The 60,948-nt window shown below is 42.4% G+C and overlaps 4 protein-coding genes across 7 annotated transcripts in view; 2 read left to right on the top strand and 2 right to left on the bottom strand.

Annotated features, from left to right (window-relative positions):
• Positions 1-1,871: 1,871 nt before the first annotated feature.
• Positions 1,872-13,297, bottom strand: LOC121533738 (acyl-coenzyme A thioesterase 11-like). The gene is made up of 7 exons (XM_045205324.1): positions 13,073-13,297; positions 12,800-12,935; positions 12,385-12,538; positions 12,010-12,129; positions 3,699-3,830; positions 3,292-3,418; positions 1,872-3,024 (listed from the first exon to the last, which is right to left on the bottom strand). The coding sequence occupies exons 1-7, from the start codon at positions 13,220-13,222 to the stop codon at positions 2,830-2,832; spliced, it is 1,014 nt and encodes a 337-aa protein (XP_045061259.1). The 5' UTR covers positions 13,223-13,297; the 3' UTR covers positions 1,872-2,829.
• A 6,657-nt stretch (positions 13,298-19,954) lies between these two features.
• LOC121533739 (single-stranded DNA-binding protein 3) lies at positions 19,955-42,407 on the top strand. Of its 4 annotated transcripts, none has more exons than XM_041839936.2 (17): positions 19,955-20,135; positions 20,909-20,981; positions 21,118-21,179; positions 21,271-21,355; positions 28,733-28,822; positions 36,957-37,031; positions 37,631-37,693; positions 37,839-37,976; positions 38,216-38,280; positions 38,372-38,420; positions 38,830-38,865; positions 39,083-39,137; positions 39,311-39,375; positions 39,707-39,785; positions 40,251-40,279; positions 40,544-40,645; positions 41,089-42,407. In XM_041839936.2, exons 1-17 carry the CDS (start codon positions 20,080-20,082, stop codon positions 41,116-41,118), a joined length of 1,152 nt encoding a protein of 383 aa, XP_041695870.1. In that variant the 5' UTR covers positions 19,955-20,079; the 3' UTR covers positions 41,119-42,407. The 4 variants fall into 4 exon arrangements, with proteins under 4 accessions (XP_041695870.1, XP_041695869.1, XP_041695872.1 ...); XM_041839935.2 differs by having other exon boundaries at positions 41,086-42,407; XM_041839938.2 differs by lacking the exon at positions 36,957-37,031.
• Positions 42,408-50,477: 8,070 nt separating this feature from the next.
• On the bottom strand, positions 50,478-53,394 carry LOC121532767 (type I iodothyronine deiodinase-like). Its single transcript, XM_041838565.2, has 4 exons — positions 52,931-53,394; positions 52,670-52,813; positions 51,927-52,126; positions 50,478-51,451 (listed from the first exon to the last, which is right to left on the bottom strand). The coding sequence occupies exons 1-4, from the start codon at positions 53,268-53,270 to the stop codon at positions 51,386-51,388; spliced, it is 750 nt and encodes a 249-aa protein (XP_041694499.1). The 5' UTR covers positions 53,271-53,394; the 3' UTR covers positions 50,478-51,385.
• A 6,614-nt stretch (positions 53,395-60,008) lies between these two features.
• Positions 60,009-60,948, top strand: part of LOC121533740 (zinc finger protein GLIS1-like) — an 86,216-nt gene continuing 85,276 nt past the window's right edge. Inside the window, exons 1-2 of the mRNA XM_041839939.2 lie at positions 60,009-60,482; positions 60,665-60,948. The exon at positions 60,665-60,948 is cut by the window's right edge and continues 60 nt beyond it. Coding sequence (XP_041695873.2) covers positions 60,684-60,948 — 265 coding nt within the window. The 5' untranslated portion in view covers positions 60,009-60,482; positions 60,665-60,683. The remainder of the gene's footprint in view (positions 60,483-60,664) is intronic.

The raw sequence follows: 60,948 nt of genomic DNA, 5'->3' as shown, positions 1-60,948 counted from the left end.
GGGTCATGCCAGGGGTCTTAGTGGGTTTGCCATGAGCCGTAGAGAAAATGTTGCAGTTTTAAAACATCTTTCATGCAATTCTACTCTTTTGCCATGGGGAAGAGCTAAATTCTTTCAGTTTGTAAGCTAATTTCCTGCAATTCTACCCCTTTTGCCATAGGGTAGAGAGAAATGTTTTGCCATTTTACAGCACATTTCCTGCAATTCTACATGACTTATACAATGTTAAGGATATCTGAGTGAGAGTGACTAACAAAATCAGTGTGGGCCCCCTGGAGGTCAGAGCCCCTGGGCACGTGCCCTGCTTGCCCGGTCAATAATTTGGCCATGATTACTACAAGTTTAGATAACTGACTAGACTAACTTACCAACCTAACAATTGTTGAGTGACTGTCAGTGACTGACAAAACAAACGAAAAACTGCTGATACACAATCAAATTTCAAACTTGCACCTTGTGTATTCTACTATTCTAACTCAACAGTAAGTTGAGACCCCTGAGTTCCTAAACTGCCCTTCTAGCGGCAGGGAGCCCTAAGAGACCTCTTGTTGCGTATGCCCCTGTAGCTCTGTTGGTAGAGCATGGCGCTTGCAGCGCCAGGGTTGTGGGTTCGTTTCCCACGGGGGGCCAGTATGAACAAAATGTATGCACTCACTAACTGTAAGTCGCTCTGGATAAGAGCGTCTGCTAAAATGTAAATGTATGCCTGGAGCTGGCCCTGGATCGTTGCAGCATGTACAACATGTCACCCTACCTGGTAGGGGTCCAGGTAGTAAAACCAAATAGAAAGTGTGTTGAAAAGATAATGGACCTATACACTGTATATTTGTGGGTCAAGAAGCAAAATAGTTTGGGAACCGCTGGTAGCGCACCCTCAAGACTTCTCACATGTAGGCTAATCAGTAACGGATAGGGTGCCATTTGGGATGCAGATGTAGAGTTACATTACAGACCCAAACTTTAGTATGACCATTCTAATCATCACAATCCTGATGTTATTAGAGTATATTTGTGATTATCTTGTCTCTCTTGGATCAGACTTCACTCCTCCAGAGGAGTTCTATGACGAGGAGCTTGGGAAAATTAGTGTCCGCCTCGTCGGCTTCAAGACTCTGGTCCACTTACTTGAGCCGGTGAGCGACTTGCTCATTTCCGGGCAACAGGGGGATGGGACATCCGCAGCGCTATCCGCCAGTTCCACATGCAGCCTTCCCGAGCCCCCCAAGCCGCCCCACCCTCGGGCCACCGCTGATCAACTTCCAGTAGCATCTGATGGGTCGCTGACACAGCTCCATCAGCTTAACCTCCTAACAGGTGATCCAGAGGGCATGCAGGCTTCCTGGAGGAGAAGAGGAGGCAGGCGTCTGAGCGGGCGATGGTGGTCACCTTCAGCAGGCAGCACTCCTCGTTGGCCAAGACGGTCAACAGGCACACAGTGCGGCAGAGGCAGAGTCACGCCCAGCAGGAGAGGAGTGACATGTTGGCCAACAGCAAGCATTATGCCCGGAGGAAACTCATCAAGGTGTGCATAGAGGACAGGTACTGTACGGTGGATTGTAACTGTTCTCTACCTCTAAATGTACTTTAATCTCATCATTGTCATTCAGTATGATTTCAAACCCTTTATACAGCCAGCATAGATGCTTCAAATTACATTTATAATCATAATGTATAAAATATGTTAAAACAGACCCCTTTTCCAAGCATGCTTATTGATAATTCTATGAAGGCCTTATAAAGGGTTTATGATCACCACCTCTGGCCCCCCTGTATCCATCTGCCATTGCAGCGCTTGTCAAGAGTTAAATGCTATGAACAGTTTTTTGGGGTATTTGTATATATTTTATTCTGTTGTTTATGAAACTACAAGGAGTAAGGAACAAGGGAGAGGTCAAACAAAGGGGTCACTGGTCTATTGTGTTTATTGTTCGGGTGAAATCATGGCTATTTATTCACCTCATGGCGTCTACTCATGTTGAAATACCTGTTATGAAGCAAAGTGTATGTGGCTCATTCTGAGATTATACAGTGCACTAGTCTCTCAAATCAAAATGCTATCACAAATACAGTAAATGTACATCTCGACTACAGTTTCGAAAGGCAAATGGTGGATTAAGAACTTGATTTAAGGAGGTAGAAAATAGCCTATTATAAAACAAGTTGCATGTAAATACTGCGACTTGAACTAGTCTGCTTTTTTATCCACAGTTTGGTAGCAAGAGACAAGACAAAAACATGTACAAACATGTCAGACTCAACTGCATAACAACCAGTTTGCATACTTCTCCTGTTCATAGGGCTACTAACTGTTTAATGCCCAGATAAGACCTAAACACAAGTATTGCTAAGTATTGCACAAAATATCAAAGATGAGGTGAGTTCTATATAATATTATCCTAATGGAAATTCACCAGCTGGCAGTCTAAGAGGTAAGAGTAACCTGTAAGAAGTAACCTGTAGTGTGGAACATCAAAGAGTAACCAATAAGAGTAACAAACATTAATAATCCCAAAACTATTCCCACATTTGAAAATCCCACATTTTAGAAATGCAAAACTACCGATTTCCTTGGGGGGATATCCCAGAACTGGCGTTCCCAGGTCTACCAAAGAGAAGAGGGGTGGATAGGGTAGGTTGTTCCTCAGTGCAGAAGGGGTGTAAAGGGAACAAGCTATCCTGGTCCTCTCCAAGTGCACATATTAGTAGGGGTGCAGGGGCAGCAGGACGGTGCCATTCAGTAACAGGGCAGAGGGGTGCTGGGTGATACCATTCTTTCACAGGCCAGAGTGGTGCAGGGCGGCCAGGAGAATGGTACCATTCTATCATAGGTCAAAGGGGCAGAACTTCCAGGACTATACCATTTGTGACAGGACAGAGGGGGGGCAGGGTGGCCAGGCTGTCTCTGTTCTCCTCCAGGTACTTGCTGCAGGAGTGAAAGGTGCCGTAGAAGCTGGAAGAAAGGCCTGCGATGTCGTTGGAGATATAGGGGAGGACTCCCGGCGTGGCCTGGTTGTAGTAGGAGATCTGAGGCAAAACACACAGAGACAATGAGATCAGTGGTCCAAATAGCTTTCCACATTATCAGCTTATAGAATAAGGGTGCATACACAGTGTGAAGAAGAAAAGCACTGAGTTAGCCTGGTCCTAGATCTGTTTGTACTGTCTTGCCAACTCCTACGGTCACTGTCATGTTTGGCATGAGAACAACCAAAGAAGTTGGCTTTACAGCACAAATGTATCTTGGACCAGGCTAGCTTTTCGCTGAGCTAACGAAGAGCCCCATTGGTCCACCTTGGTGACAGAGTCGGACTCCTCCCAGATACTGAAGCCGGCACAGAGTACTTCTCCCCGGGTGTATTCCTCAGTGGCAAGGTGGGTGGGCAGGGTGACAGAGCGCAGGGCAATCAGGTATGGGTCCCTGAGAGAGACAGAAGAGGCAGATTGTACCATTAAAACATGACAAGGACATGAAATCTGGAAGGTGTAAATGCACTGTGGGATGCAGTCAAGTAACATTTGGGGTACAACCAAATCTGGGTCAGTTAGGGTGCAGTGAGAGAACAGAAAAGGAATGCAGTGCCATTGGAAATGTGTAAGGATTATGGAAGCATTGGGGAGCAGTGACCAAGCAACAACAAAAATGCATACTGGTGATTACGGGATGCTCATGGATGGATGATAGACAGGCAGAGTGTTACCTGGAGTCACAGGGCTTCCTCCTAGAGGCCATGAGAATGAAGTCCTGGCCCTTTCCCCCCTTACTGACACATGGAGTGGCCACACGGTAGATAGTGTCATCCTCATCTGCCTGGACGATCACATCACATTGTCTACATTGGACAGAAGGGAAAAGGCACAAGGTTTCAATCCAAGCGGATGTGTCAATCCAAGGATAAAGACTGGTTGTGACTACTTGTGTCCGTGTTATAACTAGTTGTAAGTAACTGTGTTGTTGTGACCAATGACTGTATATACAGTGGGGGAAAAAAGTATTTAGTCAGCCACCAATTGTGCAAGTTCTCCCACTTAAAAAGATGAGAGAGGCCTGTAATTTTCATCATAGGTACACGTCAACTATGACAGACAAATTGAGAAAAAGAAATCCAGAAAATCACATTGTAGGATTTTTAATGAATTTATTTGCAAATTATGGTGGAAAATAAGTATTTGGTCACCTACAGACAAGCAAGATTTCTGGCTCTCACAGACCTGTAACTTCTTCTTTAAGAGGCTCCTCTGTCCTCCACTCGTTACCTGTATTAATGGCACCTGTTTGAACTTGTTATCAGTATAAAAGACACCTGTCCACAACCTCAAACAGTCACACTCCAAACTCCACTATGGCCAAGACCAAAGAGCTGTCAAAGGACACCAGAAACAAAATTGTAGACCTGCACCAGGCTGGGAAGACTGCATCTGCAATAGGTAAGCAGCTTGGTTTGAAGAAATCAACTGTGGGAGCAATTATTAGGAAATGGAAGACATACAAGACCACTGATAATCTCCCTCAATCTGGGGCTCCACGCAAGATCTCACCCGTGGGGTCAAAATTATCACAAGAACGGTGAGCAAAAATCACAGAACCACACGGGGACCTAGTGAATGACCTGCAGAGAGCTGGGACCAAAGTAACAAAGCCTACCATCAGTAACACACTACGCCGCCAGGGACTCAAATCCTGCAGTGCCAGACGTGTCCCCCTGCTTAAGGCAGTACATGTCCAGGCCCGTCTGAAGTTTGCTAGAGTGCATTTGGATGATCCAGAAGAGGATTGGGAGAATGTCATATGGTCAGATGAAACCAAAATATAACCTTTTGGTAAAAACTCAACTCGTCGTGTTTGGAGGACAAAGAATGCTGAGTTGCATCCAAAGAACACCATACCTACTGTGAAGCATGGGGGGTGGAAACATCATGCTTTGGGGCTGTTTTTTCTGCAAAGGGACCAGGACGACTGATCCGTGTAAAGGAAAGAATGAATGGGGCTATGTATCGTGAGATTTTGAGTGAACACCTCCTTCCATCAGCAAGGGCATTGAAGATGAAACGTGGCTGGGTCTTTCAGCATGACAATGATCCCAAACACACGCCCGGGCAACGAAGGAGTGGCTTCGTAAGAAGCATTTCAAGGTCCTGGAGTGGCCTAGCCAGTCTCCAGATCTCAACCCCATAGAAAATCTTTGGAGGGAGTTGAAAGTCCGTGTTGCTCAGCGACAGCCCCAAAACATCACTGCTCTAGAGGAGATCTGCATGGAGGAATTGGCCAAAATACCAGCAACAGTGTGTGAAAACCTTGTGAAGACTTACAGAAAACGTTTGACCTGTGTCATTGCCAACAAAGGGTATATAACAAAGTATTGAGAAACTTTTGTTATTGACCAAATACTTATTTTCCACCATAATTTGCAAATAAATTCATTAAAAATCCTACAATGTGATTTTCTGCATTTTTTTTCTTCTCGTTTTGTCTGTCATAGTTGACGTGTACCTATGATGAAAATTACAGGCCTCTCTCATCTTTTTAAGTGGGAGAACTTGCACAATTGGTGGCTGACTAAATACTTTTTTCCCCCACTGTATGAATGGACAAAGCCATCGATCACACGACACCATTCATTCCTATGTGAAGACTCAACAGCGCATTGAAGCCAAATTAAGTCGGTTAAGAGGGTCTTTCATTGAGAAACTCATTACTCACTGAGTAACTCAAATTGAAGGCCAACCGGGGTACTGCAGGCTGCCATATTATCCTTATAACTCCTTCTGTGTGCTATTTCAGAATAATCGGTTCAAGGACATACTGTACATCTGGTGTATTAGAAGCAATTATTGTTTTTTTACATGAAGATTGGCATTTACTATAATGGGGGATCCTGTTTTCTGCTAACAATACCTGCGGTGGGCCTAACAATACCTGCGGTGGGCGGTAGGCCTTCCGTGGCAGTTGTTCTCATTTTTACATTTTAGTCATTTAGTAGACGCTCTTATCCAGAGCGACTTATAGGAGCAATTAGGGTTAAGTGCCTTGCTCAAGGGCACATCGACAGATTTTTCACCTAGTCGGCTCGGGGATTAGAACCAGCGACCTTTCGGTTACTGGCACAACGCTCTTAACCACTAAGCTACCTGCCGCCGTGGTTGTAACTAGCGGTGTTTAGTTATGACTACTTGTGACTCTGTTATGACCAGTGTTGGGGGTAACGCATTACAAAGTAACGCGTTAGAATACTCAAATTACTTTGACAGTTTGCATTCGTGGTCAGTAGTGCGCAGGTTATTTTAATTTTCATGTCGATATTTCAAGTCAGTAGCCTGTATTAAGTGGCTTTATTATGTATACTTCGTTTTAATAAATCTGCCTAAATGTTAGTTTGGATTTATGGACAATGTTGCTTTGATGATTTGGATTTATCAAGATAGAATTTCGTTGTGATTGTCACGACTTCCGTCGAGGCTGCCTCCCCTCCTTGTTCGGGCAGGTTTCGGTGTTCGTCGTCACCGGCTTACTAGCTACTGCCGATCCCATTCTCATCACTCCACTTGTCATGTCTTGTCTTGTCAATCACACACACCTGGTGTTCATTCCGCTAATTAGTATGTGTATAAGTGTTTCCTCTGTTCCCCTTGTCTTTGTGAGTGATTGTTTCTTTGTGAGAGCGAGTAGCTCGCTTGAGCTACTCTTCCATTTGTTATTGCCAAGGTGGAATATTTCCCTTGTGATAATTTCGTTTTGACGCTTGGTGCGTTTTATTTATGTAAACGGAATAAACTCTGGACTTCGGTGTTTTACCTCCTGTGCCTGACTCCTTCATTCACACCTCATCACAGTGATGCAACACCTTTCTTTGCACTCATCATACATTTCGATAGTTTAATATGGAATTTCGTTAGAACACTTGGACATAAGCTATTATTTATACATCTTTCTTTATTATCATAATGTGTATACATTTCTCCTCCATCACACATTTTTTGTGGAACAGTTACATTTCAATATAGGCTGCTGAACTACGAAGGCCAAATAATAATGCGCCCAAAAAAATAAGACACTGTTTATTCCAAAATACACGGTTCAATTTACTAAAACTATTGAAACAACTAGGCTATTAGGAAATCTGACATATATCTCGGTCTTGAGCTACTCTATACATGCTGACTAGACCGGGCATGCACGTGCGTCCACCATCGTGCGCATGTTGGTTTTGTCCATCCACACCAGACGCCATCAGGACACACAGGTTGAAATATCAAAACGAACTCTCAACCAACTATATTAATTTGGGGACAGGTTGAAACACATGAAACATTCATGGACATTTAACTAGCTAGCTTGCTGTTGCTAGATAATTTGTCCTGGGATATAAACATTGGGTTGTTGTTTTACCTGAAATGCACAAGGTCCTTTTTTTCTGGATCTTTGTAGAATTTTGACCCATTTTGAGTCACACAAAATCGTGTGTTCTCTACTCTGACAATTAATCCACAGATAAAAGGGGAAACCTAGTTAGTTTCTAGTAATCTCTCCTCTTTCAGTCTTCTGTGGACTTTATCTGGCAGTTGGCAACCAACTTTAAGGTACATTACCACCACCAGCTGGACTGGAGTGTGGACCTCAGTTCATCTTTCAATCACCCACGTGGTATATGATCCTGAGGAGATGGGCGAGGCGGGACTTGCAGCGCTTCAAGTGTGAAAAATAGAACCAAGTTCTATTTTAGCGTCTGTGTGTGAGAGAGATAGAGTGTATGTGTATGTGCAAGAAAGTGTGCATGCAGGTGTGTATATGTGTATGGAGGTCAATTAAGCAATAAGACATGAGAACCAGTGGATTATGAAGCAATAAGGCCTTAGGAGGTGTGGTATATGGCCAATATACCACTTTCTTAGCCGTGGCCATATATCACAAACCCCTGAGGCTATTATAAACTGGTTACCAACGTAAAAATAAATGTTTTGTCATACCCATGGTATACGGTCTGATATACCATGGCTGTCAGCCAATCAGCATTCAGGGCTCGAACCACCCAGTTTATAATAGTTAAAACACACGGCTAAGGGCTGTAATTAGGGAAATAACCGTTAGGAGTGTGTTATTCACCATAATTAATGGGTTCGAGTACCTTATTGCTTTTATCAAACGGTTACCAACATATTTTTATAAAGATTAACGACATTCTTTCATTACAAATGTTATTTTAATGAGACAATTATTTTTATTTAATCCTTCCACCAGGCGATATAGTCTGGACAAAATTTCTGAGGTTGCTAGCCAAGCAGACTGGTCGTCCATTCTATTGGCATGATTGCTAGCCAAGTGGATGGGTCGTCGTCCATTCTAAGCGAAAAAGGTTGCTATGCAGGCTGGCACTTCTCCTTTGCTAGCTAGCCAAGTAAAGCTAACACAATCACATCGAGCAGCTAAAATGACAGCAGACTATGTGCATTTTCATTTGTTTTACTTTTGTTTCTATTGCCATTTCTTTGGATGTATCCACAATAAGGATGCTGATGCATGAATTCGCCTGGCTCAGAGAAGCGGTCTGTCTCATCCGGACATGTTCATTCTCTATGGCACGATGGAGATCACATTTGTAATTTGCAACATTATTGCAGAGGTCGGAGAGGCAGGCAGCACAGTTGGAAACCAAATGCTAGGCTAGAAGCATGGGGAAATAATGTTGAGACACTTTTTTCATGTGGAGATAAAGTTTATGAATTGCCTGGCTGGGCTGTGGAACAGAAGATGCACCTTGATAACTTAAATGGAACTGTTAACAGGCATTACCTGTAGACTATCGTGAATAAATAACAGCTATCAACCAGTCGCCATCCAGGATCCAAATGTACCATTTTATAATGTAGATTGAGAAATGCAATTACGGTAGTTTATTGAGTAATGTCAAGAGACGCATGGCTCTGCTCATCCAATTTCCTAACGGTGGACGCCAGGTCCCAAATTCACTTCATTATTTCATTCTCAGGATGGGAAGAGACGCTACAAGGAGGCTATCGCTAGGAAGAAAATCCGCCTGGACAGGTGAGGAGAGGAGGGAAGAAGGGAGGCAAAATCATCACTGTGGTATTCCCGGTCACACTTTATTTGGACAGTCCCCTATAGATGATCTACAGATGCTCACACTATCAACCAACTATCAATTGTAACTCTGTTGATATGCAACCACTTGCTACGGTTACGGTAGGGTTAGGTTTATGGTTAGAGTAAGGGTTAAACCATAGAGTTGTGCCGTGTGTCTTTCCATTTGACTAGTTTTATGAAAACTCTAAAGTTGCGATCTCATCTGTTATGAGATCACTATATGTTTACAGGAAGTACATTATTTCCTGCAAGCTAACGGAGGTGCCTCTGTCTGTACCCTGGGACTTCAGCAACCAGGTAAGACAAAGCACACACACACACACACACACACACACAAACATATATATATATACAGTGGGGAGAACAAGTACTGTATTTGATACACTGCCGATAAAATGCAAATTATTTACTTAAAAATCATACAATGTGATTTTCTGGATTTTTGTTTTAGATTCCGTCTCTCACAGTTGAAGTGTACCTATGATAAAAATGACAGACCTCTACATGCTTTGTAAGTAGGAAAACCTGCAAAATCGGCAGTGTATCAAATACTTGTTCTCCCCACTGTGTATATATATATATATATATATATATACACACACACACACACACACACACACACACACACACACACACACACACACACACACAACACACACACACACACACACAGTTACTCAGAGGAATCCAAACCGGTTCATTTATCAGATGTACTTCAGCTACAACAATGTGTCTGCACTGAAAATAATGGCTGCTCAAAGCAACTGGATGTTGAGCTCTGAGAAAAACAAGGTAAGTCTTGTTTGTGGAACAGTTAAACGTAAAGGCATCAATCATTATAAACGTTATTAAACAAATTAGAAAAAACGTATAGGATTGTTTGTTTCCTGCTCTCTCCCCTCTCCTCCCTACTGTCTAATAAAGTCATGACTTTCTAAGGCCAGCTGAAAATGCACAGTCATAGTGAGTGTTTTCATATTCAGATTAAGTTGGATGGAAGCAATGTGGAACAAGTCAACCGCTTTCTTAAAGGAGCTACATATAACATTTCCACTTGCACTAAATGTTGATGATATAATGATGTATGTAGTAGTAAATGAATAGAACCCTACAAGGCTCTGCTTTAACCCATAAAGGTTCTATAGTAATTTCAATGGTTTAACCCACTCCTTCCTGATCTGTTCCCAGGTCAGTCTGTACACGCTGGAGGAGAACCAAATGCTTTGTTTTAAGGTAGAGACACATGTCAATGTCCCCGCTGAACAGGCCTGTAGTCACAACACAGACACAAGTAGTCACAACAGTTAGAGCTAGTCACAACAAAGTCACAGCTAGTCATAACACAGTCACAAGTAGTCACAACTAGACACAGCTAGTCACAGCCTAGTTACTTACAACTAGTTATAACAAAGCCCCAAGTAGTAACTAGTTAGAGCTAGTAACAACAAAGTCATAGCTAGTCATAACCAGTGTTGGGGAATGTTACTTTTGCCATTAAAAGTAAGTCGTTACGTTACACCGTTACTTACTGTGGAAAGTAACTTGTTAGTCGTTACATTACTTTTGCGTTACCAAAAACAGAAAACCCTCTGAAAATGCTTTGTGCGTGTTGGTCATTGTTACGCCCAGTAGAAAATATGGCTTGCCTACTTAGTACACGCGGGATATTCAAAGTGGAACGTTCCGCTAAGCACTTAACATGCTGACCACATAACATGCTGGCCGCGTTGCGTGCGTGAGCGTTGCAAAATAAATGTACACATACAGCGCATTCAGAAAGTATTCGGACCCCTTCACTTTTTCCACATTTTGTTACGTTACAGCCTTATTCTAAAATTGATTAAATCGTTTTTTCCCCCTCATCAATCTACACACAATACCCCATAAGGACAAAGCAAAAACAGGTTTTTAGAAATGTTTGCAAATGTATTAATAATAAAAAAACAGAAATATCACATTTAAATAGGTATTCAGACCCTTTAAATAGGTATTCAGACCAGTTTCCCATTTCTTGTTTGTTGTTAGTCCAGTAGCTATACTGAACAGAAATATAAACGTAAGATGCAACAATTTCAACAATTTCAACAATTTTACTGAGTTACAGTTCATATGAGGAAACCAGTCAATTTAAATAAATTCATTGGGCCCTAATCTATGGATTTCACATGACTAGGAATACAGATTTGCATCTGTTGGTTACAGATAAACCCCCCAACAAAAAGGGCCTCACAATAGGCCTCAGGATCTCGTTGCGGTATTTTTGTGCATTCAAATTGCCAATCGATAAAATGCAATTGTGTTCGTTGTCCATAGTTTATCCCTGCCTGCCTGCCCATACCATAACCCCACTGCCACCATGGGGCACTCTGTTCACAATGTTGACATCAGCAAACCGCTCGCCCACACGACGGCATACACATGGTCTGCGATTGTGAGGCCGGTTGGACGTACTGCCAAATTCTCTAAAATGACGTTGGAGGCGGTAGAGATATGAACATTCAATTCTCTGCCAACAGATCTGGTGGACATTCCTGCAGTCAGCATGCCAATTGCACGCTCCCTCAAAACTTTAGACATCTGTGGCATTGTGTTAGGTGACAAAACTGCACATTTTAGAGTGGCCTTTTATTGTCCCCAGCACAAGGTGCACCTATTTAATGATCATGCTCTTTAATCAGCTCCTTGATATGCCACACCTGTCAGGTGGATGGATTATCTTTACAAAGGAGAATGCTCACTAACAGGGGTGTAAATAAATACATTTGTGCACCATTTTTTTGAGAAATAAGCTTTTTGTGCGTATGGAACCTTTCTGGGATCTTTTACTTCAGCTCACGAAACAGGTGACCAACACTTTACATGTTGCGTTTATATTTTTGTTCAGTGTACTTTTCAGACTAACTCCTCCTCACCTGTTCTTGAAGGCATTATTAACAATGGCCTTCAGCACCAGTCGGTCACCAATGTGAGACGGAGCCTGAAAGTGGAACATGTCTATGGTCCTCAGAGTGGGGTGGGCACTACACAGACGACTGGAGAATGGATGTGTGCGAGAGAAAGAGGGAGAGAGAGCGAGAGAGAAAGAGTGAGAGAGGGGGGAGAGAGAGAGAAACAGAGAGGGAGGGAGGGAGGGAGGGAGGGAGGGAGAGAGACTATTAGTCCATCTCACTTCTTCTACAGAGGCTCAACCCATTTGTGACCAATCTACTCATTCTACTACAACTACATCCACATTTTGACACAATAAGAAACCTGGACTGGCAGGTCACAGACATACAGGGACTCACCTGGCTGCGATGGTGGCCACGTTCTCCATCCAGGCCATGATCTGGCCCCCGAAGGTGCTGACCTGGTGGTTGGCATGGGGCGGCAGCACCAGCTCCACGCTCTCTACCTGCGTCCGCTCGGCTGGCACTGCATCCTCATACTCCTGGCACTCACCTGGTGGCACACACACACACAGGCATTCGCACACACACACACACACACACACACACACACACACACACACACAAGAGCGTAATGCAACTGCACTACACAACAGGGTGTGGCATGGGTGTGACTACCACTGATAAGGGCAGTTATTTTACATTAGAGATAAGAGGGGAATTGGACGTCTAAAGCATTTTGTGACCTTCCTAGTCAGGTCATGTAAGGAAAAACTCCATGCCTTAGTTCCAATGGTTCCTGTGTGTACTGTACCTAGTTGAGCTGTGCTGCTGCTCAGTAGGTCTTTGATGATCTCAGCGTGGATCAGTCTCATCCTCCTTCTCTCTGCCGCGATGCTGTACTCCATCTGCTCCGTCTGTGTCCGCGGAATCACTTGCTTCAGCTGCATCTGCACACGCACACACACACACACAGAATGTTGGTGGGCGGTGTGTGTCCTCCTATTGAAGCATGACATATTGATGTGGTTGATACGTCCAACACTGTCAAACCAAGATGGGTGCTCTCGCTCTCTTTTTCTCTTACTCCTTCTCGATCTTCAGCCCTCACCTTCCCCGCCTCAGTGCGTCGCGCCACAGAGATGGCAAAGGCATTACACACGTTCCACTGGCAGTTACTGAACAGGTCCTCACAGCTCACTGCGATGCCCACCTGAGGGTAGTGCCCACGTGGCATCACATCATGACACCAGGCAGTGTATTAGACATATTTTTACAACACATCTATTACTAAGGCTGCATCCCAAATGGCACCCTACAGCGCCTTGCAAAAGTATTCATCCCCCTTGGCATTTTTCCTATTTTGTTGCATTACAACCTGTAATTTAAATTGATTTTCATTTGGATTTCATGTAATGGACATACACAAAACAGTCCAAATTGGTGAAGTGAAATGAAAAAAATAACTTGTTTCAAAAAATTCTAAAAAAGAAATAACGTAAAAGTGGTGCGTGCATATGTATTCACCCCCTTTGCTATGAAGCCCCTAAATAAGATATGGTGCAACCAATTACCTTCAGAAGTCACATAATTAGTTAAATAAAGTCCACCTGTGTGCAATCTAAGTGTCACATGATCTCAGTATATATACACCTGTTCTGAAAGGCCCCAGAGTCTGCAACATCACTAAGCAAAGGGCACCACCAAGCAAGCTGCACCATGAAGAACAAGGAGCTCTCCAAACAGGTCAGGGACAAAGTTGGGGAGAAGTACAGATCAGGGTTGGGTTATAAAAAAATATCCTAAACTTTGAACAGCCCACAGAGCACCATTAAATCCATTATAAAAAAATGGAAAGAATATGGCACCACAACAAACCTGCCAAGAGAGGGCCGCCCACCAAAACTCACGGACCAGGCAAGGAGGGCATTAATCAGGGAGGCAACAAAGAGACCAAAGATAACCCTGAATGAGCTGCAAAGCTACACAGCAGAGATTGGAGTATATGTCCATAGGACCACTTTAAGCCATACACTCCACAGAGCAGGGCTTTACTGAAGAATGGCCAGATAAAAAGCCATTGCTTAAAGAAAGAAATAAGCAAACACGTTTGTTGTTCGCCAAAAGGCATGTGGGAGACTCCCCAAACATATGGAAGAAGGTACTCTGGTCAGATGAGACTAAAATTGAGCTTTTTGGCCATCAAGGAAAACGCTATGTCTGGCGCAAACCCAACACCTCTCATCACCCCGGGAACACCATCCCCACAGTGAAGCATGGTGGTGGCAGCATCATGCTGTGGGGATGTTTTTAATTCGGCAGGGACTGGGAAACTGGTCAGAATTGAAGGAATGATCGATGGCGCTAAATACAGGGACATTCTTGAGGGAAACCTGTTTCAGTCTTCTATAGATTTGAGACTGAGACGGAGGTTCACCTTCCAGCAGGACAATGACCCTAAGCATACTGCTAAAGCAACACTTGAGTGGTTTAAGGGGAAACATTGAAATGTCTTGGAATGGCCTAGTCAAAGCCCAGACCTCAATCCAATTGAGAATCTGTGGTATGACTTAAAGATTGCTGTACACCAGCGGAACCCATCCAACTTGAAGGAGCTGGAGCAGTTTTACCTTGAAGAATGGGCAAAAATCCCAGTGGCTAGATGTGCCAAGCTTATAGAGACATACCCCAAGAGACTTGCAGCTGTAATTGCTGCAAAAGGTGGCTCTACAAAGTATTGACTTTGGGGGGGGTGAATAGTTATGCACGCTCAAGTTTTCTGTTTTTTTGTCTTATTTCTTGTTTGTTTCACAATAAAAAATAGTTTGCATCTTCAAAGTGGTAGGCATGTTGTTTAAATCAAATGATACAAACTCCCCAAAAAAATCAATTTTAATTCCAGGTTGTAAGGCAACAAAATCGGAAAAATGCCAAGGGGGGTGAATACTTTCGCAAGCCACTGTATATGCTCTATGGCAGTGGTTCCCACATTTTTTCACTCTGGCCCCCCATTCCATTAATGGGGAACCCCCTCCCCCATGCCACGTCTATTTCTATGGGCACAAGCACTGGACATGAAACAAACTGTTCATAGCATTTTTGTTGGTGGAGAGAAAATGTTGCAGGTTTAAAGCTTATTTCCTGAAATTCTATAAATTTTGCTATGGGGTGAAGATTTTTTATTGTTGCCATTTTTAAGCTAATTTCCTGCAAGTCTACACATTTTGCCATGTCTTATTTGTGTTCATCAAGAGTTCCTTAACTATTAACTACATAACTATTACATACTGGACAGTATTAATCCCCTGTAGGGCTAACATGACTCTATAGCTGTTGATCTCAATCCACATCTTGGAGGGCTCCAGTCAGTGTCTGCATCCCAAATGGCACCTTAGTCTCTATATAGTGGTTTTCTTCCATTTGGTGCCTAATGAACACGACCCAGGTCTAGAGGGACCACTTTCTCTTTAGAGGTCATACTATGAGGTCAGAGGTCATAGCTCACCAGACAGACAGGCTGTGGAGTCCATCCACTTGAGCAGCTGGCCTACGCTGACCTCGCCACAGTGGTTGGCGTGGCAGGGCAGCACGATATGGGTCATCTTGACCTCTGTGGGGTTCCTGTACACCTCGCAACTCTCTAGGATGAACAGGGGGTCCTCGTTCCCCTTCTCAAACGCCATGACTCTGAAATGGACACAAGGGGAAACATTTGAATGTTTATAACATGAAAGGGACAGTCTTGATCTAGTGCAGTGGTATTCACACTTTTTCAGCAGGGATCCCATTTTTACACCAGAATTTCTGGCAACCCCACCCACCCCAATCACACAACCTTAAAAATCGGTAAATGTATATTTATACATCAACAAATAACCTTAAATTCATTACATTTTCATCTCCCTTATCAAAATGAAAAGAAACCAATAAATACATTTACTCAAACTATTTTTCTAATTATCTTTCTCAAAAACGTTTGTATATTGTCCACTACAATTATCTGTACTTTGGCGACCCCACTGCAATTCGGTCACGGATCATCATACAACATAGCCTTGACCCCAGGCTCAATTGTTACAGAGATTTAGCTGTTTGGTGGACGAGATTATATATTATTACATTTCTTTTCCATACAGGTGCTCCTAGATTAGTTTTAAAACATAAACAATAAAGAATACTGTTGTTGTATCAAGCTCTTTCAATATATTATTTCATTATGCAAAATACTTAATGGAACCCAATTCATCACATTCGTGGAAATCCTAATCTATCATGACTAGGTATGAGGAAAACAAACAGAACAAAACAGTTTATTTCCTGTCTGAAAGCTATTTGGCTCTCTGCAGGACTTGGCTTTGATCTGTCTAAAACAATGCTTGAGGTGAACAAGAGGTAATTCCCACCCTAAACTGCTGTGTTTATACAATGGGACTCATTGACATTTCTAAAATAACTTCTGAAGGAGTCACATTTCTCAATGAAACAAATAACTAAGCAGCACAGTAATTTTAGACCAGAGCCACTGCGCCAACAAAAGTTATTGTGTTCACAAAACAAGATGCTTTACTGGGGAATAACCTGCAGCTCAATTTGTCGTCTGACAGATCCTTAAAACCATTATTTCTTCCTCGAAGAACAGTGAGAAATACTGTATAATATCGTTTTTGGATGGGAATCTGGAGAGACTCTGACTGTAGCTTACACACATTAGTTCCAAAGTAAAGCAGTATTTATGTTCAAACCATTATCTGGTTGAAACAGAGTCAATTTAGAGACTATGTATCCATCACAGCTGAGATGGATAGAATCGTCATAGCGCCATTTGGCATAAAGTTATTAACTGTCTGTTCCAACTCTCATGGAATGGTTACCTGTCTCGTGCTCACCGGACATGCGATATAGCGGAGCAGTTGCAGGTAACGTTACCTCCAATAGACCTGTCTAGTGGACAATAACGGGATTGGTCCCGTTATCAATCCCGTTATTCGGTTATCATCCCACACTCATGAGATAGCTAATAGAGATAGGCTATAGGCTATTAGCGTGTTGATACTACTGAGGGAGTATTAAACTATAGGTATATATCCACACAACACAAAGTCTCAAGTCTGTCTGCAGAGTAACTTGACAGCGTAGGCTAAAAACAAAGATTCGGCAATCGCTTATTAAACGTTTTACATAATTTCCCAAGACAGTAAAAATGACTTACCCAAAGTGAAATTATATGCAGACGATCCGGTCACATTTGCTTGAATGAATGTGCACAACAAAACGTCCGTAGAGGCAGTCTCATGCAGAAGAGTCTGCACACCAGACACTACCCCCTCTCTGCTCATTCCTCCGACGCAACTGTGTGGTGTCGCAGCTAAACAGCTCACACATATCCTGTTGTTACCCCGGTCCCAAAGCACTCATAGGCGGCCCAGTCCTCGCGCAGCAGTCCCTCCCAGCTGCAGTCAGAGCAGGAGATGTTCACCCCTCCGCGTCCAGACTGCAAATGAATCGCGCATGCGGGAAGCCGCCGCTGGCTGATCCCGCCCTGCCTTTCATTCAGGGCGGGATGTAAATGTAGGGTGTTTTTACTCACTTTTTGTCTCTCCCACGACGTTATTCCTCTCTCCTACAGCATCCATCACAATTACAATCACATGGCCAATTATGCAAATTAGGTGATTACGTCATTTAGCGACTACTAGCGAATTTTAGGACAGCCAATAGCTACTTTTCTTACTGAGGAGTTGGCAACACTGAGTCTGTATAATGCTGTTGCATTTATTGGAAGTCCATGCAAGGCATGACCCAGCGCCCCTGCAGATATGGAGCAAGGACATTGCCACCTGTGCCATAGGTCCAGACCTATTGGCTGGTTCCATGGGAGGTAACACTATTCCTCCTCTCTCCCGAAGTGTTCCATATACAAACCCCAATGTGAACAGTGGACACTTCCATCAAAAGGCTTAGGCCCTATGTAAATTTACATTTCAGTAATTTAGCAGATGCTCTTATCCAGAGATAATTTACAGGAGCTATTAGGGTTAAGTGCCTTGCTCAAGGGAACTTGGACTGGTTTTTCACCAAGTCGGCTCGGTGAATCGAACCAGCGACCTTTCGGTTACTGGCCTACTAGGCCTACTACCACCAATGTAGCGATTGAGAGCAAACAACCCAAATGTGGCTTAATCCAGATCCAATGACCCTGTACTGAATGAGCGAACTATCAACTGTGCCATTGGGGTTCAGACCTCTTGACCGAGGCTGTGGTAGCATAGACACACATGAATCATGCGTTCAAAAAAATCTGTTTAGTCTGTTTGGGAGGAAAGAAGTCCTATACATCAAATTTAAAAAATGGAAACGTGGATAGAGCCCTTTATTTATGCAGATGGTGAATTCATTTTTGTTTTTCGAGTTATTTGTCTTCAATAGATATGCAATATAACTTATGTTATAAACAGGGTGGTTCAAGCCCTAAATGCTGACTGGCTGAAAGCCGTGGTATATCATACCACGGGTATGACAAAACGTTACTTTTTACTGTTCTAATTACGTTGGTAAACAGTTGATAGTAGCAATAAGGCACCTCTTGGTTTTGTGGTATATGGCCAATATACCACGACTAAGGGCTGTATCCAGGCACTCCGTGTTGCGTTGTGCATCAGAACATCCCTTAGCTGTGCTATATTGGCCATATACCACACCCCCTCGTGCCTTATTGCTTAAATAGTTATAGTTATTATAAGGTTATAGGTTACAGGTTACAGGTTTCATTGTTTTATACCTAATATTTACAGTATGCCTAATGCCATGTTCTTCATTGCAGAGTGAAACGAGCGCCGCACTATGGCAGGTTTGTCCTGTCACAATTTACCCCTATGAGTAATAGTCTGCTGTCGGTTTCAAGTTCCCCCTATAAACCAACTGTGACCAGAAAGATAGAATCCTGTGGGTTCTCACAGTGGAACATCGACTGCTCAGTTGAAAATCATTATCATATCTGAAGGCTACTGTAGACCTATTTGATTTACATAAAGTCAGTTATGATGATGGTTTTCAGCAACCTAGTTTGAGTCAAACCGGATTTAAACTAAATGAGAAGACATTAATACATACTTAAATCATTTTGGGAAAATTATAAACTGTATGTGAGCCTACAGTAGCCTATAATTAGCAAAATTCCCAATAGCAGAAGGCTAATGACAATACAAACGGTAGAAATGTGATAACTAGACATTCTAATTGCAACAATTGTGATAGACAGATGCGTTAGAGAGCGTGTAGACTAGTCAGCGGTTTTAAGGAACCCGTGAACCGAGTCCATATCAACAACCAATAGGATGTCTCTTTTTACTTTGAGTTTCCTTAAAGGGGAAGATGCTGCTACTTCAGTTCAGATCTAGCCTATCTCTTAAATGGTCAATTATACATATTAAACTAGATGGAAACAGGTGGTAGCCGAGGCCTATAATAAAATATAAAAAAACTTAATAGCCTACTTATTAAATTAAGGGAAAAAACCTTTGTATTTCACAATAGTCTATGGCTGTGATATTTTAACCATTGAAATGGAATAGGATATGGGTAAAAATACATAACATTTGTTTTATTTGCTTATGTCCTACGGATAAGGTATACTATGGATAAGGCTCTAATAATAACTGAACATTTAATAAGTTGTCATCATAGAGAGGGCTGAAACTGGAGTGATCTGGTATCTAATGATTTGTTGAAATGCTGAAATAATCGTATAGAGATGATACCTCTCAATGTTGAAGATATCTTGCCTTTTATTCTAAGGTTGCTTGATAATAAACGTTGGGATATGTAAAGTAGATGACCTACTGTAACAACCACCTCCAATTGGCACCAAAAAGGCATGACATAACTTTAAGGCAGGACTAGACGGAATTACTGTACGCTCATTGGTGAAAAATACTTGCCAGTCAATTTAGCCCTATCCCTTCCCGTTGACCAGGCTCGGTTGAGAAGTGCGGTTGGAGTGTGAGAGGGTCGCGGCCGAGGCTGACTGATGGTCTGACAGATGAAATAGAGAAAATAGAGAAAGAGAAGACGGGCGTCCTCCTCCTTCAGAAAACCATGTTCCCCAAAGGCAAAGTGTCCGCTGTGCCGTCGGATGGCCAAGCACGGGAAAAGTAAGTTTTAAAACATATGTCTTACCTAATGCAAATTGTTTCCCCCCTCGGGTTTGTGGTTTGCTGGACAGCTGAATTCAAGGAGCGAATTTCCTCATACGAGGATGGAATTGAATGAACCGCCTTGTCTGCTCGCCATTCCTTCATTACCCTGCCTTCGGCGTTATATTATTCCTGGGCCTCATTACTGAACGTAAATTGGTGTTTGTATTTGCAATTCAGCGTCTAAATCGTTTGTATTATTTTTACGGAAAACGTGAAATGAGTAGCGAAAAAAAAAATAGCACCGTCCAATTTGGCTTTACGTCGTTTCTCTGTTGCATTAATTGATACAGTTTTGCTTCCCCCAGTGCTTCGGTTGCTACTTTGTTTCAGTTCGCTGCTACGAGTGCAGTCACCAACTCAATCTCATTTATCGATTGTTAATAACGCGTTTTCTTCTTGGTTACAATGTTTCCTATTGTATATGTTTGGAAAGCCATTGTGCGAAAGGCCTTTTGGAGTCGGGGGTCCATGCAAACGCCTGAATGAAATTAATGTCTGTCGATCATGTACCCCAAAGTGTAATAAATATTATTTGATTAGAGACCCAAACACCCATTAGGCCAACTTGTATTTACCCCAGTTTGTGTATAGACTAGGCTACTATACTGTGTCTGCGTCCTGATAGAGCCAAAGTAGGCTAGTTTAGAGTTTGCTAAACTGTGTAGTTCTAGAACATTTTGTTTTTATGCCTTTTATATTGTTCAAACTGTAGTTTATTTTGTTCACAGGCTAGCTTTATACGTCTATGAATATTTGTTACACATAGGAGCACAGAAGTCAGCACAGACCTTTTTATCAGAGGTGAGTATCCTACTACTGTCCTATCCATGTGACCGAACTTCAATAACAAACGCATTACCATTTGAATAAATTAATTTCATTGTAAAAAAGTAGGCCCTATTGTTCATGCACAATTGTTTTATTCTCCACTTTCCAGATAAGATGGGAAAAGAACATCACACTCGGGGAACCCCCTGGGTTCCTACACTCTTGGTGGTGGTAAGTGTTCCGTATGTCACTGTTAACAATACAACATGTTGTACCATGTACAGTATTCAGTTGCTTTATGACTTGTGTGTCTTGTCCACAGTGTATTTTGGGACCTATATTGTGCCGCCCCAGAGAGAAGAGAGACATGTGATCATTCCAGTGAAGCGAAGGCCTTCCATGATTATGTGAGTTCTGCTCCTCCTCATGAGACTTCCTGCTGCACATGTTGCTGGGGTTCTGCTGAAGAGCCTGGGGCTGTATTTACAAAGTGTCTCAGAGTAGGAGTGCTGATCTAGGATCAGGTCCCCTCCTGTCCATATAATTGTATTGAAGATTATCTAAAAGGGGAAACTGGTCCTAGATCGGCACTCCTACTCTGAGTCCCTTTATGAATACGGACCCTGGTTTCCTTTGTGCCTACATTCTCAAATGTAGAATGAGATTGCACCCAGATGGGCCTCAGCCCAGCTTGCGTAATAAAAAATAAAATAAATCCATCAGTACCTTTTTGTTGTTGATGTAGACCTATTAAACAGACCTATCTTCCTTGTTACACTTCATACAGTTTTGATGCCATGTGTAGTAGTAATGGAGAGGTGTTCTTCTGTTTGTTTCTTGGGGCATGCCTTCTACGCTTAATTTAAATGGACCCCCCTGTAATTTTCACAGAAACTACTTTGTCACACATTTTTTCCCCCAACACTTTCCCTTGCTGACACTACTATTGCTAAACTTTTTTAGATACTTTAGGATGATTTGGACATGTTGTGGTGTGAGAATGTAAATGGGGACCTTGCATCAACCTCATCATAGTGTGGATATATATATATATATAGTGACGTGCAATGCCATTTTGTTTCAATATTTGATTTATTTAATTAAAATAAATCACCTAGACTTTAGCTTTTAAGAGTTTATTACAAAAAAATGTCAAAATAAAATAGATTTTAACACATCTTCGTGGGCCTAGTTACCCCATTGGGGGGTGGCAGTTACTCCGGGGCTTGGGAAAAATGCCCCTTTTTTGAAAACAACGTTTCATTAAATAACTAAAGTGTAAACTGTAGCCATTTATTTCCCTTCATAGTTTGTTTGCCTAAGCATGACCATCATCCAGATTTCTCTTTTTACCAAACTTTGCTTTTGTGTCAGCAATTGGACATTGTTTTTAGGGGGGCTAGTTACCCCATGCACCTTACACACTGCTTATAGATGTGTCCAATAATAAATGCTTATTTTTGTTTAACGTTCCAAAGTGTGTCCTAATGAACACGATCCAGCTTTCCCTTTGTTGTGGCCAGTCACTGTTGCACAATGTTCAAGAGCTGAGATGGGTTCATATTCTCAACTATCTTGAGGATGGTAGTGGCCAAGAGTTGTTATTTTGAACTCTAGATGAACCCATCTCCATCTTGTGCTACATTGGGCTTTTTTCCTGAGCTAACAGGATAGTAGTACTCCATTTGAACTGAAATTTACAGAGCCTGTGCTTTTAAAGATTCTTCCGTTCAAATAGATTATTTTTCCCAAAACGGATGCACAGCGCTTGTGGCCTATCACTGAACTTGGCTCTTGCATATCGACAATTTGCATACGGTCTTTGCATGTTCAGAACACTATGCATATGGGGAAATTGCTTTTCCTATCTCGTACTACTGCTGGTCAGGTCAGTCTGCCCCAGGACAGGCAGTCAGAAACCCCATTGGGAGCATCCAAATAACGTCCCAATTATCTCCGCTTCCTCCAAAAGTGTGCACTTGTTCACTTCCCTTTACTGATTTGAAAATAAATGACTGGTATAAGAAATTTGGTGGAAAGTAAACTATTACTAGCCCATGCCTCCTCCAAGCCCGTGCTGAAGATGTCTACATCGGTCCGCTAATACAGGACTAGTAAAGGCCCAGTGCACTACTTTTGTCAAAACATTTAAACTAAATGTATACTGAAGAAAAATATAAACACATGCAACAATTTTTAAGATTTTACTGAGTTACGGTTCATATAATAAGCCATATAATAATTCATTATGCCCTAATCTATGGATTTCACGACTGGGCAAGAGCGCAGCCATGGGTCGGGTTGGACCCACTAGGGAGCCAGGCCCAGCCAATCAGAATGAGTTTACTCCACAAAAGGGCTTTGTTGTAGACAGAAATACTCCTCAGCAACCCATCAGACGATCCCGCAGGTAAAGAAGTCTGATTTGGAGGTCCTTGGCTGGCATTGTTACACGTGGTCTGCGGTTGTGAGGCCGGTTGGACGTACTGCCAAATTCTCTAAAACGACATTGAAGGCGGCTTATGGTAGAGAAATGAATATTCAATTCCTGCAGTCAGCATGCCAATTCCACACTCCCTCAGCTTGAGACATCTGGTATTGTGGTGTGACAAAACTGCACATTTGAGTGGCATTTTGTCCCCAGCATAAGGTGCACCTGTGTAATGATCATGCTGTTTAATCAGTTGCTTGATATGCCACACCTGTCAGTTGGATGGATTATCGGGCAAAGGAGAAATGCTCACGAACAGGGATGTAAACAAATTTGTGCACAATTTGAGAGAAATGATTTTTTGTGCGTATGGAACATTTCAGGGATCTTTTATTTCAGCTCATGAAACATGGGACCAACACTTTACATGTTGTGTTTATATTTTTGTTACGTATATTTGTATTTGAGTGTTTAACCAGCATTTGTAACTTGAGTCTGATAATTATGTGTACAAAATAGTTAATCTGATAATACTTGTGGAGTATAAAAATACTTGCTTGATGTTTTCCAATTTCCTGAAATACTTTGCAAATGCAACTTATTTCTGTGTAAGCTGAAATGGTCTATTCTTTTTTACATTTTAGTATATGCTCTTATTCAGAGCAACTTACAGTAGTGAGTGCATACTTTTTCATACTTGTCCCCCGTGGGAATCGAACCCACAACCCTAGCGTTGCAAGCACCATGCTCTACCAACTGAGCCACATATCACAAACCACTTGATGTCTCAATGTACTTAATTACTGTATTGTGCATTGTTTTTCTTCATGGTGATGGAATGTCTACAGGTACCAAACCTAGATGACTAGCCTATGGAAAATACAATAATTTACATTTAAGTGATTTGTAAGGATGGTAAATTAATACTGCACAGAAAGTGGTTGTTTTCCATGTTATTTGATCAAGAAAAATATTTATATTTATATAAATATTTATTGCGGATAACCATGGAGGCACAGAGCGGAGCTATCTCTGCCATTTCTTTCACCGGACGGACCTCGTCTTAGTTATGCTAGCTACTTATTTCTGATCAAAACCTGATTAGACATGTAATTATGTTATCTGACATTTTTTTCCCCTCCAAAACAGTTATTTTAGCAAAATTACCATTACTTAGCATATTATTTCAAATGAAAGTAGGCCTGTACATTTAGATTTTCTTTATATAATGTGCCGCTTTTTCCAAAGTACTATCCACATTAGTACTAAAGCTAATTTACCATAATTTGATTATAGTATAATCTAGTTTTCAGAATTTAAGTAAATAGAATTGTTTTCATATTTATATGGCAGAAACGACTGCCATTTAAAGGGGAAGTACACACACATTTTAAATATATATATATATCTCCTATAGGTTTTTGGCTGGTGTCAAAATGACCCCAAAGGACTTAAAGTCCATATTGATACAGAAACACTAAACAATTATTTAAATTTGTTAAGAACAAGTTCATTTGACAAAGTCATGAACATTTTAAAGAGTAGAATTAACCACCTTTGGGCTATAATCTAAAAGATGTCCCCAGTCGGTAGCTTGAGGGATAAACTAGTCGACTGTTATGTCTATGGTGATATTGGGAGATGGGATCCCTGTGAATCGATGTTGGTTCTTTTTGTGTTCATCTTAGGCTAGTACATGTATACATGGATAGTGAGGTCAGTGCTCTCTCTTTGTTTGCGTGGGCCAAGGCTTTCTCTCTCTCTGTTCTCTCCGCTCTCTCTGTGTGTTTTGCATACAGTAGGCCTAGGATTTCTGTCTTTCGTTCTCCCTGTATCTTTCTCCCTCCATGGCCAGTAGTCCCAGGGCTGTCTTTGTCTCTGTGGGGGAGGTGGCTGGGCTACTAGCAGGCAGGGAAGCAGGGAAGCAGCGATGCATCGCGGCTCGTAAAGCGCAGGGCCCTCCCTCCCTGGCGTGTTCACGCCTGGTCTGATTGATGCTCCCTCGGGGCCCCCGTCTCCATGGTGTCAGCCGCTGATTGATGGCTGTCAGGGAGCTGAGGGACCGACTAGAAAAGGGGAGTGGTCACCGTGGCATATGCCTGGCAACCAAGGGAAGAGCAGAGAGAATATGGGAAAGGGAGGGTGGATGGGGAGTGGTAGAGGAGCGCTTGAGAGGCCTCTTCTCCTCTGGGTCCTACTGCTAGACCTTTTCACCACCAGGGACTAGGAAGAGAAGGCTATGAAAACAAAGCCATTTTCATGGCGTTGGTGGATGGTTGAACATCGACTGACTTAGGCCCAGGCTTCTTTTTTATAGCTTAGTTCAGGTGGATGAAGTGAGATGGTAAAGCAGTCCAGGGGCCATATGTATCCCTATTCATTGTGATGTAAAAGACAGCTGGTCCTAAATCGGCACTCCAACTCCGAGACGCTTGATACATACGGCCCCAGGTCAGGTCATGGACAGTGTTAGTTTTGTGTGGTCTCTCTCTGGCCCAGCCCCTTTTCTCCAAGCTGTGCTGCATCCCGCTTATTGCTTTCTGTCTCTACTCTCTACCTTCTCAGGGCTACCTTAGTCAACCACTTTCCTATTTTTCTTTCTCCTCTCTGTCTGTTTTTGTACAGAAAGCACAACAGCTGCTGTGACCTAACACACACACACACACACACACACACACAACCAGGGGGGTGGGTCTGTCAAAAAGAAGCCCTGTCTAGGAAAGGTTTAGAGATGGGCCCCTGCCCCACCCCACTCAGCTGCCCTCCTCCTCAGCCCCTCAGGCAGCAGAGTCTGTGACATCTGCCCCCTCCTGTACCAAAGCATCAGTGAGCCTTGGCCCTCCTCTCCCGCAGCAGAACAGAGGCTCCATCCCAAATGGCACCCTATTTCCTTTATAGTGCATTACTTTTCACCAGGGCCCTTAGGGAATATGCTGCCATTTGGGGGGGACACAGAGCCACAGTTGAATATGCACAGCAGTGGGCTCTAGTACCAGAAAATAAGGATCAGATGGAACATGCCTGGAGACTTGCCATGCACTCTGGTACATTTCAGACCTAACAGTTAATGTGTTAAGGTACAAGAGCAATGTAGACTTGTTTTAGAACATAAATATGACTGTTACCATTTTGTAGTTACAGCTCTTTCTTAGGTGTAACACAATAACATCCCCAGATAGTCCAGGAAATGTGAACTCTCTAATATCCCTCCACAGCTACCAGCTACCTGACCTCAACTTCATGCATAGCAGTGCTTGATCACACTATTCTATGACAACCATACTAGTCTCCCAGAGAGACATTTTATCTATAAGCCTCTGTAGGCTCAAGGCAAGGTTGTATTCATTAGGGCACGCTGTTGCAAAACATTTTGCAACCAAACCCAGCATTACCTATTGGACAAATTCAGGTTAGTCTCTCCACTCCCTGTTTCAGTCCATTTTCTTCTGTTTGGTTCCCAGTGAACAGCCTATGACCCAGAGGGGTATACTACAAAGCAGGGTCACCATGTTAGCCAGCTAACTTAGATAAACAAAAATAGTTTCTGGGTCATTAATTAATCTAAATTTGAATATGGGTTGTTGTTTGAAACAACTGAATCAATCCATGTCCATTTTTAGCATAATCTTCTTAGAAATGTGACATTAATTCTGAACATTCAAGCAAGTTGGCTGGCTAACTCATTGATCCTGCTTTGTGACATACCCCCCAGGTGTCCTAGAGTTGAAGGATGCCCCTTGAACGTAGCTAACTGTTGTGTCAGTGTGTTCCAGTAACAGCTGAGCTGGGTGATGCCTGGTCCTGGATGGCTCCTTCTGGCCTCACTTCTCCCTCTAATGTGGTATTTCACAGTGGACCTGCAGGACCTGGCTCAGATATAATTAGGAAGGGGTGCAGTCAGTTGATATACCAGGGGCTGCGAGTGTGTTGGTATATCCACTAGTGTTGTCTGGAGGTTGAGCACTTTAGAGAGTGCAGGGAGGTGTGTGTGAGGGAGATGGTAAGGTGTGTGTGTGCCTGGATGTGACTTCATTTTCTCAAGATGTGTGTGTTTTTGGTGGTGTTCCTTTATATCCTGTTCCCCTACTTATGACAACTCCATGGTCTCACAAGCCTCATCTGTCATAACTAGCCTTTGATACCAGATGCCAATACCAGTGTGCAATGTAGGCATTATCCTCAGCTGAAATGCTCCTACAAAAACAACAACAACAACAACAACAAAAAAGTCAATTTACGAGCGTGCGACCAAAGCCTAGCAGTGAGTCCCTGCTGTGTATGAGCACTTTGGAGTGAATCCCACAGATTCTTATCAAATCTACTGGATACTTGCTGGATCAGCACATTTGGCTGTGCAATTAGATTCCACCCCGGTCAAACTTGAGAGACTTGTTCTGTCTGCGGTGTGTGTGTGATACTTAGGGCCAGTTTCATGGACACAGATTAAGGCTAGTCTTGGACTAAGAAATCATGTTCAATGGAGTAATGTTTATCATTCTGTCTATGCAAATTATTTAAAGGTTTGACTCCTGGCATTTTGCATAATATCACACGTTGACCGGGTTTATAAACTTTAAAGCGCTCATAGAGCCAACCAGTCAGAATGATGAACTTGAACGATAAATATACCAGACTATGGTTGCAAAGCTAGCGGTAATTTACCAAAGTAACCGGCAATCTATGGTAATTTAGGTAACTTATACTTTAATAGCTTTTAAAAAATGTGAAAAATAAAGAGAATATTATTTTATTTGTGTGTCCATGAGTTTCTAGTGGAGAAACCATATGGGTCAAGAGAAAATGAGCCTAATTAATGAAAAAAGCATCTGATAAACAATGTCATTATTTTCAATTAACTCTGCAACTCTTCCAACTATTGACTTTTTCACAACTGCCACCAGTTTGGCGCCAAAACATTTACAACAAAGACATTGACATAGTAAAATAAAGTGTGTAAAAATTTTTTTATTATGGATATGTCATGCTGAAACCCTCGTATTAAACACCAATGGTATTCACTAAGTTCATGGTTTAAATTTAGGATGTTTTACAGCTTTGTCATTCTATTTGTTATTTTCAAATAATATTTTTTGATTATTTTACATATTTAATATGTGATAAGGGTGAGCGATAATTAGACACCTGTGATAATCTGAAGTACCCAAAAATGACACTAGATTTCATCTGATAAATTCTCCCCAAAACATGAAAGTTACCAAAATTCTGGTAGTTTACTGGTAAACCTCAAGTTTCCACAAATATGCCCTACCTTTGCAACCCTATACCAGACAAAATATCCTTATTTCAGTTCTAACCCCACTAACTCTGTATTTTGTCTGTGTTATCTTTACAGAGTGCTGCTGCAGCCCCCAGTCCAGTGATGGGGGGGATGCCCCCTGGAGAGGGGATGCCCGGTGGACCCATGCCCCCCGGATTCTTCCAGGTCAGTCTCCTCCTACTCTCTCACACACACCTCCATCTACACTCCATGGCAGTGGTTCTAGGGCTGGGTGATGTATATAATTAATTTGAATGTATGTTTTTGCACATTATTCTAAATGTCTATCTCAATAATTACTTAACATTTTTTTTATGAGAGTTTATGTCCAATTGTTCTCGTTGTCTTTTTGGTCTCGTCTCCTTCACTTCTTCTGTGCTGTGTGCACTGACTGTAGGCTGTGTGCACCTTCCCATTTACACACACACACACACACACCAAGCCTCTACCCCTGCCATTCACAACAACAAAGATGAGAGATCACTTCGTCCTCTCTGAGAAATGGTTTCAACTGGCTATTTGCAGTTGCGGTTTGGTCGATCATATGGACACCGAAACACAGTGAGACATTATTTTACTATAATAGAGGAGAAGTTAACCTTTAACAATACCCATTTTATGTCTCAACTCCTCAAATTGCGTGCAGAGCAGACTACTAAAACGGACTATCGATGAACATTGATTCTGGAAAATTCATGCTCAGTTTGTAGTTCCACATACTGCTAGCAGCATTTTAAACAGACTGCTATACCAGATGTCTAGTCTGTGTTTTATAAATGTGCAATTAAGCAAAAAACGCAATAACAGTGATTCCGGGAAGTATTCAGACCACTTCCTTTTTTCCACATTTTCTTACGTTATGGACTTATTCTAAAATTGATTAAATACATAAAAAATCCTCATCAATATACACACAATACTCCATAATGACAGTGAAAACATGTTTTTAGATTTTTTTTGCAAATGTATAAAAAATGTACCTTATTTACATAAGTATTCAGACCCTTTGCTATGAGACTCGAAATTGAGCTCAGGTGCATCCTGTTTCCATTGATTATCCTTGATATTTCTACAACTTGATTGAAGTCCACCTGTGGTAAATTCAATTGATTGGACATGATTTGGAAAGGAACACATGTCTATATAAGGTCCCACAGTTGACAGTGCATGTCAGAGCAAAAACCAAGCCATGAGGTCAAAGGAATTGTCCGTAGAGCTCTGAGACAGGATTGGTTCGAGGCACAGATCTGGGGAAGGGTACCAAAACATTTCTGCAGCATTGAAGGTCCCCAAGAACACAGTGGCCTCCATAATTCTTAAATGGAAGAAGTTTGGAACCACCGAGACTCTTCTTAGAGCTGGCCGCCCGGCCAAACTGAGCAATCGGGGGAGAAGGGCCTTGGTCAGGGATCAAGAACCTGATGGTCACTCTGACAGAGCTCCAGAGTTCCTCTGTGGCGAAGGGAGAACCTTCCAGAAGGACAACAATCTCAGCAGCACTCCACCAATCAGACCTTTATGGTAGAGTGCTTGGGTGGAAGCCACTCTTCAGTAAAAGACACATGACAGCCCGCTTGGAGTTTGCCAAAAGGCACCTAAAGGACTCTCAGACCATGAGAAACAAGATTCTCTGGTCTGATGAAACCAAGATTGAACTCTTTGGCCTGAATGCCAAGCGTCACGTCTAGAGGAAACCTGCCACCATCCCTACAGTGAAGCATTGTGGGGATGTATTTGAGCGGCAGGGACTGGGACACTAGTCAGGATCGAGGGAAAGATGAACGGAGCAAAGTACAGAGAGATCCTTGATGAAAACCTGCTCAGGACCTCGGACTGGGGCGACGGTTCACCTTCCAACAGGACCACGACCCGAAGCCAGTAGTGGCTTCGGGACAAGTCTCTGAATGTCCTTGAGTGGCCCAGCCAGAGCCCGGACTTGAACCCGCTCTAACATCTCTGGAGAGATCTGAAAATGGCTGTGCAGCGACGCTCCCCATCCAACCTGACAGAGCTTGAGAGTATCTGCATAGAAGAATGGGAGAAACTCTCAAAATACAGGTGTGCCAAGCTTGCAGCGTCATACCCAACAAAGACTCAAGGCTGTAATCACTGCCAAAGGTGCTTCAACAGAGTAAAGGGTCTGAGTACTTATGTAAATGTAATATTTCGGTTTTGTATTTTTACTAAATTTGCTAACATTTCTAAAAACCTGTTTTTGCTTTGTCACTATGGGGTATTGTGTGTAGATTGATGAGGGGAAAACTATTTAACCAATTTTAGAATAAGACTTTAATGTAACAAAATGTGGAAAAAGTCAAGGGCTCTGAATACTTCCGAATGCACTGTATGTAATTAATTGACAACTTGTTCTCATTCTGAGAAATAAGGTAGGCCACTTGATTTCGATATTATAACTAAGTGGACAGGCTAGCATGCTGTTCAAATAGTTGGAGACTGACAGGGCAGTGGTGGAAAAAGTACCCAATTGTCATACTTGAGTAAAAGTAAAGATGCCTTTATAGAAAATGAGTCACGTAAAAGTTAGTCACCTGGTAAAGTACTACTTGAGTAAAAGTCTAAAATTATCTGGTTTTAAATATACTTAAGTATATTTTTGCAATTTCATTTACTGAAGTATCAAAAGTAAAAGTATAAATAATTTCTAATTGCTTATATTAAGCAAACCAAACGGCACAATTTTTAATTCTCTTTACGGATAGCCAGGGGCACACTCCAACACTCAGACATAATTTACAAATGAAGCATTTGTGTTTAGTGAGTCCGCCAGATCAGAGGCAGTAGGGAAGACCAGGGATGTTATCTTGATAAGTGCGTGAATGGAAAACATTTTATTTCCTGCAAAACATTCCAAATGTAGCCAGTACTTTTGGGTGTCTGGATAAATGTATGAAGTAAAAAGTACATTATTTTCTTTAGGAATGTAGTGAAGTAAAAGTTGTCAAATATAAATAGTAAAGTACAGATACCCCCCAAAAAACTACTTAAGTAGTATTTTCACTTAAGTACTTTACACCACTGCAGAAGGGTGTGTTTAAGAATTTAACTGTTCTACTTTGTTAGCTAGCAAATTGATCCAAGTTGGCTAAATTTTAAAATATAAAGATTAGCTGGCTGAAACAGAAAAAGGCCGTACCCAAACTGGTGCCACAAAGTTGGAAGCACAGAATAATCTAGAATGTCATTGTATGCTGTAGCTTTAAAATGTCCCTTCACTGGAACTAAGGGGCCTAGCCTGAAACATGAAAAACAGCCCCAGACCATTATACCTCATCCACCAAACTTTACAGTTGGCACTATGCATTGGGGCAGGTGGCGTTTTCCTGGCATCCGCCAAACCCAGATTAATCCGTCGGACTGCCAGATAGTGAAGCGTGATTCATCACTCCAGAGAATGTGTTTCCACTGCTCCAGAGTCCAATGGTGGCGAGCTTTACACCACTCCAGCCAATGCTTGGCATTGCGCATGGTGATCTTAGGCTTGTGTGCGGCTGCCCGGCCATGGAAACCCATTTCATGAAGCTCCCGACGAACAGTTCTTGTGCTGACGTTGCTTCCAGAGGCAGTTTGGAACGCAATAGTGAGTGTTGCAGCCGAGGACAGATGATTTTTACGTGCTTCAGCACTCGGCAATCCCATTCTCTGAGCTTGTGTGGCCTACCACTTTGCGGCTGAGCCGTTGTTGCTCCTAGACGTTTCCACTTCACAATAACAGCACTTACAGTTGACCGGGGCAGCTCTATTGGGGCAGACATTTTATGAACTGACTTGTTGGAAAGGTGGCATCCTATGACTGTGCCTTGTTGGAAGTCACTGAGTTCTTCAGTAAGGCAATTCTACTGCCAATGTTGGTCTATGGGGATAGCATGGCTGTGTGCTCGATTTTTATACACCTGTCAGCAAAGGGTGTGGCTGAAATAGCTGAATCCACTAATTTGAAGGGGTGTCCACATACTTTTGTGTATATATCGTGAATCGCCCATCAATATTTTTAAATAGATTATTCTTAGGCCATATCGCCCAGCCCTAAGTTGTTCCCAACCCTTTCCTTTCCGAGGACCAACAGATCTCTTTATCATGTTATGGGGGGAATGTGTGGACCACCTAAAGTACCCTCGTGGACCACAAGTCGTCTCACAAGTTGTAGACCAGTGCTCTGGGCTGAATCATAACTAACTTGAGATCCGCCAACAAGAAAAACTGACTTCAATTTCTTCTCAACCCCATTGACGTCAATATAGGTTTGAGTTACTGTATCTGTGTGATTCTCAAGTAAAGAGTTTAGCCTGTATGTGCATGCATGGACCACACTATTGCGCAACTGCTCCTCTCGCTGTCATCTGCTCTGTCTCTCACCTGTTCTACCGCCCTGCTGATGTGCATTCCACATTCATACCTGTCCACTAAGCTGGGCTTATCAGGATGTGTTAAAGCTCTGCATGTGTCAATGACGCGCTGCCTCTGCTCTGCTGTGCTCAGTAGGCTGTGTCTCGTCTCTGCTCTGAGCCTGTCTTCATCACAAATGACACCCTATTCCCTACAAAGTGCACTACTTTTGACTGAGCCCTATGGGCCCTGGTAAAAAGTAGTGCACTTACTAAATAGGGTGCCATGTGGGACGCATCCTGTGTTTGTAGTGTTGTTGTCGGACTACCCACTCCAGTGTACTGTAGTGAAACATGGAGGCGCGGTTGGGCCTAACCATTAATGGAGAAATGTAAAGGTGCTGCACCACCTGCCGTAAATCAATCTCTCATGAGAATAAACTCTTGGCAGGATTTGACTTCAACAGTCATGAAGTATTATCCTGTAGTGAAAGTCAAAGCATTCACTTCCGTTTCTTTAAAGGCCCAGTGCTGTCAAAAATGTGATTTTCTATATATTTCCACACTGAGGTTGAAGTAATACTGTGAACATTATGATAATGCCCTTTCAGTGTAAGAGCTGTCTGAAAATACTGCCTGAATTTTCTGCCTGTTTTGGTGGGATGGCATTTTGGCCTGCCTGGTGACATCACCAGGCGGTAAATTAGTTAATAGACCAATAAGAAAGAGTTCCAAACCTCTCTGCCAATAACAGGTAGTTTTCAGTTTTCCACTCCGACCACTCGCTAGACAGCCCTAGCAAAATTATTGTTTGATAATTTGTTCTTTGCTAAGGTTTTTTTTTTTTTTTATGAAAATTGTGTAAAATAATTAGTAAGGTACTTAATTGTTACAGAGAATTGATATAATATTGAGATGAAAACAGCTGCATTGGACCATTAAGTATATACTGCTAGGTATGTTGTGTATAGTATATGATTAGTCAAAGCAGTTGAAAAGCAGAGAAGCAATTCTATGTAGCCCAACTTGCTGTATGCATGGTGTGGTTGAGAGCCAAAGACACACACCAGCGTTTCCCCTATATACTGCTAAATCATTGCCGCCACTCACAAAAGATATGATAAATATATACAGTGCATGTTTTTAGATACAGTGGGGGAAAAAAAGTATTTAGTCAGCCACCAATTGTGCAAGTTCTCCCACTTAAAAAGATGAGAGAGGCCTGTAATTTTCATCATAGGTACACGCCAACTATGACAGACAAATCATATTGTAGGATTGCAAATTATGGTGGAAAATAAGTATTTGGTCAATAACAAAAGTTTCTCAATACTTTGTTATATACCCTTTGTTGGCAATGACGCAGGTCAAACGTTTTCTGTAAGTCTTTACAAGGTTTTCACACACTGTTGCTGGTATTTTGGCCCATTCCTCCATGCAGATCTCCTCTAGAGCAGTGATGTTTTGGGGCTGTCGCTGGGCAACACGGACTTTCAACTCCCTCCAAAGATTTTCTATGGGGTTGAGATCTGGAGACTGGCTAGGCCACTCCAGGACCTTGAAATGCTTCTTACGAAGCCACTCCTTCGTTGCCCGGGCGGTGTGTTTGGGATCATTGTCATGCTGAAAGACCCAGCCACGTTTCATCTTCAATGCCCTTGCTGATGGAAGGAGGTTTCACTCAAAATCTCACGATACATGGCCCCATTCATTCTTTCCTTTACACGGATCAGTCGTCCTGGTTCCTTTGCAGAAAAACAGCCCCAAAGCATGATGTTTCCACCCCCATGCTTCACAGTAGGTATGGTGTTCTTTGGATGCAACTCAGCATTCTTTGTCCTCCAAACACGATCGAGTTGAGTTTTTACCAAAAAAGTTATATTTTGGTTTCATCTGACCATATGACATTCTCCCAATCCTCTTCTGGATCATCCAAATGCACTCTAGCAAACTTCAGACGGGCCTGGACATGTACTGGCTTAAGTAGGGGGACACGTCTGGCACTGCAGGATTTGAGTCCCTGGCGGCGTAGTGTGTTACTGATGGTAGGCTTTGTTACTTTGGTCCCAGCTCTCTGCAGGTCATTCACTAGGTCCCACCGTGTGGTTCTGGGATTTTTGCTCACCGTTCTTGTGATCATTTTGACCCCACGGGGTGAGATCTTGCGTGGAGCCCCAGATCGAGGGAGATTATCAGTGGTCTTGTATGTCTTCCATTTCCTAATAATTGCTCCCACAGTTGATTTCTTCAAACCAAGCTGCTTACCTATTGCAGATTCAGTCTTCCCAGCCTGGTGCAGGTCTACAATTTTGTTTCTGGTGTCCTGCTCTTTGGTCTTGGCCATAGTGGAGTTTGGAGTGTGACTGTTTGAGGTTGTGGACAGGTGTCTTTTATACTGATAACAAGTTCAAACAGGTGCCATTAATACAGGTAACGAGTGGAGGACAGAGGAGCCTCTTAAAGAAGAAGTTACAGGTCTGTGAGAGCCAGAAATCTTGCTTGTTTGTAGGTGACCAAATACTTATTTTCCACCATAATTTGCAAATAAATTCATTAAAAATCCTACAATGTGATTTTCTGGATTTTTTTCTCTCTATTTGTCTGTCATAGTTGACGTGTACCTATGATGAAAATTACAGGCCTCTCTCATCTTTTTAAGTGGGAGAACTTGCACAATTGGTGGCTGACTAAATACTTTTTTTCCCCACTGTATGTTTGCTAATTTATTGAAAATGAAATGCAGAAATATCTCATTTACATCAGTAATCACAACCCTTAGTCAATACTTTGTAGAAGCACCATTGGCAGCAATTACAGCTGTGAGTCTTTCTGGGTAAGTCTCTAAGAGCTTTCCACACCTGGATTGTGCAAGATTTGCCCGTTAATTATTTTCAAAATTCTTCAAGCTCTGTCAAATTGATTGTTGACCATTGCTAGTAGGACTTTCCCCAACAAAAAAAATATAATCTTGGTCGACCGAGAGTCGCAATTGCTAACTAGCATTAACACAATGACTGGCAGTCTATGGGCACAGCTAGCATGCTAATGCTAGTTAGCTATTGCGCTAATGCTAGTTAGCAACTTCCTTCAAACGGCATGCAGACATAAAATTGGTATCCATGAGTTCAACTGGCTCGGGGTAAGTAGAAATGCGGCTTAATTGCCAAAAACTCACTATCCCTTTAAGATAAGTGACAAGTTACACCTTATTGTTTGTAGCGAGCAGTGGCACGAATGAGAGCCACAAGCGCACAGCCACCGCTTGCTCCTCATCTCCCTACAGTGCAGTGGTGCGCATCAGTTATATTCAGATGGTGTCAACATGTTCATGCATTTAGGAGTAGCATGTATTTTTAAAGTCACCAGAAGTGACCTCAGTCGTTGTATAAAACAAATCCCAAGGGGCATGCGCAGCAAAGAAACCCCGCCCCTCCGCTACCTTTGCCACTGCTGCTGAAAGACGTCCTAGGGGAAACGCTGCACGCACACACACGGACAGCTCTCTCTTCATCATTTGAATATGCGAGTGGTGTTAATTAGGCAACCCTGTCATCAGCAGCATTAGCTCCACAGTGACAGTGTTTGGGGGCAGCTGCTGTAAAGCAGGGCTTAATTGATTCTGTGGTAATTGGCAGAAAGGGTAAATTGCCAGTGATCACAAGCTGGATGCTGGCTGCGGTTCTGACTGGCAGACATCCGAGCACATCCTCTCTCTCTCTCTCTCTCTACCCCCCCCCCCCTTCTCTCTTCTTGCACCCCTCTCTTGTTTCACACTCTCTTTCTGCTGTGCCTGGAAGGAGAGAATGATCAACGGATACACCCAACCCTCTTTCCTAAGCACAGCTTTTTGCATTTGCACACCACCCTCTTGCACTCTCCTCCGCTCAGTAAACCTCCTTTCTCTGCCTCCCTCCCTCCCACCGTCTGTCTGTCACTTTCTCTCTGTGATGCCACAGGGTCCACCTGGTCCCCAGGGCTCTCCTCACCCCCAGCCTCCTCCCCCTAACAGTATGATGGGACCCCACAGCCAGGTACCGCTGCTCTCTCTGGAGTGTGTCCCAAATGATATCCTATTTCCTAAATAGTGCAATACTTTTGACCTGGGCCCTGGTCAAAAGTAGTGCACTATCTAGGAAATAGGGTGTCATTTGGGACGAGGCCGCTCTCTGTTGGCGCTCTGTTTCTTTATATGCTTTCATATTGGGAAGACTATGGTCATTTCACCCCACCCATGCCTCCTTGATGCTATGTCTGTCTGTACGCTCTATGTCCTTCGGCTTGATGCTTTTGGCAGCAGCGCAGAATCACACTTGTTTTAAAATATGTTATCGGAAACTATATCATTAAGCCTCATTTATACCCTACGCAAGAATGCAATTAGCTCTGCAAAATGGCCGTTCTGCATACTCATAGCATATTTGTAACACCATACAACTACGCAGGATCGCAATTTTGTGTAGCTAGTTGTGTTGCGTATTTGCATAGGGTATAAACTAGGCTATTATAGATGTTCTATTGAAAGTAAAACGTATGCCTCCGTATAGAAAATAAGTGAGGAAAAATGCATGGTTGTTCAGTGTAATTGTTGTAAAGGAAACACTAATAAATGTAAGTGAATTGTTGCGTTTAGTCTTTCATGAACCCACGCTTCGCTGGAGGCCCGCGAGGTCCCCCTATCAGGATGGGCAATCAGGTAAACAAACTACTGTACCCATAATTCTGCACCACCAATACAGTACTACCATCAGTTTAAGAAAGTTTCTGTTTGATAACATGTCTTGTCATCATATTCAAAGTTCATTTGACGTTTGTTCACCCCTCCGTCTTCTTCCTTGTAGCCTCCTGGCGGTGGCCCTGGCCCTCATCCCATGCTCCAAAACATGGACCACACACGACCACAAGGCCACCCTAACTTGGGACCGATGCAGAGAATGAGTGGCCCTCGAGGCATGGGCCCTATGGGGCCAGGACCCCAGGTAGGCCACACTACTGATATATATTTTTCAGCAGTTTGCTTCTAGTCTTTCACAGACTAGCCCACTAGTTTTTGAGACTCTGCCTGTCCAACATCACCCTTCCAGTCTGTCTCCTTGGATTCCAAGTTGTTGATTACTCTTTAGAGACCCTCCCCACTAACCATCTCTTTCTAACCCCCACCCCCCTCTCCTCTGGTTCTGTCTGGTTATGGTAATCTGACCCTTGGTTGTCATTGCAGAACTTTGGTGGTGGGATGCGGCCTCCACACAACTCCATGGGCCCCGGGATGCCAGGAGTGAACATGTGAGCCTTCTCTCTATCTTATACATGATAGATCACCAGGTGTGTGTGTGTGTGTTGATATCTAACAGGGGTTTCTTTCACTGTATTGCAGGGGCCCAGGTGCTGGACGACCATGGCCCAATCCGAACAATGGCAACTCTGTGAGTCCAGTTTCCACTGTAGACACACACACTACACACCATGATGTTATCGGCTCAGATTGCAGCAGTCTGTGTCTGTCCTCTCTCAGTAAGAGCTCTGGAGGCCCAATGCATTACGAAGTTCCCCAGTTCTGGATGTAATTGTAGTATTATGTATCCCAGGCTACATCCTAAATTACACCATATTCCCTTTCTAGCGCACTACTTTTGACCAGGGCCCTTTTGACTCTGTTCAAAAGTAGTGCACTATATAGAGAATAGGGTGCCACTTGGGACACAACCCCATAGATACCGATGATGATGATGATGATAGGACGATGCTAAAACGATGAATGATGTTTTGAGAGGTGAATACATAGATGAGATTCCCTGTTCCTGGGCAGTAATGTTTCTGTTGTGATTTATTCAGATGCCTTACTCCTCACCTTCTCCTGGAGCGTACGGGGTAAGGACACTCTGATTTCTCTCACTCACACACTCAAACTGGCCATTACAGCAGTGTTTATATTTCACCCATTTGAAGCCACTATTGTAATATTGTCTTTCAATACTCTTAATTGATTGTATTGGTGTAGGTAGAATCTGTCCTGATACAGATACATTGCTGGTATTGTGATTTTACTGTTGAATTTGAGTAGTTGTGTTCTCCTGCCACTCTAAAGGGGGGGTCTGGAGGAGGGGGACCCCCTGGAACACCCATTATGCCCAGCCCTGCTGGTAAGTACCTTAAGTCCTCACAGAGGAACAGGAATGCATGTCAAAATGTTTTGGCAAATAACCGTAGTCTTCAATGACTGTTTGCCATCTTGGCTGTTCTCATTACCTAAGGTACACTAGTCTATTGATTATCATCATAATAATCTAGATTGATTGTGTATGAACCACTTCAGACTCTAACAACTCTGGCGACAACCTCTACACTATGATCAACACTGGACCTGGCAACCGATCAAATGTGAGTCTCCTTCTCGTACCAGCCCTCTCCTCACATCTGTCGTTGTAGTCATGTTTCTTCATCGCCAGATGTTTCTTCTAATCATATCTTACAAGATTTCTAGTCCTCAATAATGAAACGGACTGCATCCCAAATAGCACCCTATACCCTACATAGTGCACTACTTTTGACCAGAGCCTTAGGGGGCTCTGGTAAAAAGTGGTGCATTATGTAGGGAATATGGTGCCATTTGGGATGCACCCTGTTTCTCCCTGGCCCAGTCTCGTTTGATAGTGGTGCCTGTCCTGTTGACATGTTTACTAAGGCAGTGCTTGTGTCTCCTATGTTGCAGTTCCCTATGGGCCCTGGCTCTGATGGACCTCTGGGCGCCATGGCAGGCATGGAACCACACCACATGAATGGATCGCTAAGTAACACTCTACTCTGCCACTGTTACAACACAACATGGAGACTCCTCTCTGGAGCTTCAAATCAAAATTTGGGGTTGCGTTCAGTGAATAACAGTATTGATTAGTGTATGACTGGCTGGGAATAGTTGCAGACTCAGTCAATCTGAACGTAGGCTACCTCAATGGTACACACCCAAATGGCACCCTATTCCTTATGTAGTGCACTGCTTTTGACCATGGCCCAAAGGGTTCTGGTAAAAATTAGTGCACTATATAGGGAATAGGGTGTCATATGGGACATACACAGTGTAATAGACCAACCAGTAATGTGAAGCAAGGAGACATTTTCAGCAGAGGTGCCAGGCTTTCGCTTAATCTGGCCAAAGATGTGAGGAATGCTTCCACTGGGCACCTTTTGCATTATCAGTTCAAGTTAGAATAGAAAGTTTTAATTTTGGACTGTAAATTGTTTGCTCTCTTTCTTAGGCTCTGGTGACATGGATGGACTCAACAAGGTGAATATTATAACATGACTATACATCTAGATTCCTATCAAAACATGACAAATCATTTTGACTTACTTAATCAAAATTAAGCAATACATTTGTTTGCATCTACTACTTATTGTTTAGCCTGGTCCCAGATCTGTTTGTGCTCTTGCCAACTCCATTGCTGTCAATGTCAAGAGTGACCATGAGTGGGCATGATGGCACAACAGACTGGCACTGAGGTTACTTGTACTTGCCTATTTACTTACTTTCTTTCCTGCCCCATCGTAGAACTCCCCAAACAATCTAAGTGGCATTAGCAACCCTCCTGGAACCCCAAGGGATGGTGACGAGTTGGGTGGGAACTTCCTGCACTCCTTTCAGAGTGAGAATGTAAGTCCCCTACCCCACCATGCATCTCCTATGGACCGTGTTCATTAGGGCATGCAATAGAAAATGTTTTAAAAATGAAAATGAGGCCAGGTTGTCCCCGGAATTTTTTTTTTCTGTCTGATTTTGTTCCATTTGATGCCTAATGAACATGACCAAGCTGAGGTCACTGTTGCCGGTAATGAAGCTTTGAAGAAGCCTATATGTAGGGCTTGTAGGGCAGTATTGACTCCACAGTAATGCTACAGTGACCGCATCATTGACTCTACAGTGGCGGTGTAGTGTGGAGGCACTGGGCGGTTGCCAAGTAACCGTTTTGGCTAGAGTGAGGAAGTGCATTTTAATATCTACGGTTGCAGTATGTGCTCTATTGTTTTGTAGGTGTGTCAGGCCATTCTAATAGGGTTTCCTGATTTTAACTCTTTGCCGTCTGTACCCCTCAGCAGTACTCCCCTACCATGACGATGAGTGTGTGACATCCCCCTCCATCTGCCATCACTCAGAGGATCTGAGCTCATAACAGGACATGGCCAAAACACATCAGCACAGAACCAGGGACAGGGTGCCATTTTGGTTCCACACAATTCCAGAATGCTGATATACAAATTTTCAAAATTGCTGGTGACTTCTGCTCCTCCTCGTTCCAAATGAAGGACAGTTCTTCATTAATCACCACCCCAAGTGTGACGAAACCAGCTACTGAAACTACTGCATACATGACACGTGCTTTCATTATTGCTTTGTAGTGCAAGATGTGCAGAACACGTTTCAGCTGTTGCCACCTAAAACACTGAAGTGTGCATTGTGAGCTAGGAGAAATGTATCAATTTATATTTTGTTTTCATATTTCAGGTCCTGCATTCAGCCACATGTAGTATGTCAGAAAACTAGTCCGATAACATGGGGAGTCCATGTTAACATGGGGAGTCCGAATCTGCCTGTAACTCTGACCACTCCATTGAATGACTTTGTCCCGATGTACTAGCCCCCACTATTTTGCCACATTTTAAAGGGGAAGTGGGGTGATCGAATTGGGCCTTAGTAAAAATAGGGTCTTTAACAGTTTTGAAGTGCTCAGTGTTTTTTTTTAAATGTCGGATGCGATGCGTTGACAGTTGCATCGATAGGGAATGTGTTTTGTGGGTTTTGTTGAGGAGAGCAATCTTATTCTGCACGGGTTTTGTGTTGCTTTTTATTTAAACAGTCTGACTGCTGTTCTTGTTCTGTCAAGGAGGAACGCAAACTTGGGCTAAACCATGTGTGTGGACACAACAGGGGTGCATGACTGAGATCTGTGTACAACATACTACCTAGCGCTGCTCCAGTCCACATGTGGTGTGTTTAACCTCTTCCTTGCCTGTGCTTAACTCTGCCCTTTTTCTCGCCATCATTGTAGCCGTCTCTGTTTTCCTACTGTTCCATCACGGTGACGATGAAAGAGTTAAACCCATTGTAACCTGAGATGCAGATTGATAGTTAATTGTTGTTTTTTTCCAGGTATTTTTTTGTGAGTTCTTTTTGCCCCTCCTTGCAGTTTTTAAAAATATTTTGATACAAATTTGACTACGTATATTGGCCCAGTTATTTTGAGATTAGTCAAAGCTTTGTAAACCAATTCTAGTATCATAAACTTAGCGTCAGTCTTGTAAATGTGAAAACGTTTATTTCATTTTCTGTGAATATTAAGCATTATGTTGCTGGTATATTTTTATTTTTTTCAAATTGGGGAAAGAGTGCTTGTTAATATAATTTTACAATAACTTAACTTCTTGTCCGTTTTTTTCTTTTTTCCTGTTTGCCACTACAAAGCAAGTAGGGTCATTTAGATACTAAGTGCACCCAGACTCTCACTCACTCACACACTCTCACACTCTCACAGAGCATATCCTTGTATGGACCAAAAATTAATTTCCATTCAAAATCCTATTTTCCCTTACAATTACGGTTAGGGGTTAAGTTTAGTGTAACACTAAACCTAACTCCTAACTGTAACCCTAACTCCTAACCGTAATTGTAACCCTAAACCTGACCCCTAAGCCTGAAATAACCGTTGTCCTTGTTTTACTATCCTTGTGGGGACTTTTGGGGATTGCCGGTCCCCCTGAGGATAGTAATACAAGCAGCCACACACACACTCTCACAAAACACCCTGACTCTCTCAAATGTCTGACAATAGGTATCAGGGAAGTGTCCAAGAGAAGAACTAGTGACAAATATTTAAACTAACAACTTGTATAAAAATAAAAGTACATATATTTTATAAAGTACACCCCAAATATGATTATTGCTGTTTTACAAACAACAGCAGAGGAGTCTTTCATACAAATTGGACAGACAGGAAGTGACTGTAGTGCTGATGACCTCTAGTCCAAGTTCTGCATCCCAAATGGCACCCTTTAACCTATTTAATGCACTACTTTCAACAAGGGCCCATAGTGCACTACTTTTGACCAGTACTCTATATAGGGTGCCATTTGGGATGCATACCCTGTGTCACAGCTGCTTTTTCTGACCACTTTCATCCAATGGATTAGGGCCTTTGTCAACTTCTACCTTACTCGCAGTACACAGCAAACACATTCACAGTACAGAACATCTCTCGGCTCCGGTAGGTGTGGGCAACACAGGTGTCTGTATGGGGGTCCCAGAGACTGCGACTAGCCAGTACCAGCCCTCCATCTCCTTGCTGCCCCTCTGGACCCAGCTGGCCTAGGGCCACAGTACACACTAGCCGGTAGCGGTCAGGACACACAGTCCTCACTAGAGCCTTCACCTCCTCACTCAGCGCCTTGACCAGACCACCACAGGAGGGGGCGCTATAACCCACCGCCTCCAGCCGAGACGACAGGAAGTCCTGCAGCATCTGATGGACCAGGCCGCAGGGGAACTGCTCGGCAGGCTGGGCCGAACCTGCTGGCACCTGAAGAGCAGAGGTGAATCCCAATTGTATTACCTTGATTTCTCAAGTCCTCCTCACTTTCTTCTCCAAGCGCATTGGAGGACAAGATCTGACATTCCTCCCCTCTGCCATTCTCCTCCAATGCACTTTGAGAAGGTGAGGAGAGAAGACACGAGGAATCAAGGACATAAAATTGAGATTCAATCCAAAGACAGCCAGGGATGTGTCTCAACTGTCTAAAATTCCTCTCTGTCTTGTCTCATGTATAGGCACTGCTCTGAAAACACAGGAAAGGTAAATGCAACATGGCGGTTGGCCACCAGGGACTTGCTTTTGTCTGTCCGGTTTCTTCTATAAATCAAGTCAAATTTTATTTGTCACATATGTGTTTAGCAGATGTTATTGCGGGTGTAGCGAAATGCTTGTGCTTCTAGCTCAGACAGTGCAGTAATATCTAACAAGTAATATCTAACAATTGCACAACATACAATTGAAGTCGGAAGTTTACATACACCTTAGCCAAATACATTTAAACTCAGTTTTTCACAATTCCTGACATTTAATCCTAGTAAAAATTCCCTGTCTTAGGTCAGTTAGGATCACCACTTTTATTTTAAGAATGTGAAATGTCAGAATTATAGTAGAGAGAGATTTATTTCAGCTGTTATTTCTTTCATCACATTCCCAGTGGGTCAGAAGTTTACATGCACTCAATTAGTATTTGGTAGCATTGCCTTTAAATTGTTTAACTTTGGTCAAACGGTTCGGGTAGCCTTCCACAAGCTTCCCACAATAAGTTGGGTGAATTTTGGCCCATTCCTCCTGACAGAGCTGGTGTAACTGAGTCAGGTTTGTAGGCCTCCTTGCTCGCACACACTTTTTCAGTTCTGCCCACACATTTTCTATAGGATTGAGGTCAGGGCTTTGTGATGGCCACTCCAATACCTTGACTTTGTTGTCCTTAAACCATTTTGCCACAACTTTGGAAGACCCATTTGTGACCAAGCTTTAACTTCCTGACTGATTTCTTGAGATGTTGCTTCAATATATCCACATAATTTTCCTTCCTCATGATGCCATCTATTTTGTGAAGTGCACCAGTCCCTCCTACAGAAAATCAACCCCACAGCATGATGCTGCCACCCCCGTGCTTCATGGTTGGGATGGTGTTCTTTGGCTTGCAAGCATCCCCCTTTTTCCTCCAAACATAACGATGGTCATTATGGCCAAACAGTTCTATTTTTGTTTCATCAGACCAGAGGACATTTCTCCAAAAAGTACCATCTTTGTCCCCATGTGCAGTTGCAAACCGTAGTCTGGCTTTTTTATGGCGGTTTTGGAGCAGTGGCTTCTTCCTTGCTGAGCGGCCTTTCAGGTTATGTCGATATAGGACTCGTTTTACTGTGGATATAGATACTTTTGTACCTGTTTCCTCCAGCATCTTCACAAGGCCCTTTGCTGTTGTTCTGGGATTGATTTGCACTTTTCACACCAAAGTACATTAATCTCTAGGAGACAGAACACGTCTCCTTCCTGAGCGGTATGACTGCTGCGTGGTCCCATGGTGTTTATACTTGTGTACTATTGTTTGTACAGATGAACGTGGTACCTTCAGGCGTTTGGAAATTGCTCCCAAGGATGAACCAGACTTTTTTTCTGAGGTCTTGGCTGATTTCTTTTGATTTTCCCATGATGTCAAGCAAAGAGGCACTGAGTTTGAAGGTATGCCTTGAAATACATCCACAGGTACACCTCCAATTGACTCAAATGATGTCAATTAGCCTATCAGAAGCTTCTAAAGCCATGACATAATTTTCTGGAATTTTCGAAGCTATTTAAAGGCACCGTCAACTTAGTGTATGTAAACTTCTGACCCACTGGAATTGTGATACAGTGAATAACCTGTGTGTAAACAATTGTTGGAAAAATTACCCTTGTCATGCACAAAGTAGATGTCCTAACCGACTTGCCAAAACTATAGTTTGGTAACAAGAACTTTGTGCATGAGTGGTTGAAAAAATAGTTTTAATGACTCCAACCTAAGTGTATGTAAACTTCCGACTTGAACTGTAGACCCAATACACACAAATCTAAGTAAGGAATGGAATTAAGAATATATACATATATGGACGAGCAATGACAGAGCGCCATGGACTAAGATACAGTAGAATATTATAGAATACAGTATGTACATATGAGATGAGTAATGCAATATATGTAAACATTATTATAGTGACTAGTGTTCCATTTCTTAAAATGGCCAGTGATTTCTATAGGGAGCAGCAGCCTCTGTGCTAGTGATGGCTATTTAACAGTCTGATGGCCCTGAGATAGAAGCTGTTTTTCAGTCTCTCGGTCCCAGCTTTGATGCACCTATACTGACCTCACTTTCTGGATGATAGCGGGGTGAACAGGCAGTGGCTCGTGTGGTTGATGTCCTTGACAATCTTTTTGGCCTTCCTTTGACATCGGGTGCTGTAGGTGTCCTGGAGACCGCACCACCCTCTGGAGAGCCCTGCGGTTGCGGGCGGTGCAGTTGCTGTACCAGGCGGTGATACAGCCCAATAGGATGCTCTCAATTGTGCATCTGTAAAAGTTTGTGAGGGTTTAGGTGCCAAGCCAAATTTCTTCAGCCTCCTGAAGTTGAAGAGGCTCTGTTGCGCCTTCTTCACCACACTGTCTGCGTGGATGGACCATTTCAGTTTGTAAGTGATGTGTACGCCAAGGAACTTGAAGCTTTCCACCTTCTCCACTGAGGTCCCATCGATGTGGATAGGGGGTTGCACCCTCTGCTGTTTCCTGAAGTCCATGATCATCTCTTTTGTTTTGTTGACGTTGAGTGAGAGGTTATTTTCCTGGCACCACACTCCCAGAGCCCTCACCTCCTCCCTGTAGGCTGTCTCGTCATTGTTGCAAGCCTACTACTGTTGTGTCATCTGCAAACTTGATGATTGAGTTGGAGGCGTGCTTGGCCATGCAGTCATGGGTGAACAGGGAGTACAGGAGGGGGCTGAGCACGCACCCTTGTGGGGCCCCAGTGTTGAGGATCAGCGAAGTGGAGGTGTTGTTTCCTACCTTCACCACCTGGAGGCGGCCCGTCAGGAAGTCCAGGACCCAGTTGCACAGGGCGGGGTTCAGACCCAGGGTCTTGAGCTTAATGATGAGCTTGGAGGGTACCATGGTGTTGAATGCTGAGCTATAGTCAATGAACAGCATTCTTACATAGGTTTCCTCTTGTCCAGATGGGATAGGGCAGTGTGATGGCGATTGCATCGTCTGTGGATCTATTGGGGCGGTAAGCAAATTGAAGTGGGTCTAGGGTGACAGGTAAGGTAGAGGTGATATGATCCTTGACTAGTCTCTCAAAGCACTTCATTACATTTACATTTACATCATTTAGCAGACGCTCTTATCCAGAGCGACTTACAAATTGGTGCATTCAACTTATGATAGCCAGTGGGACAACCACTTTGTTTATTTTTATTTGTTTTATAGGGGGGGGGGGCTCAGTTCAGTTACCTTTGCTTTCTTGGGTACAGGAACAATGGTGGCAATCTTGAAGCATGTAGGGACAGCAGACTGGGATAGGGAGAGATTGAATATGTCCGTAAACACACCAGCCAGCTGGTCTGTGCATGCTCTGAGGACGCGGCTAGGGATGCCGTCTGGGCCGGCAGCCTTGCAGGGGTTAACGTGCTTAAATGTCTTACTCACGTCGGCTGTATCAGTGCAGATGAAGAAAATGAGATGAGACGAAGCCACTTTAGACTGAGATATGCCCAGGCCAGGGAGAGGGGTAAATCTGTTGGTCAAGTGGCTAGACTACTGTTAAAGATAAGGGCTGTTCTGTTCAACAGTGATCGCAGTTACTTTGTGTATGGCTATATGAATGTGTTTCTCTGACCTGCTCATTGACTATAACAATAGGTTTCCTTGCCGGGACCTTCCTCGCTGCATTCTTCAGTGCAACCCGTTCCTGCGTACACACAATTAAAAACTTAACAGAGAGATACAGTATGACAACAGGGTCATATTCATTAGTGCAGACCGTAGCACAATACGGAAAACAAAAGCAAGCGTTTCTTATAGGACAAGTTCAGGTTGATTTTGTTCCTAGTGAATACGACCAATATCTTCTTATGTTCTATACCCATCATTTATTAATCAGAAATTAACACAACGTGAATGCTAAAACGAAATACTTAACAGGCAGACTGTGGGGATTCAATTAGGTATTCAATGAGAAACACTGGGTCATGTTCAGTGGGACACACCATTGCAAAATGGTTAGCATCGTAGAACATGTAAAAAAATATTAGAAAAGTTCAGGTAGTGAACCTCCAAGTTTCACTCTGTTCTAAAACGTTTTCTCCCTACTGAACATGGCCCATGGGTTTGAATGAAAATCCCAAATGACAACCTATTCCCTACATAGTGTGCTACTTCTGACCAGAGCCCTGTGTAGGGAATACTGTGCCTTTTTCTAGGGGCCCCACCTTGAGTGCCTTGGAGAACTTCTGGGCGACGAGGAGCCCTTTCAGGCTGAAGAGCCCCAGGGCCTGGGGGTTAGTGTGGGCATGAGCCTGGCTGTGAGCTGGCCTCAACGACAGTCTACGGAGATATGCAGGGTCTCCCACTGACACCTGTGATTAACATATAGACACAAAGAACAGTGGTAACCATTTGAATAATAAACATCTAGTAGATACACTAAGAAGACATTTGTCATGATGTACTTTCTCTTTCAAGGCTGGACACAAAAACATTCCAAGTTGATCATGCAACACTTTCATATAATGTATTTTAAAAAATGTTGTCCTCCATTACAATAGTTATAGGTTTATATGGTGCCTTGATTTACCTCTACTGCTTTGCTGCTCTTCTCCTGGCTCTCTCTCACCGAGGCAGTGGCTGGAACCTTGCTGCCTCTGGCGTGTTTCGCTGCCTCTCTTGATTTGTCCATTTCTAAACAGTAGTGTTAAGTACAAGTGATGATGTCCACACCACACTATATTTTTTTAGCCCATTGATCTGTAAACCACACATTTGAAAATACATGCAATTTTAAACAACTGTAAACCTTTAAGTATGTAGCAGATGTTGATGCTAAGCAAATAAGCAATATATACTATACAAAATGTATTGTTTTACAATGCAACATATCTCTGATCCAGCTATGCTCATAGTGCACCATCCAATAGAGCTTACTCAATAGAGCTCAGCGACCCACTACAGTTAAATAGTTCTGTTGAGGTTTTGCTCTTACCTGCCCAGGTTGGCTCTGCTGTAATGGTGTATGGACAGGAGCAATCGTTCCACTCGTACCTGTTCCCTCCCCCTTCTTATGTGCTTTATGTGGGTTGCCTATGCTACTCAGCCCCGCTCACCTTGCCTTGTAGCGCTGCCAAGCTCCTGTCACTGCACAAAATATTTACAGGCAAACCAATATAAGGCTCTGCATGTATTCTGCACACTGGGCAAGCCCATCACTCTACTATGCTCAGGGCTGTATTCCAATCCAAAATCTCATCCACTTGTCCCAGCTATTGTCCACTTCTCTCCTTCTCTCTGATTCTGAAACCACTGGATAGCTGTAGGGATTGGACAATAGCTTCACATTGCCCTCTGGTGGTCTATGTACAGTTTCATATAGCTCTCACCTATTTAGTTATTTCAGATTTGCTAAGGGGGGAAGCAGTGTGGAAGGATAAAACATTTTTTGATTGGAATTCAACCAGTCTTATAGGGGAGAGATCTGACAGACATCTAGCATGTTGGCTCCTGCCTCACAATAGGAACTAGGCCTAAACTGCTCCAGTGAATCCAGTCGTTGTTCTCACTGTATGCGTCCCAAATGGCACGCTAGTCCTGTTATAATGCACTACTTTTGACCAGGGCCCATAGGGAGCTGGTCAAAAGTAATGCACTATAAAGGAAATAGGGTGTGATTTGGGACAGGTCCACTGTAACAGGATGTGGCCTGGCTGGGGACGAGCCAAACCAACCTCTCCCTCGCTGGCTCAGGCCCTCCTCACAAGTTTGTTTGGAAAGTTGTAGCAACACTAAACAGTTTGTTCACTGTATCCTAGTAATTGATATATAACCTTGAGTTATGATGCCTCAGGTTTGTCTTTGATTTTCGCATTGTGCTTTTTTATTTGTCCGTTTATGTCTTATGAGCTGAGGCTGTCATGGGGATATTATACACTGAATGGAGCAAGATTGACTTTTCTTGTAAAAATGGCTGGACATGTCTGGGCCAAAGTTCCTGCTGTCTTTGTTCTGTTTATGTGGTCTTGGTCCCGTTCCAGCCCGACTACACTGCAAACATTGTATTGCATCAACCAATGGTGGCATGCCACGTAATCGACTGTGCAGTCGGGCATCAGATTCCTATATCATGTGATGTGGTTAGCTGATATGTTAAACACCTATCCAGGCGTTTTTAGATCTGGCAGGCATCTGCAATATAGTCAGCCTGGAACGCAGCCATTCTTTTCTTTCTTTTTTTACTGCTGGGGTGGTGACCTGTTCAAAAACAACAAGGTGAGGCACGGTCTAAGTCCCAAATGGTACCCTATTCCCATGTAGTGCACTATATAGGTAATAGGGTGCCATTTGGGACAGGTCCAAGGTGAGGCACAGTCATGTGATGTGCAGATAGACTGATGAGGAGAACAACTTCTTTATTTTACGTCTCATCTTGTTACATACACTGAGTTGACAAAACATTAAGAACACCTGCTCTTTCCATGACATACTGACCAGGTGGGGGTTGCAACTCAATATTAGGAAGGTGTTCCTAATGTTTGCTATACTCAGTGTATGAAGTCAATAATCTTGTGAGAATTCTACTTGTGAGAATTCTGAACAATTAATAATCTCACGAAAACATGCAAATAAAAATGTTAATAAACAATTATCCCAAGGGCAACGTCTGTTCATGAAGAGTTTTTAATAAACAGGTATATCCTCATCACCACAACAACATGCTCTAAATTCTCCTAAATTATTTAGCTAAATACTGCTTTCAGTTCATCAAATTACAATGACCAGAGGTTTGCACTGTAACCATCATGTAAAAAGCAGTTGCATGCCAAAGTAATTTATGAACATTCATAGACAATTTATCAAAAGCATGGTTACAGATATTTTTTACATTTTTTAGTCATTTAGCAGACACTCCTATCCAGAGCGACTTATAGGAGCAATTATGGTTAAGTGCCTTGCTTAAGGGCACATCGACAGATTTTTCACCTAGTCGGCTCGGGAATTAGAACCAGGGACCTTTCGGTTACTGGCACAACACTCTTAACCACTAAGCTACCTGCCGCCCTAATATGCCAGTGCAATTACTACATGGCTATTACACATCAAATAGACCTACCTACATTTGAGAAATTCTTCATGTTATGTAAAATACTAGATCCAGTACGAATATATATTGATAATCTAGCAGCCAAAGGGCTTGTTTCACATTCAGCCATTAGAAAGGTATGATATTGTGATATTTCAATTATGTCATTACAATGTAATAACTCTGACCTGGATAAAAAAGTACAAGAATTAACTTCCTCCTTTACCTCCTATGATAACTTCCTTGTTTTACCAACACACCCATTCTGATTGAAGGGTCTCTCCATGTTTCTCTTCATCGGGTTACAGAGGCCATAGGTTTGATCTGTGTCCGTCACTAATAAACATAGAGAACGTCTCCAAACTCAAAGATGGATAATTGGGATCCCAGAGAGCAGAATTACACATAATCATATGGGCATGGGTTAAGATAACAAAAGACAACAGAAAAACAGAGTTTTAAAGTGACAGATGTGATTCACCTCTTCCTACTTCATTTTCTCCAGGAAGGAGCACACCTCCTCAGGACTGTAGCCTCTTGGGCCCATCTTTCCCTGGTAACAGACAGAATACTGGTGATTGGACAGGTGCAACAGGTGAAAACAGAGAAGACTGGTGATTGGACAGGTGTAACAAGTGGATTTATTGGTGAACTTTGAACTGTGAAAGTGACAGACTCTCCTCTCTATGAGGCTCACAAAAGAAAGAGAGATTCAGCTGTCTAACAGGTCTTATAGGCCTCTACCTTTCTCTCTATGATATGGTAATACCTGTGTAACAGAATGTCAACAGCCTTCACTGTGTTCCAAATATCCTTTCCCATAATTCTGAAAAACTACAGAGTCAGGATGTGTGCATGTGAGGCAGAAAGCAAAGAATGCTTTGGCAGGATTCCAAAAATTCCAGACAAGAAGTGCACCTTGATTTCTCTTTACCTTTGCACACCATCAGTTTTGCTTATGCAGAAACCATTACATTTGATCTATGTGTAATCTTTTTACTATTTCCAATTTTCTTAACTGTCCTTACCTTATAAACAACCTTTCCTGCCTGCAGCACATACAGCCTCTCTGGAATAGCACCGTATTTACTAGCTGTGGTGTCTTTCATTACATCCACTACGATGGGGCACAGGGGGTCCTCTTTGACCAGGAACTGTGCTGCAGTCAGCCGCTCCTCCAGGTTTTGGTGTTTAGTGATGTCAACGTTGTTGGCAAAGACCCAACCATCTGAAGCAGAGAGACAAAATCACACTGCTGATTGTAGTGGCCTGATATTTATGTAGCCTAGGCTATATACAATATCAAGTTTAATACAACCGATTATAAAAAGCCACAATCACTTAGAATTCTTAAATTAGTTGTATAATATCTCCAGGTTTAGGATAGATTACAAAGCCATCATCACATAGGTCTATATGGCCTCATACTAGGCTCAGTTGGTAGAGCATGGAGCATGAACCGCCAGGGTTGTGGGTTCGATTCCCGGGGCCACCAATATGTAAAATGTATGCACTCATTACTGTAAGTCGCTTTAGATAAAAGGGTCTGCTAAGTGGCATATACAACGCTTTTGGAATGTATTCAGACCCCTTCACTTTTTCCAAATTTTATTCTAAAATGGATGAAATTGTTTTTTCCCCCTCATCAATATACACACAATACCCCATAATGACAAAGCAAAAACAGGTTTTTTGAAATGTTTGCAACAAAAAAATATTTTATAAACTGAAATATCACATTTACAAGTCAACCAATGACCACCTCATTCACCTGTAGAATGCGCCTCGGCAATGTAGACCACCAGGAAGTCTGCCACATCGCTGAAGTCCTTGACGAGTTGCTTGAACTCGCAAAGTTTGTACATGAACGGGGGTCAGGTACAACTTCCAAAACTCAACACCAGTGGTCTGTTGTCTAACAGACAAGAAAACACAGAAGAAGTTATAGTAGCCTAGTATTTCGAAAGGAAATTGTTAAAATAACTGGCATGAGACTGTACAGCATACTGAACACGAGCAGTCGTCAACTTACCTTTCAAATAGTTGTAGATACTGGTCCTCTTGCCTTCCAATGTAACCACAGGTGAGTCGGGAGCATTGTTGCCCACAAAAGCTTCTTGGCCGACATTAGTCCACATGTGCCCTAGGATGGTCTTGATAAAGTTCCATGACATAAAAGTCGGTCCCCAATCTTCATACTTGAACTTCGGGTTCTGGGTCATAGTTACCTTTTCACCCATTTTTAAGATAACTTTCTTGGTCAAGCTTCGTGAAATCAAATTCAGAAGCGAGAGAAACATAAATTGCATGAACGCAAAGCAAAATAAACATGGCATTGACAGATAAATAAACAATTTCCATATTAATATCATGTTTTTCTTTGTTGCTCAGCAAAGCAATAGCCTATGCGTGATTTCTAGCCTATTTTATGACGGAGTGGAACGTTATGAAAACAAACACTCCCTCCTCGAATGTTTTTGTGGGCTTTTGTCTAAAGGTTACTTTTACCCCTAACATGTATGTGATTTGATAGAGTAAAGTAGAATGTTGTAATACATTTTGGCCAAAGAATGTTACGCCATACTGCTTGAGCCCATCCAGGTCTTTTAGATCCGTTTTGGATAATTCTGACTACCGAATTTACCGTAAAGTATAACTTTTGAGCGCACTCAACAAATGTATCTCTCTAGGACAAGGAATAAGAAGTGTCTGTGTGTGTTGACCAGTCACTGAATCATCCACTAGATGTCCCTACTCAGCCACACTTCACTGATATTCATGTCTCCTATTGTCGTCAACCAATAGCCAAAGGGTCGTTCCATTTGATTTCAATCACTTTCCATACACATTTGCCAATGGTAGAAGTGGTCTGAAAGTTATACCGATACCCTCCCTACCATGAGGAATCCATGTCTTCATCACTGGAAAAGATAAACGGTTATAAAAAACCGAGTTTTATATAATTTAAAAGCTTACAAACAGGGTTGTCAAACTATTTGATCATTTCTTTTTTTTAAAGTTGTAAAAAAAAAAAAAAAAAGGTCATTGTCATCCTTTAATGTAAATTATCTAAAAAACATGTAAACTCCGTTTTTTCCCCACATACACTACCATTCAAAAGTTTGGGGTCACTTAGAAATGTCCTTGTTTTCGAAAGAAAACAACATCAAATTGATCAGAAATACAGTGTAGACATTGTTCATGTTGTAAATGGCTATTGTAGCTGGAAACGGCTGATTTTTAATGCAATATCTACATAGGTGTACAGAGGCCCATTATCAGCAACCATCAGTCCTGTGTTCCAATGGCACGTTGTGTTTGCTAATCTAAGTTGATCATTTTAAAAGGCTAATTGATCATTAGAAAACCCTTTTGCAATTATGTTAGCACAGCTGAAAACTGTTGTGCTGATTAAAGAAGCAATAAAACTGGCCTTCTTGAGACTAGTTGAGTATCTGGAGCATCAGCAATTGTGGGTTCGATTACAGGCTCCAAATGGCCAGAAACAAATAACTTTCTTCTGAAACTCATCAGTCTATTCTTGTTCTGAGAAATGAAGGCTATTCCATGCGAGAAATTGACAAGAAACTGAAGATCTCGTACAACGCTGTGTACTACTCCCTTCACAGAGCAGCGCAAACTGGCTCTAACCAGAATAGAAAGAGGAGTGGGAGGCCCCAGTGCACAACTGAGCAAGAGGACAAATACATTAGAGTGTCTAGTTTGAGAAACAGACGCCTCACAGGTCCTCAACTGGCAGCTTCATTAAATAGTACCCGCAAAACACCAGTCTCAACATCAACAGTGAAGATGCGACTCCGGGATGCTGACCTTCTAGGCAGAGTTGCAAAGAAAAAGCCATATCTCAGACTGGCCAATAAAAATAAAAGATTAAGATGGGCAAAAGAACACAGACACTGGACAGGGGAAGATTGGAAAAAAGTGTTATGGACAGACAAATCGAAGTTTGAGGTGTTCGGATCACAAAGAAGAACATTTGTGAGATGCAGACCAAATGAAAAGATGCTGGAGGAGTGCTTGATGCCATCTGTCAAGCATGGTGGAGGCAATGTGATGGTCTGGGGGTGCTTTGGTGGTGGTAAAGTGGGAGAGTTGTACAGAGTAAAAGGGATCTTGAAGAAGGAAGGCTATCACTCCATTTTGCAACGCCATGCCATACCCTGTGGACGGCGCTTGATTGGAGCCAATTTCCTCCTACAACAGGACAATGACCCAAAGCACAGCTCCAAACTATGCAAGAACTATTTAGGATAGAAGCAGTCAGCTGGTATTCTGTCTATAATGGAGTGGCCAGCACAGTCACCGGATCTCAACCCTATTGAGCTTTTGTGGGAGCAGCTTGACCGTATGAAGTGCCCATCAAGCCAATCCAACTTGTGGGAGGTGCTTCAGGAAGCATGGGGTGAAATCTCTTCAGATTATCTCAACAAATTGACAACTAGAATGCCAAAGGTCTGCAAGGCTGTAATTGCTGCAAATAGAGGATTCTTTGACGAAAGCAAAGTTTGAAGGACACAATTATTATTTCTATTAAAAATCATTATTTCTAACCTTGTCAATGACTACATTTCCTATGCATTTGCTATATTTCCTATTCAAACTCATTTCATGTATGTTTTCATGGAAAACAAGGACATTTCTAAGTGACCCCAAACTTTTGAACGGTAGTGTATATGTTGTACCTTAGACACAATTTGACATAATCTGAGGTGTTTGTGTTGTGCCCGCAATCGGTAGAGACATAGCATGCTCTTGAATACAGGGTGGGTGTCATTTTAATCATAGAAATATAATTCATAGAATGGACATGTCCCTTCAGACCACTGCAATTTAGCTGGTACATCATTGAAATGTAAGTTGGAATGAAATTTTAACTTCCAATTACTAAGGAACAAAATAAGACAGCACTAAGGTGAATACATTTAAATGAACATATTTTTATTGCCGCACAAACGTTTCGGGTATGACCCCCTTCTTCAGCGTGCATAGGAGGCAGTGTTACAACAACAGTACAGGACACACAGTTGGGCATAATTATAGATTCACAAAGTCAATATTGGCCCAATCAAGAGATCCTAGCAGAGGGAGCTGTGGGGAAAACATGAAAATACACTGAGTATACCGAACATTAGGAACACTTTCCAAATTCGTCAGGGTATGGACTCTACATGGTGTCGAAAGCGTTCCACAGAGATGCTGACCCATTTTGACTCCAATGCCTCCCACAGTTGTGTCAAGTTGGCTGGATGTCCTTTGGGTGGTGGACCATTCTTGATACACACAGAAAACTGTTGAGCGTGAAAAACCCAGCAGTGTTGCAGTTCTTGACACAAACCGGTGCACCTGGCACCTACTACCATACCACATTCAAAGGCACTTAAATCTTTTGTCTTGCCCATTCACACTCTGAATGGCACACATTCTCAATTGTCTCAAGGCTTAAAAATCCTTATTTAACCTGTCTCCTCCCCTTCATCTACACTGATTGAAGTGGATTTTAACAAGTGACATCAATAAGGGATCATAGCTTTCACCTGGATTCACCTGGTCACTCTACGTCATGGAAAGAGCAGGAGTTCTTAATGTTTTGTATACTCAGTGTATATATACACAAACACACAATAAAGATACATTCCACATTTTGTTACGTTACAGCCTTATTCTAAAATGGATTAAATAGTTTTTTCCCCTCATCAATCTACACACAATACCCCATAATGACAAAGCAAAAACAGGTTTTTAGACATTTTTGCAAATGTATTAAAAATACAAAACTGAAATATGACATTTACATAAGTATTCAGACCCTTTACTCAGTACTTTGTTGAAGCACCTTTGGCAGCGATTACAGCCTCGAGTCTTCTTGGCTATGACACTACAAGCTTGGCACACCTGTATTTGGGTAGTTTCTCCCATTCTTCTCTGCAGATCCTCTCAAGATCTGTCAGGTTGGTTGGGGAGCGTCGCTACACAGCTATTTTCAGGTCTCTCCAGAGATGTTCGATCGGGTTCAAGTCTGGGCTCTGGCTACTACCATACCACGTTTGAAGGTGAACCTTCACCCCAGTCTGAGGTCCTGGGCGCTCTGGAGCAGGTTTTCATCAAGGATCTCTCTGTACTTTCCCTCGATCCAGACTAGTCTCCCAGTCCCTGCCTCTGAAAAACATCCCCACGGCATTATGCTGCCACCACCATGCTTCACCATAGGGATGGTGCCAGGTTTCCTCCAGACTTGGCGCTTGGCTTTCAGGCCAAAGAGTTCAATCTTGGTTTCATCAGACCAGAGAATCTTGTTTCTCATGGTCTGAGAGTCCTTTAGTTTGGCCGGGCGGCCAGCTCTAAGAAGTGTCTTGGTTGTATCCAAACGTCTTCCATTTAAGAATGATGGAGGCCACTGTGTTCTTGGGGACCTTCAATGCTGCAGACATTTTTTGGTACCCTTCCCCAGATCTGTGCCTCGACACAATCCTGTCTCGGAGCTCTATGGACAATTCCTTCGGCCTCATGGCTTGGTTTTTGCTCTGACATGCACTGTCAACTGTGGGACCTTATATAGACAGGTGTGTGTCTTTCCAAATCATGTCCAATCAATTGAAGTTACCACAGGTGGACTCCAATCAAGTTGTAGAAACATCTCAAGGATGATCAATGGAAACGGGATGCACCTGAGATCAATTTCGAGTCTCATAGCAAAGGGTCTGAATACTTATGTAAATAAGGTATTTCTGTTTTTTATGTTTAATACATTTACACACATTTCTACAAACCAGTTTTCGCTTTGTCATTATGGGGTATTGTGTGTTGATTGATGAGATTTTTGTTCATTTAATCCATTTTAGAATAAGGCTGTAACGTAACAAAATGAGGAAAAGGTCAAGGGGTCTTAATACTTTCCGAAGGCACTGTATTTATAGCCTTCTACAAAAAACAAGAGAAGGAACATTCTTTATTGAGACCTGCTGGGGCAAGGGTGCCCAAGCAATCTATCCAATGTGTCTCTCTTTGGAGAAGTAATTTATCCCTATCTCCTATATCCTACGTGACGCCTTCACTAGTCAATGCCCAAATAACGTAAGGCACGTAGTTCATGATTATGGCAATTGAAATGCTGGCAACAGGTGATTCTTCATTGTGGTTGCGAATGGAGGCATCATGCTTACAAATCCTTGTCTTAAGTTCACGTTTGGTCTTGCCCATATAATAAAAGTTACAGGAACACTTAAGGAGATGTACAACATATTTTGTGTTACAGGTTATTTTACCTCCAACCTTTATCCTCTAACCTGAACGGGGATGGATAAGAAAGTTCCCTCTGATCATAGCATTACAGTGAATGCAGTTGTGGCAAGGGAAATTGCCATCAGGAATGATAGACATTAAACTTTAAATTACTACCACAAAGATGGCCACCGGTCCACCCACTCGAATGTCCACTTAAATAGGAATGTATATTCTATTATCTATATTTCTATGATTTCAATAGGTTTCCTATGGAAGTTTGACAGTATAATTTAAAACAACTAATATTCCAATTCAAGTCAACATTCTCTGATGTGTGGACCTCCAACCATCTTTGTGCTACCATTTGAACTTTGAAAATGTTATTTGATTCCCATTTTAGTACATTTATCAGCCAAAACATGGCACGCATGGTGCACCCACCCTGTATTCAAGAGCATGCTGTGTCTCAACCGATGGCGGGCACAACACAAACATCTCAGATGATGTAAAATAGGGTCTAAGCTACAACATATGCTAAAATGAAGAAAACCCTCAGAGTTCAGGCGTTTTTAGATACATTTTTATAAAATAGTTTGACAACCCTGTTTGTAAGCTTTTAAATTATATCAGACTCAACTGTTTATCTTATCCAGAGATGAAGACACACACATATGTCTCATAGTAGGGTGGGGTATGCAAAATTAGTCAACTTTGAGCACCTCTATTTCCTAAATGTTTTGGCATTCATGTCCACTAAGTTACTTTCTGACCACTTCTACCATGGGCAAATATGTATAGAAAGTTTTGTTCAAATCAAAAGGGGTGCGGTCAGAAAGTGATTGAAATCAAATGGAATGACCCTTTATCTAATATCGTTGACGTGTTGTAAACCACAAGGCCTACCACTATTTCTAAATAATGATCTAAATAACGAATATGCTCGAAAGGCTATGTCATCATAGAGTTTATATAAGAGAATAATAATAATGTGAAATATATAATAATATAATACAAATATAATAATATACTTTAAATTATTATTATCCTCTTTAAAATGTGAATCCTAGACCCTCAACCTCACAGCATGTGCTATCATGCTTATCCAATTCATAGGCATAGGCCTATATTGTTAAAATAATTTATTTTACTAATAAAATGCATAATTTGTTTAGGTGATTCATGTTAATATGGATGGACGTCTATAGGCCTATAATGTTCTTGAACAGGCTTAGTTCACATAGGCCTTATAATTGTAGTCTTTTTTTTTTTTTTGCAACACATGATAATTATTACTTTTAAACAGGCCTAATACGAGCCAAATGTATAGGTGCATGCCTTAACAACATACGATATACACTGTAATTTCGGGAAAATAAGCATATAGGCTTTTCAATTCCCTGACCTACACAACCAATTTGACGGAAATAACAATACAATTATAACAATAGTCAGGTTAGGCTTACCAACTCAAATAAAATACATTGAAGACTTCAATAATGGACCTACTTGGGAAATAAAACGAACAACTAAAAGTCACACATTGAGCTAACAACGTCGATGTTGTCACACAAATTAGATTGCATATTATATTGTTTTATTTGTGTGTGTGTGTGTGCGTGTGCGTGCGTGTGTGTGTGTGTGTGCGTGCACTGTCTTTTAATTAATATTTATTAAATCATCACTTGTTCTATTTCCTTTTTATAGTTGCTTAAAAATAATGTAATTTAAACAAATCACAATGTCAACCAGAGCTACCATACATTTCAATGAAATCTCACATGCCTATAGAACTAACAATATTACGCATGGGCCTAATACCCCCCTGATATGCTATTTGTCTCTGTCATATAAAATAAATGTTCCCTTATACCTAATCGATTCCTAACTGAAGTTTGCAGTAGCCTACAAATGCCTGTAGTCCTAAGTAAGGCATATGGGTTCTAGTGATATTTGCTCATAATTTACTTGTCACCTGTCCATGATCTGCTGTTTCGTAAACATCTCGGCACATCAGTTTTCTCTCCCGTAAAACGTCTCTCCTCGATCAATATCTTCATATCCTCCCCTTGGCCCCCGGACAGTGCCTTCATTGGTGCAGAGACGCAATGACTCGAATACTGCGGATTCAGTGGATGCATCAGATGTCAGTCAAAGGGAAGACGCATGTTTTGGATGCTGAGAATTGATACTTTAGAAAAGTGTTAAAAGTTTATGGAAGCAGAGAGGATGCTGTTGGTTAAGACGTCCTTTTCTTCGCATTTGGCCGACGATGTTGATGTACACGGAGTCCGACCATAGGCTATACATATTCTCCCCTTTTGTCGGTTCATTAGTCGGATAAGGTAGGTGTCGTCAAGAGAATGAAGATCATTCACTTCTTGTCAGTGTATATTCTTGCATTTATCATCACCAAAGATTCCATGTTATTTTCCAATTCGGAAGACAATGCCAAACGTTTAGGAGATAGTTTGATGTGTCTTCAAATCTTTTAAAGCGGATATGTGATTTTCTGTCCCGAACACAGGTAAATGTGAACACAGAGAATGCACACTGGGAGCAACGAAATTCCGATGCAGAAATCCTCAGCACTCTTCGGAATGGTCAGTCACTGCCAAACACCATCGTTTTCAGACTTCACGGGACTGACTCTCTCCATGTACAGCAGTAAATCGGACATCTGCGGGAGACGCAACGGGAACGATGGTTTTGGAGGCCAGAACTGCCGGAGCCCACATCACAACCCGAGTCGTATGCAATGTCCGAGTCCAAAGCGACTTGCGGCGCCAGAAGAGCGCTATGGATCTCAAG

The sequence above is a fragment of the Coregonus clupeaformis genome, chromosome 20 (assembly GCF_020615455.1).
Source record: "Coregonus clupeaformis isolate EN_2021a chromosome 20, ASM2061545v1, whole genome shotgun sequence".
Lineage (NCBI taxonomy): Eukaryota > Metazoa > Chordata > Actinopteri > Salmoniformes > Salmonidae > Coregonus > Coregonus clupeaformis.
Note: the sequence above shows the minus strand (reverse complement) of the source record. Positions and strands in the feature narration are given on the sequence as shown.

Coding starts and splice junctions, on each gene's coding strand:
- LOC121533739 (XM_041839935.2), top strand. CDS start 20,080: ATGTTCCCCAAAGGCAAAGTGTCCGCTGTGCCGTCGGATGGCCAAGCA. Junction 20,136..20,908: donor GATGGCCAAGCACGGGAAAA/GTAAGTTTTAAA, acceptor TTTTGTTCACAG/GCTAGCTTTATACGTCTATG. Junction 38,866..39,082: donor CTTCTCCTGGAGCGTACGGG/GTAAGGACACTC, acceptor GCCACTCTAAAG/GGGGGGTCTGGAGGAGGGGG.
- LOC121533738 (XM_045205324.1), bottom strand. CDS start 13,222: ATGCCACGTGGGCACTACCCTCAGGTGGGCATCGCAGTGAGCTGTGAG. Junction 12,539..12,799: donor CAGCAGCACAGCTCAACTAG/GTACAGTACACA, acceptor GTGTGCCACCAG/GTGAGTGCCAGGAGTATGAG. Junction 12,130..12,384: donor GTGGCCACCATCGCAGCCAG/GTGAGTCCCTGT, acceptor TCCATTCTCCAG/TCGTCTGTGTAGTGCCCACC.